Genomic DNA, 72,089 nt, shown 5'->3' with positions numbered 1-72,089 from the left:
AGAGAGAAAGGTGATCTTTCTTTTAGAAAACCTTAAAGGATCACTTGAGAATTGGTGTTATAAATTTAAAGTGACATAAGTTGGCAAGGTTAGGTGTTTTTCTCCCCCTACGTCCAGCTGCATGAGGGTGGAAAGGGAGTAGTGTTAACTAAACAGGGTTTTTGTTTTTGTTTTAGTTTTTCCTCACTGGATACAGGGAGGGAGACTGGAACGAGATTGAAAGCATATGCCAGTGAGGCATTATAAAGATAGAATTTAAGCTGAGTAATGAGGGAAATAAAAATGTGAGTGGAGTGAAAGAGAAGAAAAAGGTGGAAGATCAATGAATTAAAGGTCTCAGGGAACACTAAAGATGCTTGGAGATTGGGGGTAGAGGGCGTGAGCTGGAAAAAGAAGAGCAGTTATTCAAAGATGAGACTTTTGAAATGGAGATTATAAAAAAAATTCAGGTCATTGGTAATGACAATGTCTAGAAATGATTTTAGGAATGATGGTTGAAGTGAAGTGGGAGATAAGACCTTTCAGAAGAGAAGAGTAGGTTGAGAAACTACTAGTGTAGGGTATTGAAAATATCATCCAGGAAGAAATTCAAAAATCATCCAAAATTATGAAAGGAGTAGTAGCGGAATGCGTGAGAGGGAGCCACAAGATTAAAACTCTGAGGAATGAGGAGAAATGACTCAGAAGTAGATGACACAATAGGGAGGGGTAATGAGTGGCAGAGTCTAAAGGTGGAATTCAGTGCTGGGATCTATTAGGAAGCAGAAGGGAAAAATGGTATTCTCCACCTGCAGGCTTAGTGGGATGAGACATGTAAGAGAGGGAAGCACCCATAACATGAGAGTCCTGTAGGGGAAGTAGTGTCCTCAGAGAACAGCCAGGTTACAGTTCGAACAAAAAGGAGAAGGGAACCTTCAGAGAGGAGGTCAAGGGTATAGGATATGTTATGGATAAATGACTATGAATTCCAGAGGAGAAGGGAATAATTTCAGGATTTGAGCTGAGGTGAGAGGTAAGGACAGAAAAAGATGTATAGAGCCATTTGGGGAATCAAGTTTAGGTGACAAAAACTGTGTATTTTTCAGTTTATATAAATACATATAAAGGGGAGTTTATTGAGTATTAACTCACATGATCACAAGGTCCCACAATAGGCCGTCTGCAGGCTAAGGAGCAAGGAGAGCCAGTCTGAGTCCCAAAACTGAAGAACTTGGAGTCTGATGTTTGAGGGCAGGAAGCATCTGGCATGGGGGAAGACACAGGCTGGGAGGCTAGGCCAGTCTCTCTTTTCACATTTTTCTGCCCTGCTTATATTCTAGTCTCTCTGGCAGCTGATTAGATTGTGCCCATCCAGATTAAGGGTGGGTGTGCCTTTTCCAGCCCACTGACTCAAATGTTAATCTTCTTTGGCAACACCCTCACAGGCACACCCAGGATCAATACTTTGCATCCTTCAATCCAATCAAGGTGACACTCAGTATTAGCCATCACAAACTGTCTGCTGCCATAGGCCTTATGTAAAAATTTTGAGTTGTGAAAATAAGCTCCCTGTACAGATAGGACAAAAGGTCAAATAAATCTCTTTACCTTTCGAAGAATCATGGCTATAGTGATATTATCAGTTATTATTAACATTGACACAATGTCAAGGGACAGAGTTCTCAAAATTCCCATAAAGACTGAAATTTTCTAAAAAGCAATAAAATATGCAGGCAAAAATGATAGTACTATAAACTGAATATTGGTTACTAGAGAAATTTTGTAAAGGGAAGATTTGAGTGGAGACAGATCTAGATTCAGGTGCCAGTTTCACCACTTACAGGCTGTGTGACCTCGTCCAAGACATTTAACCTCTATGAACTCTAGCTTTCTTAGATGTGAAATAAACATGATTATAATACCTACCTTTGAATATTTAACCACTATATAATGTATATAAAATACAAAAACACAGTTTTTGACACAGGTGCTTGGTAAATCTGAGCGATAATTGTTGCTGTAGGGCTTTTAGAATAAAATTAGATACCAGGTAAAAAGTTGGGTTTGAAGACTTATTAGGCCCACCTACACACTTAGCAGCTAATTCTTACATAAGTTCTTACAGTCTGGGCTGTGCGGACAGAATCATGACCATCCTGATTGCTGCTGCCCATTACCTCTGTCTTGAAGTGGCTCTTTCACAACCAACCCTACGTATGTGATGTCCCCATACCCCATAACCAACTCTAGCTTCCAGCAGCCTCTACGTGTCTCATTCTTCCCCTCCACCATGCTGACCAAATCCTAGTACTTAATTCTAATTTTTATCCCTTAATGCCTTGAAGAATGTAATTTAACTTGCCTTATTTTTTATAAACCTATAAAACAAGAATAACATTTCTATAACCACTGCTCACACATGGTGAAAATTAATGAAATAAAATGTAGACTATGCTTCTGAGATAATTCTAAATGTCAGAGAGCATTAAGTTATTTAGAAGAAATACAGTTTTAAAAATATAAAGATAGTAACATCGCATTGCTAGGCTGAATTCGTTGTCAAAAATTATTTTCCTTAAAGCAAAACCTGCATGCATTAATTCACATAATCTTAGGAATAAATCAACAAACTATAGATTATTTGAGTTGGATGGAAGTTTTGAGATTATCTGGTTCAGTTCCGGTATGTTGGCATGAAAACTGGGGCCACAAGAAGGGATGGGACCTCCCTAATTTCATGCAGCAATTTAGTGGAAGTGCCAGGAAAATTCCCACTGTGTCGCTGTGAAATAAAACAAAAGTTTTCTTCATCAATATATCCCTAGGCAATTAACTTGACTCAAAATCTCCCAGTGGTAATCTTTTGACGTTAGTTCAGTGTTGCAGAAATATTATTCTATCAATAATTCCAAAATGTAGAAAAAAGAAACAGCCCTGGCATCCCATATCCCACCACCTTCCAAACATCTCAACAGAACAAGAACTACACTTAATAAATGTCAGAGTAGGAAGACAATATGATGTTCATTTTCAGCAATATAATCTAGACCACAGAAAGTTGTGGTTACCCAGCAAAGACAAGGTAAACTTATTGCAAGAAACCAAAATGTATTGCCTCCTTCTTCTCAGTCATGACAATTATGTAATATTTGAAAACACTTATTTCTTCAATGATCTGTGGCTTTGGTTTACCATAAATGTGAAAGAATAATGAGACTATTAATCTTCATTACCCTAATAGTCCTCAAAATCCTATTAGTGTAATGAAGACAGAAACTCTTCCAGCTTCTTCACGTGGTTATGGTCTTTGCCGACCTGAGAAGCAATATCAGCCCCTTTCCACAGTGGTGCTCTCTTACTTCTCTTAAATAGAGGAGGTTTTCTGAAGGGAGGAAGTAATGGCTTGAAATTGAGACTGATGCCCACTAGATATTTTATACTCTAGCCTGAAAGTTGCAGCAAAAATATATCTGTGAAGACGTTCAAAAAACAAGCAAGATATCTACTATGTATGCCCCAAAGAAAACACTTATTTTGGAAGAAACTTTTTGGTAAATGTTTAAAATATATTGAGAAACCCAATTGATGAGATCCATTAGATTCAAATCAGATTACTTTGATAAATCATATTACCATATCATAGAAGAAATAGTTTATTCATTTCCTAGTTATTCATTTCGTAGTTCACAATTGCCATGAGGAAAATAAATCTACTAGATGAATTAACATAGACTGTATTGGACAAATCTGATAATCTTATAGAAACTATATGGAAACACACAGGGTTGTTTATTCCTTGGCCTCAGAGGCCTTCATTGACCATTCATTGTGATTTAACAGAGACTCATAATACTAAATACATTTCTCAGAAAGGTGACAAGTTACTGTTACAACACATATCAGGTATATACGAATATATAGGTGAGTTCACCTCCAAAAGTAAACTAAATAAAAATTGGATCACCCAGTGGGGAAAAAGAGAAATCAGCTCCCAGCCTCAATCATAAATATCATTGGGACACATATTTCCAATCTCATGGAAATACCAAGCTCTGCTCCCCATCCTTCCTTCTGCTGTTACCAATTTTGGCTGTAGAAGACATTTCTTTACCAAAACCCTTAGATACTGTTGACTTGGCATTTAAGGCTCATAGTAATCTGCTTTCCATACCCTTAAGAATAAGTCTCAGCTGTCCTCTGAATAACGAAAGAACGGTGGTTTTTAAGTTTGGTTACACAATAATATTACCTGAAGCACTTTAAAACCCCCTAATGAGTGGGCCTCCCCCTAGACAAATTAAATGAAAAGCTAAAGGTAGTACCCCATCTTGGATTTTTTTTTATTATTTTATTTTTAAGACAGAGTCTTGCTCTGTCATCCAGGCTGGAGTGCTGTGGCGCGATCTTGGCTCACTGCAACCTCCGCCTCCTGGGTTCAAGCGATTCTCCTGCCTCAGCCTCCTGAGTAGCTGGGATTACATGTGCTTGCCACCACACCCGGCTCATTTTTGTACTTTTGGCAGAGACAGGGTTTCACCATGTTGGCCCGGCTGGTCTGAAACTCCTAACCTCAAGTGATCCTCCCAAAGTTCTGGGATTACAGGCGTGAGCTATAGCATCCAGCCTTGCCTGGCTTTTTTAAAGAGCTCTCTAGGTGATTGTAATTTGTAACGAATGTTGAGAATCCATGTAATAGTGTACCTTGTGCAGGCCTCTGCAGCTTCAGAGCCTTGGAAGAATGTGTCCTGCTTCCCATTACCTGCAACCACACCTGACACAAATTCCTAAACTAAATAAGCCCGTGGACATCTCTGAAGTGCACGGTTCCTTTTACTATTGTTTTACTGTTTGTGTACATTGCAAATGGATGATAACCACTGAATGGTCACAGAATCTAGACAGAACAGGACATTCACTCAAACAGGTGGAATACACCCAGGGCTAAAGCAGATGGATACGGAAGGAAGCCCAAAACTTTCTCCAAAAGTGGCAGCTGAGAGTGGGTTTGGGGATCATCCAGTTTTGGTTAATATTGGAGGAACCAGAGTAGCCCACAGATGATGCTAAGACTCCATCGCTGGGGAACAAAGCTTATACTAGGATTAGGATGACGTGGCTGAGGCACTTGACTTGGGCACAAAATGTAGGGACCATCAAAACAACTCAGTAATCAAGGAGAATCTTTTTAGTGCAATATTTTAAAAATTCTAAATCAATAAAAAAATTTATGGTGGACAAAAAATTTAAATAAATCCAGCACTTTCACAATTCACTCACTTGCCTCACCCTAACCTGGGCCCTTTGAGATTCTGTCACCCTAGTCCCAGCCCTGGTAAAAACTCATCCAGGCCCCAGAAACACATGTAACTGAGAAGAAACTGCTCTCATTCAAGAGAAAGGTAGTAGGACCCCCTTCTACCCTAATTCATCAAGAGATGGCTAAGAATGGAAGAAATTGTACTCTGTGTTTCTTACCTATAACTGGTGAGAAAAACAACTGTCCCCAACCTAAAAATAAACATGAAACCTCACCATGGTCCTCCCAGTATAAATCAAAAGGCTTTGAAAGGGGAGGAAAGAATGAGGAGGCCCGGGACAAAAATTCCCCAAGGCCTTTCTCATTTGTGGAAAAGGAGTGAAAGAACAGGAGGGAAAAGATAGAGGGAGGTAGATATTTGCCTGTTGCTTGACTCTTTACAGTTGAACATTTTGATAGCCCCTTTTTCCAGACCAATCATCTCTAAAATTATTCACTAATGGTTCAATTTCAGGCATCCAGCAGCTTTGGGAGAGAGATAGAGATGGAAAATTTTCAAGGTCTCCCCATGAGGTACTCATGAAAATAATAGAGTTATGAATGAATAAATGAACAAATGGATGAATGGGTGGACACATGCTGTCTCTGTATTAGAATAAAATCTGTTCTATGTTTTTCAAGGTCACACAAAAAGATATAGTGTGTCTACAGTAAGAACCCTGGCCTGTCAATTCATTATTGGTTAATTCTCAAAACGTGTCATATAAAATAAAATAGTAACATCAAGAAAAATATTCAAGAAAGATATATATGGGGAAAGAGGATTTTTGTTTTATATTCTGCTTGGTTGCAAACTTAATAAGTATTTATTTTACAATTAAAACTAAATAAGAATAAGAAAAAACTGAGATTCTGACATAAAAAGTAGGAAGTAAACAAAAGTCATTGCCATAAGCATAACAAAATAGTTTTAAAGTATAAAATAAACATTTGAAATTGTAATCAAATAAATATAAAACTAAATAGTAATGACATGCCCTATGTCATCTATTAAATTATGAAGTCTACAAAACCATAATGATGCTTAATGGTGGATAGGTATTATGAAAAGTGTACCAAATCTTGCTGGTGAGACTGTAAATTAGTATAAAATTTATGAATTTATGGAAATAAATATCAATCTATAGCAGCCTTCAAATATTCTCAAGCATTATGGCACTGAAATTACACTTTGGAGACTACATAATAAGGAAATAATTGGAAGTATGTATATACATTAATTAATGAAGATGCTTCTCCCAGCACTATTTCATAAATTCAAAATTATGGTGAAAATATAAAAGTTCAAAATTGTATTAAAAAACTGAGAAGAATTTAAACATTTAAGTATAAATAGGTTAAAATAAATATGGCACATTCATAGGATCACTTAAAAGACAGACCTTTAAATCTTATTTGAGAAAATATGGTGAAATGATTATATGATATAAATGGGAATAAAGCAAAATACAGAATTATACATCTGATTTATTCTAAAAGAAAGATTGGAAAATAGTAAATTAAGGTGGAAAAGTTATTATATCTAAATTATATAAATATACATTCCAAAGATTCAACAATGAGCTTATTAAATATTCAGAGTAAAAATGTAAATGATACATAATTAAATTCTTATAAAGAAATGCATTCTGGGATTATTATACCTCTGTCTTTATTCTCTCCATACACCCTCCTGTAACCTTACCCACAAAAATGTCCTTGTGGCTGGGAGCCAGTGGCTCACGCCTGTAATCCCAGCACTTTGGGAGGCTGAGGTGGGTGGATCACGAGGTCAGGAGTTAGAGACCAGCCTGGCCAATATGGTGAAACTCCGTCTCTACCAAAAATACAAAAATTAGCCAGCGTGGTGGTGCATGCCTGTAGTCCCAGCTACTCAGGAGGCTGAGGCAGAAGAATCGCTTGAATCTGGGAGGTGGATGTTGCAGTGAGCTAAGATTGTGCCATTGCACTCCAGCCTGGGCGACAGAGAGAGACTCTGTCTAAAAAAAAAAAAAAAAAAAGTCCTTGTGAATTGTGATTTACTGCCTCTATGGCAGATAAAATAGCATCTCCCTTATAAAGCCATAATTGAACTACTATCTAAGATAGTCTCCACTTTATCAAAATTGCATTTATAGGACAAAATATCACTTTTTTAAGGAAAAAAATTGTTTGTAAAAAATGTCTTGTATTAGGCAGTGACCAAATTTCATTCAATAAACATATTTTTTGAGCATCTACTTTATACTTTGTGCTGTTTGGCACTGAGCATTTAATGACAAACAAGGCAAGCAATGCTTGAAGTCATCAATCTTAAAGTCTATTTGAGGTGATAGATAATTTTAAAAACTCACAAAATACACAGATAATAAAAATCAGGTTATTGAGAAAAAATAACCATGAGTTGTGGGGAAAAAAGAAACCTCCTTTAGTACTTTACACTGCATAGCCAGGAAAGGCATTAGTAAATAGATGACTTTTTTACTGAGACCTGAATGGTAAACGAAAGCCTGCTATACAAAGATTCTAAAAGAAAAAGTTCCAGGCAAAATAACAGCTGGTGCAAAGACCCTGAGGCAAGAAAGTTTGCATAGCCTCACACTGTCAAGGAAGTCAGTAAGACCTGAATGGTTAGTGAACTATGGAGGAGATAGTACAAGATGTGGATGGAAACAGGAAATGATGAGATCATGCAGAGCTTTGTAGTCCATGTTAGAAATTGAAGTTTTACATTAAAATTAGTGGGAAGTCACAGAAATGTTTTAAATTGGTGAAAAATTTGACATATATAATTTTAATCACTTTGTCTACTGTTGGGGGTGTGGATCGCAGCAGAAGAGAGAGATAAGAAATTGTTTAGGAGACTTGAAGTAATCCAAGTGTGATATAATCATGGCTTAGATGAAGGTGTAGGAATGGAGATGAGAGACAGTAAGTAGATGGATGTAAGATATATTTTGAAGTGAGATCCAGTAGAACTTTTTAATGGCTAAAGTTGTTGGAGCCAGGTTGGGCGATGAGGGAAGGGAAGGACAACATGACCTCAGCTATTTCCTCAGCAGGTTTTGGTGGTTTACCTGGTGTGACCCAAACCTTCATTCCTGAGTGCTCTGAGAGCTTCTTGGTCTGGGTTCGCTGCACTTGTCCATTCATAGTTACAATGGGGCAAGAGAGTACAAGGAGGTATCCAAGTGGATCACTTGTGTTTCACATATAACCCCTTCTGGCTCCAATGGAGAAAAGCAGCCCTGCCTCATCTTGATGATCAGAATCAGTTATACATTCCCATGTGGTGATTCCTCTTCTCATCTGCTTCTCCTTGGGCACAGGAGTACAAAGTGCCCTCATGGCAGCCATAAATTGTTGTTACTTGTTTCTCCTGGCAAGAATGTGTCCCCTTTGTGAACAAGACCCTCCAAACTCTAGAGCTTTAAGTTATAAGGATATGAAGCACACAATTTCCCAGTGGATCATTGGTAATGGTGGTGTGGGGCCAATGCTGTTGCCAAACTTTGTTTCCAGACACATACGCTTTCATAATGGAGACACAGTATCATATAGAGGCTGCTGATTTAATAAATCCACTAAAATACACTGCATTTAAAAGGATGACATCCCATTCATTCAGACTGTTTCTCCTGACCGGGCACTTCAGTTGCATTTTTAGAAAGTAGTTCCAGTGTTCTCTGAGGTCAGCTGTTTCTGGATGGTGTGTTATGTGATATGGTCAGTGGAACCTACGGCCATGAGCCCACTCCTGGACCTCATTTTCTGTGAAGTGGGCAGTCTGGTCAGATGCTGTGCTGTGTGAGATACCCAGTCTATGGATGAGGAATTTTATAAGCTCACAGATGTTAAGTGCTGGCTGAGGCTCTATAAGCAGGAAAGGCAAACTCATGGCTAGATAAGTATCTATCTCTGTGAGAATCAACTTCTGGCCTTTCCAAAATAGAGGGGCCCAATGTGGTCAGCCTTGCCACCCCAAGGTCATTTGGTCTCCTTGAATAATGGTCTCATAGTGGGGCACAGATTTGGTCCATGTTGCTGACAAGTTGGACATTCAGAGACAACAATAGTTAGGATGGTGGAAGTTTATGCTGTTGAACACACATACAGTCTGCATCTCCGCTACCATGGCCATTCCATTCGCGTGCCCATTATGATACTTCTGGGGTCGCTAACGAGAAAGGCTGGTAAGGTCAACTGGTCAAATCATTTCATCAACTTAGATTGCAGTACCTATCTGTAGTAAATGCTTTCTGGTGAACATTAAAATATTTTCACACTTTTATTCCCTCCCATATGTCTGTCCACATGCCTATTCCATAGACCTCATTGTCTTCAGTTTTCTAGTGCTTGTCTTTCTAGGCCCCAGATTAGAAGGCCAGGCCATTGACCACTGGCCATTAATCTATATATTCTCACCTCAGGCCCCTTCTCCCTCTACACAAAGTAGATAACCAGGGTGCTAGAACTGAAGCTCTTACCATCAAGAAGATTTTTATCTTCATTAAATTACAGGGCCACTCCTGAATGTGGTTACAATGTGGCCACTGTCAATTTTTCCATTTCATTCATGTAGCATGCTGACCCACCTGTAAATTAAGCTCAGAGTTTTTCTTCATTCAGTCAATAGTACAGAAGCCCTTATATGTCTATGGGTGCAAACCAGGGAGGGGACACTGGTACAACTCTTTTGGGTAGCAAGAATTCTAGTCTTCCAGCTCATGCAGCTTATTTGTGCTCTCTGATCCTGCTTGGGTTCAATTTAGTCCATTTCCTAATGGCCTGTTGCTAGACATGTCTGACTGTATAATTTGTTGGGTTCAATAGAACTCAGCCCTAGAGCAGTTCTGAATACATGTTCACTTGGTGACACATGGTGAAATGTTATGCCTCTGCCAGGGTCCAGCAACACTCCAAGGGCTGTTTCTTAAAACACGTGTAATTCTTTGCTATGAATAGCATAGCTCTGTTCCAGAATACCAAGGGGTTATATTGTGAATATCCCACTAAAACATATACTCCAAACTGCATCCTTTCCCAAAACTAATATTTCCAATACAACAGGGTTTAACGAATTATATGGCTCAAATGACAAGAATGATTGCAATGTGGTCTGGACCTGCTTCAGTGCCTTTTCCTTCTTGGCCCCACTCAAAGCTGGTAGATTTCCATATTATCAAATATAAGAAGAGGAGAAATTGCTCAGGTGTGGAATTCTAGGCCTCTAGAATCCAAAGATGGCTACCTAGTGCTGTGTTTCTTTCTTTGTAATATGAGATTCACAATGGATGCAGTAATGTGCCTTTTACTTCGGAGCAAATATCCTAGAACATTCCTGACTACTGGAAACCTCAAAATTTCACAGAAATTACAGGTCTCTGAAATTTAATAGGGTTCATTTCCCACCCTCTGAAGTACATGTGTCTTAACAAAGCCTTCAGTCTATTTGTCACTTCTTGCCTGTCCTGTCCAACCTACATGATGTTACCAATGCGGGGAATCAATGTGATGTCCAGGTGGTCCAGATCTTTTCAAATTATATTACCACAGAGGGCAGGAAAATGTTAAGCCACAGAAATAAATGAGATTACTTATAGAAAAAGCATAGAGAGGGAGAGAAGAATGTGACCCAAGATAGGGTCGAGAGAAATTTCAACATTTAGAAGATGCAGAAATAATAACAAGTAAACTGAAAAAAGTAACCAGTAAGAACAGGAGAAAACCAAGATACTACATTGTTAAAGAAGCTCATAGAAAAAGGAGAGTGTGATTCCTTGTTTGTCTTGCTCAAAGAGTTCAAATAAAGGTAGAAAAGGGTCCTCAAATTATGTAATTTGTGCTATAGACTAAATGTTTGTGTCTCCCCAAAAGTCACATATTAAAACATAACCCTCAATATGATTTGGAGGTGGGGCCTTTGGGAGGTGACTGACTCACAAGGGTGGAGAATTCATGAAGGGGATTAGTGCCCTTATAAAAGAGATCCCAGAAAGTTTTTTTTGCCCCTTTTGCAATGTGAGGTTACAACCAGAAGATGGCTGTCTATGAACCAGGAAGCGGGTCCTCACCAGACACTAAGTCTGCTGGCACATGGATCTTGGACTTCCCAGTCTCCGGAACTGTGAGAAATTTCTGTTGTTTGTATGACACCAAGTCCACGACATTCCATTATAGAAGCCTGAATGAACTAAGATATTCACTATGACTCCTTTTTTTTTTCCCTTTCACTGTCAAGAAACTTAAGAGCTATGTCTGTGCCCACTTACAACTGTGAGCAGCTATTTACTTAGTTTATAGGCTATGCCAAGCATTGGACAAGGTATATTGATCTGACACAAAATGGGTAACATCCTCTCAAGTTGAAGTCCATCATCAACAATGTATCAGGAAACACAAACCATGACAGATAGAAGCGTGGGGACTTATGGGAAGAGAAAAAGAAACACCTAACTCAGCCTTAAAAGCAGACATGGAATAGAGACAGGGAAGGCTTCCTATAAGAGGCAACTCTTGAACTTAGTTGGTCTCTGCTCTAACTTGGTCACATTTTTCACTATTTATGTGTGAATTAGCCTTAAGTCATTTTGGAAATAATCATGGCAGACATTTTACCGAAAACAATTTCTCTAGCACCTTTTGAGTGTTGCAAGCCAGATTATGTATGTACTAAGTAAAATACTTTCCTGAGTTGACACCAGGATATTTGGTGCTAACCTGGATCTTATTTTCATAATCCATTTTCTTCATTAAACTTATTTTAACACAGGATGGTCAGTGTCATAACAATCACTCCCACTATTCGCTTCAGGAGCTTTTAATTTGGCACCACAGGAGTGTGATTCCTCACCGCCCCCACCTCCCCCCCACCATTTCTCCTAAAGGCAGTTAAAAATAAATAGAAAAGTCATCATTGAATAAAATGCTATTTTTGGAGGAAACAGAATCCCAATAGTGTTAACTGTATACAACTAGGAACTATAAAGGTTTCTGCAGATAATGGACACTCACATACGTCCCTAGATGTCACAGAAAAATGATTTCCTTGTTTAAATAAACTGCTACCTAACACTTGCCTTTCCCTTTTCCTTCAACATTTAAAAGAAGAAAGGAAGGGAGAAGACAAGGAAGTAAGGAGGAAGGCAGGGAAGGAAGTTAAGAGAGGAGGAAGCTATTTTCATCAATTCTTGCTATGTTCTTTCTCCATGTCATGTAGAAGTTATATCTTATGAAACACAAACATTTATCTTACATTTCAAATAAAAATCACAATAAGCATGGTTACTGAGATGAGAAACATGGAATACTATGGGGTGCTTTCCATCCTCCCACCAAAGCCTGTCCTATAGGGATCTCTACTCTTTAAGTATTTGGAGACCCCTGTGATCATCATCCAGTCTTAACATACCCAGCCCGAAGATTTCTACATCTGCCCATCATTTCTCACATGTATCCTTAGATCTGAAATCATTATGGAGATGATCAGTTCTCTAACCTTTGGAGAAATGTAGATTGCAAATTTTGTTCTTCATTAGTCTGTTTCAGATGACCCTCTATTTAGCTCCCACAGCACCCTATAATTACTCTTCCCAATACATTCGTCTCCCTGAATTCTATCTATTTACATCTCGGTGATAATCACCAAAAAATTTTTAACTCTTGGTATTCATCACAAGTTTACCATATCCACGAGGCCATGTACTGTTTCTTATTCACTTCTTTATCCCTTTTATCTATCACAGTCTGAGTACATAATATTCATTCAATAAGTATTTAGTAAATAAAGAGTAGAAAGAAAGAAGGAATTTGACTGAAGTAGCATTCAACCATTAAGACTTCCTATTCATATCCCTCTGGAGGTTTATCTGAGTTTGCCACCTGTTGTAGGAAGAAATCTAAATATATGTTCCCAAGATTTCTATCACCTGGTTATTCAATCTACCATTAATCCAGGTACTGCTACAAAGGGACTTTGCAGATATCATTAAGTTTGCTAATCGGGTAACCTTAAAATAGGGAGACTATCCTAGATCCAGGTGGGGTTAATGCAGTCATATGATATAAGAGGAAAAGGAAAGCCAAAGAAAGTCAGAGAGATGTATCAAAAGAAGAAGTAGAAAAGATGCAGCAGCAGGGGAAATCAAAGAGATTCCAAATGTGAGAAGGCTTTGGTGCATGACTGATGGTTCTGTGATATAGGGGGCTATGTGTGAGAAGTGAAGAAAGTTATTTATTCCTAGTTGGCTGAGGTTATCATGATAGGCATTGGATTTTGTCATTTTTTTTTACTGCATTCGTTGATACAATCTTGTGTTTTTTTCTTTCTTTTTTTTTTTTTAATGTACTTTAAGTTCTGGGATACATGTGCAGAATGTGCAGGTTTGTTACAAAGGTAACCTTGTGCCGTGGTGGTTTGCTGTACCTATCAACCCATTATCTAGGTTTTAAGCCCTGGATGCATTAGGTATTTGTCCTAATGCTCTCCCTCCCCTTGTCCCCACCCCCTAACAGGCCCTGGTGTGTGATGTTCCCCACTCTGTGTCCATATGTTCTCATTGTTCAGCTCCCACTTACGAGTGAGAACATGCAGTGTTTGGTTTTCTGTTTCTGTGTTAGTTTACTGAAGATGATGGTTTCCAGTTTCATCTATGTCCCTGCAAAGGACATGAACTCATCCTTTTTATGGCTGCATAGTATTCCATGGTGTATATGTGCCAAATTTTCTTTATCCAGTCTATCATTGATGGGCATTTGGGTAGGTTCCAAGTCTTTGCTATTGTAAATAGTGCTACAATAAATATACCTGTGCATGCGTCTTTATGGTAGAATGATTTATAATCCTTTGGGTATATATCCAGTAATGGGATTGCTGGGTCAAATTGTATTTCTGGTTCTAGATCCTTGAGGAGTCACCACACTGTCTTCCACAATGGTTAAACTAATGTGCACTCCCACCAACAGTGTAAAAGCATTCCTATTTCTCCACAGCCTCACCAGCATCTGTTGTTCCCTGACTTTTTAATAATCGCCATTCTAAGTGGTGTGAGATGGTATCTCATTGTTGTTTTGATCTGCAGTTTTTTTCTCCCTAACCTTGTTGATATTGTGGATTACATTAATTTTTCAAATGTTGAATCAGTGTCAAATACTTGGAACAAAACCAATTTGATCATAGTGATTATTCTTTTTCATAATATATGATATTTATATTGCCAGATTTTATTTTCTAAAATTTTGTTGAGAAATTTTGCATCTATGTTACACACATTGGCCTACAGTTTTCTTTCTTTTTTCATGCTGTTTTTGTTTGGCTTAGGTACCAGGATAACACTAGTCTCATAAATGTATCTTCCTCATCAATTTTCTGAAAAATATTGTATACCTATTGAGTTAATTTGTCCTTCAATATTTGATAAAATTATTTTGTAAACCATCTGGGCCTGGAAACATCCTTTATAGAAGTATTATAATTGCAAATTTAATTTCTTTAGTGATTATAAGATTATTCAGAGTTACTGTTGTGTTTTATTTGCATTTCAGTAGTTTGTGGTTTGCAAGGAATTCACCTATTCTCAGTTGACAACTTCTCTGTGTAGAGTTGTTTGTGATATTCTGCTTTTATCTTTTTAAGCTGCATGGTCTGTAGTGATATTGCTTTTTTCTGTTGTCGATATTGGTATTTTGTATCTTCTGTTAGTATTGTCAATGTTTTCATTAGTTTGTCAATTTTGTTGATATTTTTTAAAAATCAGCTTTTGTTTCACTGACTTTATTGCTTTTTTGTTTTCAGTTTTAAATATTTTTGTTCTTATGTACTTTCCTCTACTGTCATAGGCTTTATTTTATTTTTATTTTCCTGTTTTTTTTTTACACTAGAGAATTGGATTACTGATTTGAGTGTTTCCTTCTTTCTAATGTAAGAATTTAGTGTTATAAATTTTCTCTGTTTTAGCTGCCTGCAAAACAATTTGATGTGCTGTATTATCATTATTATTGGACATTATATATTATTTTGGTTTTTTCTTGAGAACTCCTCTTTGACTCAGAGATTATTTAGAAATGTGTTATTTATTTATAATCTTTAATTTTTTTCATATACTTAAAGGATACAAGTACGGATTTCTTACATACATATATTGTGTAGTGGTGTTGTCTGAGCTTTTGGTGTAACTGTCACTCTTCAAGTTGTAGAGTGAACATTGTACCCAGTAAGAAAGGTTATTTATTTTTCAAGTGTTTAAAGATTTTTCTTTCATCTTTCTGTTATTTATTTCTAGTTTGAGTCCACTGTGGCTAGAGAATACACTCTGTATAACTTTGGTAACTTTACATTTGTTGAGGTTTGTTTAATGGCCAAGGAGATTGTCTGTTTTGGAGCATGAGATTTCTACGTCTGCTGTAACAAATTACTACAAGTTTAGTGGCTTAAAACAACAACACAAATGTATTAGAGTTCTGTACTTCAGAAGTGCAAAACTTCCCTCATAGAGCTCACTAAAATCAAGGTGTTGGCAGGTCTATTTTCCTTTTTGGGGGCTCTAGGGGGAGAATCCCTTTCCTTGCCCTTTCCACCTTCTGTATTCTGCCCACACTCACTGGCTTGTGGCCTTTCTTCCTTAATCATCAAAGTCAGCAACATCAGAAGAATTCCTTCTCAGACTACTATCTCTCTGGTTTTCCTTCTTCTGCCTCTCTTCTCTACTTTTAAGGATCCCTGTGATTAAATTGAGTCCAATTCATAATTCAAGGTAATCTTACCAATTTAAGGTCAACTAATTAGCAACTTTAATTCCATCTGCAACCTTAATTCCCCTTTACCATGTAACCTTACATATTCATATGTTCTGGGCATTTGAACATGGATATCTTAGGGAAAGGGCCATTAGACTGTCGAACTTAGTGAATGTTCTATGGGCACTTGAAAACAATGTGCATCCTCCTGTTGTTGGGTGGAATGATTTGTGTGTGTGTGTGTGTGTGTGTGTGTGTGTAGACAATTGGATCCTATTGATTAACTATGTTGTTATTCAATATCCTTGCTGATTTGCTAGTACTGCTGTCAATTGCTGAGAGTGGAGGCTTGAAGTTCCTATATGTATAATTATGAAGTTAGGTATTTCTCCTTTCAGCATTATCGGTTTTTTTCCTTACATAATGTGAGGCTCTGTTGTTTGGTGTGTACACATCTGGGACAATGATGTCATTCTGGTGGATTGATATTTTTATAATTATGTATATTTCCTCCTTTTAGGGGTTTTTGTGCTCAATTTGGCTTTATCATATTAGCTACCCTGTAATTTTTTAAAAAAACATTAATATGTACATAATACATATTTTCCATCATTTTGCTTTCAACCTACTCATGCTATGGTATTTGAAAGACTTACTTGTAGACAACATATTATTTTACATGATGGTTTAGATTGTTTGTAGGGTTTTTTTTTTGTTTGGTTTTATTCCCCCTTCAAAAATCCTAATTGGTGCATTTAGAGCATTACATTTAAATAATTATTGATATTTCAAGGCTTTCATCTACCATTTTATTATGTGTTTTTCATTGGCTTCCTCTGTTTCTCTTTTCTTCCTTCTGGTGTGTTACTTAACACTTTTAGGATTCTATTTGATTTTCTATTTATAGTGGTTGTTATAGTTATGTGTGTATGTGTTAATACACATATTATCATAGTGTACTGGTATTCATGTTTTACCAATTTGAGTTGAATGTAGGCTTTTATTTGTGCCCTTATACCTTCTTTTCTCCAATTTTAAATATAATAGTCAGATATTTACATACATTGAGGACCATATCATATGGATTATGTTTCTCCTTCAATGATAAAATATGAATTAGAATACGTATATGAATGAGGATGTGTGTGTGTGGGGGGGGGATATATGCATATATACATATATATGTCCTACAGGTCCCTGAGGCTCTGTTCATTCTTTTACAGGCTTTTTCTGTTTTATAGAGTTAGTAAATTCTAACAGTCTGTCCTCAAGTTATTTAATTCTATTCTCTATTATTTTCATTCTGCTATTTAACCATCCAGTGAGATTTTATTCTTCAGTTCAATAATTTACATTTGGTTATTTTTTATAACTTTGTTCCTTTAGTAAGATATTTCATGTTTTCATTTGTTTCAAAAGGATTTGTAATTGTTTTTGAAACATTTTTATAATGGCTGCTTTAAAATCCTTGTAATATAATTCCAACATTTGATTCACTTCAATATTGGCATTTGTTGATTACCACTTTTCATTTGTGTTGTTATATTCCTAGCTGTTGATATGATAAATTTCTTTTTTGTATCCTAGCTGTTTGAGATGTTATATTATGTAATTGTGAATCATGCTTAATATTCCTTATTAGCAAGCAGCTCTCTCACTGAGAGAGACAACAGCCTCGTGGGTGTGTGGTTTTAGCTTCCCAGTGGGCCCCACCAACACTTCCAGCAATATCGGGGGAACCAGTCCCCAGTATTTCAACATAGGTTCTTTTCTATTTTACCTAAGTGTCAGCCAGTCTGAGAAATAAAGAGAAAGAGTACAAAAGAGAGAAATTTTTTAGCTGGGTCTCCAGGGGTGACATCACATGTCAGCAGGTTCTGTGATGCCCCCAAGCCGCAAAACCAGCAAGTTTTTATTAACGATTTTCAAAGGAGAGGGACTGTACGAATAGGGTGTGGGTCACAGAGATCACATGCTTCAAAGGCAATAAAATATCACAAGGCAAATGGGGGCAGAGCAAGATCACAAGGCCAGGGCGAAATTAGAATTACTAATGAGGTTCCATGTCCTGCTGTGCACGCATTGTCATTGATCAACATCTTAACAGGAAACAGGGTTCAAGAACAGAGAACTGGTCTGACTAGAATTTGCCAGGCTGGAATTTCCTAATCTTAGCAAGCCTGGGGGCGCTGCAGGAGAACAGGACATATTTTATCCCTTATCTTCAACTGCATAAGACAGACACTCCCAGAGTGGCCATTTTAGAGGCCTCCCCTTGGGAATGCATTCTTTTCCCAGGGCTGTTCCTTGCTGAGAAAAAGAATTCAGTGATATTTCTCCTATTCGCTTTTACAAGAAGAGAAGTATGACTCTGTTCTGCCTGGCCTCACAGGCAGTCAGACTTTATGATTATCTCCCTTGTTCCCTGAAAATCACTGTTATCCTGTTCTTTTCAAGGTGCCCAGATTTCATACTGTTCAAACCCACATGCTTTACAAACAATCTGTGCAGATAAAACAATCATCACAGGGTCTTGAGGCAACATACATCCTCAGCTTACGAAGATGATGGGATTAAGAGATTAAAGACAGGCATAGGAAATTATAAGAGTATTCATTGGGGGAGTGATAAATGTCCATGAAATCTTCACAATTTATGTTCAGAGACCACAGTAAAGACAGGTGTAAGAAATTATAAAAGTATTAATTTGGGGAACTAATAAATGTCCATGAAATCTTCACGATTTATGTTCTTCTGCCGTGGCTTCAGCCGGTCCCTCCGTTTGGGGTCCCTGACTTCCAACAACACAGCAAAAGTGAAGTGCTGACTTATATAGCCTCATTACAAGTGGATAGATTGGAAGCTCGGTTCACCCCTTCACCTTTCTGATCCCTTCACAGAGAAAGTAGGCACCAACTCACAATATCTTATTTCTTCTTCCTGGGTATTAGAGCAGCTTCACAGTGGGCTCACTGACATGAAGTGAGAAGTTAAGTTGTTAGCCCCACTTTACAATGCTTCCTTCTGCCTCAGTTATGCTAATTGGGGGTAAGCACTCAATGCCATACCTTCTGGCACAAGGTTAGGCAAAAGGAGATTAGGAATACCACCTTACCCTGCCTCACACCATATTCCTCAGTCTGTTGTTGCCAGTTGTGTGTAAACATTATTTATCACTGGGCCCCAGTGATACCAGCAGTGACATATAGTGTCACCTAAACTGTACTCATTCCACTTTGTTCAGTCTTGTTCCAGCCATTTGAGAATGGAGACTTAGCTACCAGCTGGATCCTGCTAACACCTGGTAAAATTAGTAGTGAAATGAAGTGGAGTAGCAATTTTCTCTGACTTGAACAGCCTCAATAACTTACCTTACAGAAGGGTGAGAGTCGAGGCTCAGCTTGGTGGGTCTTGCTGATAATCAGACAACCACCTGATTTCACTGGGTGGGGAATGGAAGATAAGTTCCCTGCTCAGTCCCAACTACACTAAGTTGGTTGAGGGAATAAGACCATTATCTACTTCTGCTAAGCATGGAATTCAAGATCAGCTTTCCACTTGGTTCCACCAACACAATTTCCCTAGGTAACCAGAGAATTCTGCCTGTTTCTATAGGGTTCCATGTTGGAGGTTGGGATTTTTGTATGGAATATCAGCTACCTGTTCAAGCCAGCTGAAACTTCTGGAGGTGGAGATGGTGGTTATATGCATTTCTGCCACATTTGCTGGTGTTTGGCTAGAGTAAGATGGGTATTGTCAAAAATTTTTCTGATCTTAGGCCTCTCTTTTTTCAATCCTGTGGCTAGGGGAACAAGACTTTCAAGAAGATTATCTGTGCCTCTTGATAGTCTAGGTTTAATTCTTTATAAGAACTGTATTTGGGATATATGAAAGGCAGTAAGGAAGCCCAAGAAACACACAATCATGTTATTATTCAAATCCCAATGTCTCTTATGCAGTCTGCCATCTTTTCTTCCACCTTTCAAAGACTTCTTATGTTTTGTTGTTCTTGTTGTTGTTGTAGCATTTTTAGTTGTAAGCAGGGGACCTGAAAGGAATGGAGTTACTCCATCTTGACTAAAACAAAAAGCAAGTAAAAATCTCCATCAATATTTTTAACCTGCAATTGAGTAATAAAAAGTCAAATAATTTATTCTCATGCTATTTCTATTATGTTTAATCTTGTTAGAGTTTCTTTTTCACCTTGCCATATTTATACATCAATTTGCAAATGGCCTAATTTCTGTATTGTGTGCCTACAACAGTATATTACCCTCCAGCCTTTGAGACTACTTTCCATGAGCACGGACAAAATATAATTGTGGCTCCCAAACAATAGTAAGCCAGATTAGACTTGGCCATTGTATGATGGGTGCTAAAAAGCAGAATTCAAGCCCCCCTCAGCCTTCTTAGCAAGGAGTGTTTTTTCAAGCCTTTAGTAGTCACAGAGTGGAACTAGTGCAGTTTCCCACTGACAGAACTTTGCCTGATGAATTTCAGCTCAATATCCATTTAAATTGTGTCTCCTCTCCCTCCTCTTCCTTCCTTTTTTCCTCCACCTCCTTCTCCTTCCTTTCTTCTTTTCATTATTATCAGTATCATTATTATTATTGTTATTGTTACTATAGGAATTAATTCTAAATAGTTACAATGGCAAGTGAACTGTCTCCAGAATATAAGGCAGCATTTCCCCAAGCCTTTCCCTTCTTCAGATCTTTCCCAGTTGTATCATGCATTGTAAGACACCAGCAGCAGCGTCCCAAGGCTACTTTTAGAGCATTTTGACAGCACAAGCAAACCTATTTGTTAACAGGAAGCTGAACTAACATTTCTTTAATCTCCTTTTACGTTGTGTCTCCTGGACATTCTGAAGCCAGAACCTAGCAACCTTAACTATGATTCCTCAGTTCAGTCCTAGTGGTAGATCATTGTCTTACACATTTCCTTGCTGGGCTTCTCAAGATTTACCTCTTCTTTAACTTTCAGGTGAAACAAAGGCCTTGGTAAGTGATGAGGCTTTGTAAGGTTGGGGTATTTAATAACTTTCCCTGTAAAACAACAGGTAGTGGAAAGTGCTACATTTAATGGATACCTGAGGAAAGGCTTTGGTTTGAATGATGGTGTCCCATCCAGAATTCATGTAGAAACTTAATCCCCAATGTAAAAGTATTAAGAGATGTGACCCCTAGAATGTGATTGAGTCATGAAAGCCATACCCTCATGAATGAGATTAGCATCTTTACAAAAGTGCTTGAGTTTGAAAGGAGCACTCTCCTGCCCTTCCGTCCCTTTTGCAATGTGAGAACACACTGACATGTGAGGAACTCCCCTCTGGAGGATGCAGCAACACACCACCATCTTGGAAGCAGAGAGCAACCCTCATTGGACACCAATGCCTACCTTGATCCTGGGCATTCCATCTTCCATAACTGCAAGAAATAAATTTCTGTTTACAAATTACCTCATTTCAGATATTTTGCTGTAGCAGAACAAGTAGACTAAAACAGGAAGGTAACAAGAAACCAAGAATGTAGGTAAAAATAAGAGTAATTCAATTGATTGCCTAGCTTTGGCAATACACGTCTACTTTAATACATGTTTTTACACGCTTCTTCAAAAGCTTTCAAAACAGTGAAACATTTTATTCGACCACTATTTAGTGCAAATTATAAGTCAGAAAGCAGAAGTCCTGAATATCTTACATCAGCAATTTTCAAAACACTTGCTTTTGAAACTTCTTTAAACTCTTAATATTCTGGATTTCCAAAAGCTTTCTCTCACATAACTCATGTTTATTAATATATACTACATTGGAAATTAATGTTGGGAACCTTTAAAATGTTTATCAATGCATTTTTAAAACTAATAATAAACTTGTATATTGACAAATCATGAATTTTATAAAAATATGTTTTATAAGACAAAAATTGAGAAGAATGTACTTGTTTCACCTGTTTGTATTTTTAATATCTGGGTCTATAGAAGAGAGCTGAATACTCATATTTCTACATTCATTTTTTTGTGATGTGAGATATTGTAGAGAGTTCTTCTATATACTTGTAAGAGAACCAGAGTTTAAAAGGTAACTGTTTTAGTATTATGAAAATTGTTATGACCATATGGACATATGAAAGAGTTTTATGAACCTCCCAAGCTCCCAAGACCACAATTTTAGAAATATTGTTTAACTTCCATTCTGGATCAGAACCATTTTGGTGATACCATAGTATACTATGGTCTCTGTGAGGGCCCTGATAGAAATGATAGAAGTTATTATTCCCCAAATGGAATATATAACTAGTGTGCAGAGAGTATTCACTGATTGATCTCTCAAGATCTCCTCTCTGTCATTCTTCACCCTGTTCTTAGCTCCAGAAGTTGACCTATATGGATGACACCAATTAGATTACCTTGCATTCTGCAAAAGATTAAGAGTGGATGTAGAATGAGGTTTGGGGATTCATTCCCTAGGTTCCCTCTTTGATGGGCTTTGTATTGATAGTGGCTGCCCCTCTATGAAAGGCCACAGACCTCTCTTAGAAACCTAGTTGCTGCTATCTCTGCTTTGTAATAATTACTCTCTCCATTTGCCCTTCAGGCCTAGGGGTAGTAACGGCTGCCTGCTGTTTCAAGCCTTATGACATTTTATTATATCAAGTTGTTTGCTGTTAATTCTCTTCATTTCCTTGTTTCAGTGTATTATCTGTTTTTTTTCTGTAACCTGACTAACATATCTAACAAGTAAGATATGAAATAATAAATGGCTTACTTGAATTATTTGGACCTGTATAAAATATTCTTAGAATAAAGAAAAAAGCAATTTTTCTTTGTTTTTCAGTATGGGTTTTAACAAAAATACTAGTAATATAATAATTACAATTTATCACTGTTTAGTATGTGTTTGTATATTTATTTCATGTTTACCATCACATTATTATATTAACTTACACATTCAATGATTATTTGAGTGCCTACAATGTGCCAGCAATTCAGCAAACTCTATGGGAGTTATAGAGGTGACTCAGTCATTCAACCCTGTTGTAATGAATTCTATGGTATGTCTCCTAGAGTTTCAGCCCAACTTGAGGACTGAAAAACCTCATTGCTCCAGCTGCTATTATGGTATTAGCAGCTGCTATTTATTGGCCAAGACACTCTGAAAACTGTTCTTATCTGAAAAGAGCTAGGTTGTCCAAGATCATCCCATCTTTGCAGAAATAGCCTACACCTAAAGAGTGATTGTTTGCTGGAGTATAAATGTGTGGATGTCTTTCCTAAAATTTAGACAACTCTGAGTGATCATCCCAGTTCAAGTGCTCCCTTCATGATGAGCTGAAGCTTTTGCTGAAACTGTATGGCAATTAAACTCGTCCCTCCAATTATCCCTACTTTTTTCACTTCCTCATAGGTGTGAAAACACTCCCTAATAAACTTATTGCATACAGTTCTCCACCTCAGAGTCTGATTTCTAGGAAAACCAACCTGCAATTTCTGCCTTTAAGAAGCTTAGAACTTAGGTAGAAAAACTCTATTTGGGGGCTCATTTCTATGAAGAAAATGAGCAGTGATATTATGAAAAGCATGCAAACACATGGTATGTAATGTCTCAGAATGCTATCATAATTCATTTCAACATGTATGTAGGAAGGCCTCATATTTAACATATAAATTTCAGACAACCTGAGGTATGAATATATATATTTAAAACACAGTATCTTCAAGAGTTTACAGTAATTGAAATAGGCCATTTTGGGGGCAGGGCAACAAGGTGGCTATACTATGTTCTACTTATTTAGGGTGACAGCATGTATGTTGTACCCTAATATCTTTTCTGTCAATATTCCAGGGGTTCTATGACTTCTACCTGTAGAGTGGCTTCCTTCTATGGATTATTTTATTAAGCATATCTCACCAATTTTGTTTCCCAGTCCCCAACCACTGTTAAGTGACAGCTTTGGAGACAATATGCAATAAACAACCATGAGGAAAAGACCTACATCAGTGAAGAGAAAGGCCTACTTATAACTATTCCACACATACAAAATACTGGTAGAAATGGCTGAGCCTTCAATTACAAGTAGTATTAACATTGGCAAAAAGTGGTTATTAGAAGGAATTATAGATGAAAAAAAACAAAGCAATGTATAAAGCATGAAGCATTATGAAATAAGATTTCACAAATTTTGGAACGGTGTGAAAAGCCATTTAAATTTTGACATTTACCAAATAAAGATACATTAATCAATGCAAATGTTATATTTGTGAAGACTGGGATCAGTCCTTAGGTGACCATTTTCTACAAGTCAGTGAGGCTTCCAAAATGTGGCTCACAGGGAACTTGAGTTCTAAGGAGTCCTCTCACTGTCCACTCCTGAAATATTAATATTTATAAAGATACCCCTATCTAGGATTAAAATAATGTACACATGGGGTTGACAGTGTTTCATAGCAAAAACATATACAATAACTTGATAAAAATAAGATAAACTATTGAAAAGTTATAAAAATTGAAAATTTCTTATGCAATTTACCTAAAGTTTAAATATTTTTAAAAGCATGAAGGCTATAGATTTCAAGTGATTTTTCCACTGTTGCCTAAAGATATATTCTTGAGAGTTGCAACACATTATTTGTTTCAAAAGTCTATGGCACCAGACAAGATTGATATCAAACTGAATAATTGATTAAGTAAATTTGCACATAGCCATTAGCAGTAACTCTAATGAGGATGCTTACAGAGACCTTCAAACTTTGTTCCTAATTTTAACTTTGAACTTCAACTCTTAATGATACAAATTTCATATGATTATCAGGAGATTCAGACACCCCATTAAAAAAATCTTCGGAAGATTCACACAATTGAGAAGACATCCAGTATTTCCTTCTCTGTATGAAATGTACATGGATTTAAAATGTTTGGTAGCATGTTTTCAACAAAAACTAATCCAGATCACTTTTCTAAAAATACATCTTGAATCTCCAAACTTTAATATCTAAATTTTTCCCATAAAGGGAACTCAAGAAATATATATTTATAGCTTTATGATTATTTGCCCATATACATATATGTCTGTTTTCTCCACACAATATTCCTGAGAGGTACAGAAATAATTATAGCTGATCCTCATTTTGAGATGAGGGAATTAAGCCCCAAAGAGTTTGAATGATTACCTTAAATGCATATGAATAACTCACTGTTAGAACCAGCATTGCATGTAGGTTATTCAATCCACATTCAATGCTCTTATGTATAATAAGGATGTAGTATATAACTCAAAATAGTTTGAAACACTTTACAACAGAAGCTACATATAAACAAAAATCATTATTCTGAAAATAAATACCAGTAATATAATAAATATGCATGTAGTCATAAGCTAATCTATATCCTGTGGACAAGCATTTACTGTAGATGATTTTTTTTTTTTTTTTTTTTGAGACCAGGTCTCACTCTGTCACCCAAGCTAGCTGGAGGGCAATGGTGCAATCTTGGCTCATGCAACTTCTACCTCCTGGGCTCAAGTGATCCTCCCATCCAGCCTCCCAAGTAGCTGGTACCACAGGTGTATCCCACGGACAGCCAGCTAATTTGTAGGTCTAAATTTCATTGTAACAAAGTCAAAAGGCATTACATAATTTGTATCATCTGAGAAATAGAAAACAATTCAGGTAATGTGATATCATGCTACACCATGTTAAAAACTCTTCCAATGGCTCTTTTTATTGCATTTATAGGTACTTCAAACTTCACATCCTAGCCTACAAGGCCCAACATAATCTGGCTTCCATACTTTTTCTATCTTCACCAACTATTAGTTTCCCTGTTGTGAACTACACTCTATTCTTTCTGTTTCTTCCTTTGACATGCCAATCTCATTCCTTCAGGCCTTTGGACCCACTGTTGAATCCATTAGCAATACTGTTCACCCATTTCTTAACATAACTAGCTCCTTTTCATTATGCAGACCTCAGGTCAAAAGTCCCAGCTTCTCATTATTCGGTTCTCCTAGAAATCATACCTGATCATCTTATCTAAATTAGTCATTTTCCCAGCTATCCCCCTGTTTAATTACTACAGTCTACTTTCTTTATAGTACTTAGCACTTTGTGAAATTTTCATGATTATCCACACTTTTGTTTACTTCTGTACTTAGCCCTTTGTGAAATTTTCCTGATTATCCACATATTTGTTTACTTCTGTTCTTTCCTTCCAACTAGAATGAAAATTTCATAAGAGCCAGAAACTAACATATCTTTACTTACCCACTATTACATCTTGAGCACCAAAGAAGTGTCAATTGGACACTCACGTTGTAAATGAATAAATGTAAAGTCATTGACAGGGACATCTTTTTCTTTAAACTTAATCTTAAAACCATTTAGTCATGAATTATTTAAAAACATTTAAAACATGACGCATTATGGCTTTAGCATCTCCTTTCTAGAATATGCAGCATTAGCCAGTGAGATGGGGGTAGAATGAAGAGAATAAAGCAAACATAATGGAAGAACAACAAAATAGGCTCCTCTGAGGAAGATCAACATGCAATGTACACAGAGGAAAAAAAAAATCAGTAAGGTTAGTGTTACAAATCAAAGTAAAAGGAAAATTTTTAAAAGCATGTCATGAATACTGTAAATGCCTGAAAAGTATTCATTGAATTTTTAAATAAAAATGCTACTAGTGACCTTGCAAGAAGCAAATTTAGTGAAGTAGTAGTGATAATGAGAATACAATTGCAGTGGATTAATGAGAAAGTATAACGGAATTTCAACATAAAAAATAGATGACATGGTTTTGTGATGGACATTTTTAGAGTATATTCCCACTTATCTGATTTGACCATTTAAATAATCTCAGTTTGGCTCTATTCAAGAGTCTGTTTCAGAGGAGAACCGCCTTGTGATTAATTAAATATTTGCAAATAAGTTGAATATTTTCACACCAACCAAGCTTTTAAATATTTAAATACTGTACTTCTTAAATCTTCTCTTCTATAGACTAAATATTTATAGATTCTCCAACCATTCTCACTTATGACCTAGTTTTAGATCCTTCATTTACATCCTTATTGTCCTTGACCACTCTAGTTTGTCAATGTCATCTTACAGTGTAATTTCTGGACATACTTAAGGGCAATCACTTGCCTTTTCAATTACTTGTAATAATTCCCCATTGTCTTATTCATTCTGATTTTTAAGACCTTCAACACTGACTTTTGCAAATATTCTTGGGCTTTATCTCCCATTCCCTCTCATATTTACAATACCCAGACTACATTGGGGTGAGCAAAGTTTTTCTGTAAAGGGTCAGATAGTAAATATCTTTTGCTTTGCAGACTATATAGTCTCTGTTGCAACTACTCAATATGTTATATACAATACAATACAATAGACAATACCTATATAACAGATAATAATAATTAATGAATGTCTATGGCTTTATTCCAGAAAATCTTTGTTGAAGAAAAGAACAGGCAGAAGGCTTCGGTTGGCCCTAAGCCATAGTTTGCCAAACTGTGGTCTAGATAAACAAAATGTCTTGATACTTTTTGGGTGCTTCTAAGTCAGTTCTATGCTTTTGTTGATACTTTCCACTATTTCATCTGATTGGTTAAAATAAAGGCCATGCCAATATAGCCAACAGGTTCTAAAATACAGAAGTTTACATGAGAGAAAAAGTTTTTTTTTTTCTTCTCGCATATCAGTCCTTGCCTAAGTGGATCAGATTGTCTCATAGGTCTGTTCTGCAAGATCATTCAGTAACTGAGCTTCCTCTTGCTAAATGTAGCAAGTAATTGTCAGCCCATAGTGACATATTGGCACTAATATTTTGTCTCTTAATAATCAGTTCTGCTAGAGATATAGGCACATATACCTTTGTTTTAGTTTCAAAATATTGAAAGATGGCTTTGCCTAATGTTTTAACCATATGAAACTTGGGAGTCTATTTTCCCAGCCTGCTACATATTGTCATTGCCATTAAGGCCAGTGATGCATGCTTTAGACTTTTGTTATAGTAATTCCTTTTTTATGGTACTAATTTCTACATAAGGGAAAGTAGTGTGTATTAACAAATAGACTAAAAAATTAAAAAAAAAAACAACGACCTAACATATTAAAAGTTAAATTCCCATGTGATATGGTTTGGCTTCGTGTCCCCAGCCAAATCTCACTCTGAATTGTTATAATCCCCACTTGTCAAGGTCAGTACCAGGTGGAGGTAATTGGATCATGGGGGCAGTCTCCCCCATGCTATTCTCATGTTAATGAGTGAGTTCTCATGGGATCTGATGGTTTTATAAGCATCTGACATTTCTCCTGGTTGCAGTCACTCTGTCCTGCAGCCCTGTGAAGAAAGTTCCTGCTTCTCCTTTACCTTCCACCATGATTGTAAGTTTCCTGAGGCCTCCCCAGCAATGGAGAACTGTGAGTCAATTAAATTTCTTTCCTTTATAAATTACCCAGTCTCAGGTAGTTCTTCATAGCAGCGTGAGAACGGACTAATACACCATGGATTTAACAGTTCAGAGTGGTTCTGGATTGCTGGAATATTCTGCTTCACAGTTATTCAGGGATCCAGGATGATAGCAGCTCTACCATAGTCAACATACATCTTCCAAGTGCAGCTTGGTGGTTGCCATAAGAGTGAGTTATATGAAAAAATAATAGGAAAGGAGCTTATATAAAAAGATTAGTGATATGGCACTAAGGGAGGAGACCACCCCTCCTATTGTCTTAGGCCCAATTTCTGCCTCCAAAGAAAGAAGAAGTAAAAACTAAGGCAGAAATGAAATCCACAAGCAGACAGCCTGGTGCCACACCCTGGGCCTGGTAGTTAAAGATCGACCCCTGACCTAATTGGTTATGTTATCTATAGATTACAGATATTGTATAGAAAAGTACTGTCAAAATCCCTGTCCTGTTCTATTCCGTTCTAATTACCGGTGCATGCAGCCCCCAGTCATGTACCCCCTGCTTGCTCAATTGATCACTACCCACTCACATGGACCCCCTTAGAGTTGTGAGCCCTTAAAAGGGACAGGAATTGCTCACTCGGGGAGTTTGGTTGTTGGAGACATTGAGTCTTGCCAAAGCTCCCGGCTGAATAAAGCCCTTCCTTCTTTAACTTGGTGTCTGAGGGGTTTGGTCTGCGGCTTGTCCTGCTACAGCACAACATTTTCTCTCATGTTCCATTGGCTCTAACTGTCAAATAACCATATCAAATTGCAAGGGAGACTGAGACATGTAGTTTAGTTATATGCCTAAGAAGACAAAAATGATTTATGGTAAATGGCCAGTAGTTTCTGTACACCATCTATCAAGATGCTACAGCGTTACTTCATTCATGATTTCTTCTCTTAGTTCCCTTTCTCTTTTGTATGAATCGCCACACTGTTTTACACATATACCTTCCCAACACACTTTCTCTACCTGATCTGCAGATATTGGCTTGCCTAAATTTGATGATTATCAAAAGCAGGCACTCTGGAAGGATGCCTTATAGATGTCGTGCAGAGATGTAAAAATGTAGCACTAGGCCTGGTGGCAAGGAAGAGCAGAAGGGCAAATTGGGCCTTGGGTGTACTCATCTTTATATCACTTATTTCTAGCATAAGGCATTTTAAGAAAAATGGAATCTCAATGGATGTTGAAATGGTTTAAATTACTCTTTATCATCTCCCACTTCTCTTGAACTTCACTGAAATCACAGACTTTAACTATCAACCTACAGTAAACTCTTCTTGAGGTAGCCATCTGATTTATAATAATTCTCCTTTTCCTTGAAACAACCTCAAAACGGAAAGAAAATCAGTGCAAATAATTAAATGAACGTCACCATAGCTGACTGATCCATAGACCAAATACAATTCTCTTAAGGGTATTTAAACACCTTTAAACCAAGACTGAGAGTCTTCAGAGCCAAATCATGTCAATGTCAAAATTTGAGGGAGAACATTCACAGTTTTCTGCTGCTAGAGTCCCACATCCACCATAATTGCAGCCTTTCCTGAGTCTTGGCTATTAAAATCATTCTTCAAAACTGTGAGAAACAACAGTACCCTTTCAGTGTACTTGACGTTTTGCTGAAACACTAGAATTAGTTTCCTGTGCTTGCTACTAAAAGAAACTTGTTATTCTCCTGTCACTATTAGAAGGCTTTTACTTTGTTGGGGTAGAGGGAAGTACAATAGTACTTGGATCATTATTTTTTATCTTAAGTATATTTCGACATTATACCACATGCCACAAGCTAGTAGCCTAGTCATTTCATCTTGTTCTTGAATTAAATAAAGCCTTTTTTATTGTAACTGTCTTTTTAACTTTTATTTTAGGTTCAGGGGTACATGTGCAGGTTTGTTATATAGGTAAACTTGTGTCACAAAGGGCATATTGTACAGATTATTTTGTCACCCAGGTACTAAGACTAGTAACGGATAATTACTTATTTTGTTGCTCTTCCTCCTCCCACCCTCCACTTTCAGGTATGCCTCAGTGTTTTGTTCACCTCTGTGTGTCCACATGTTATCATCATTTAGTTCCCACTTAGAAGTGAGAAGATGAAATATTTGTTTTTCTGTTCTTGCATTAGTTCCATGAGGATAATGGCCTCCAGCACCAACCATGTTCCTGCAAAGGGCATGATCTCATTTTTTCCTTTGGTTGCATCATATTCCATGGTGTAAATGTACCACATTTTTTTTTTATCCAACCTACCATCAATGGGCATTTAGGTTGAATCCATGTCTTTGCTATTGTGAGTAGTGCTGAGATTAACATACGTGTGCATGTGTCTTTTGGGTAGAACTCGGTATATGCCCAGTAATGGGATTGCTGGGTCAAATGGTAGTTTTGTTTCTAGTTCTTTGAGGAATCACCATACTGCTTTCCACAAGGGTTGAACTAATTTACAATCCCAACAACAGTGTATAAGCATTCCTTTTCTGCACAACTTCACCAGCATGTGTTATTTTTTGACATTTTAATAATAGCCATTTTGATTATTTTTCTTTTTCTATTTCTATTCTTATTTCTATGCCACACTGCTTTCCCTAGTGGCTGAATGAATTTACTTTCCCACCAGCAATGTATAATCGTACACTTTTCTCTGCAGCCTCGACAGCATCTGTTATTTCTTGACATTTTAATAATTGCCATTCTGACTAGTGCGAGATGGTATCTCATTGTGGTTTGGATTTGCATTTCTCTATGGTGAGTGATGTTGAGCATTTTTCATATGCTTGTTTGCCATGTTTATGTCTTCTTTTGAAAAGTATTTATGTTCTTTTTCCACTTTTTAATGAAGTTGTTTGTTTTTTGCTCCACAAGGATTTTTCATTCAACTTAGTTTATCATCAAAATACTCATCGATCAAATGTCTAAAAGATTTACTTCAAGAATGAAAGCATGTGATCTCAGAAGTTAAGTCTAAGAGTCAAGAGGAATGATGATCAAAAATGTAACCCTGTGGATAAATCTAAACAAAATTTGTTGGTATAAATGAATAGTGTCCTATTTGGGAGAATGTAAAAATGGTAGAGCCAAAATATTTTAAAATTAAAAAAATGTTTAAAAAGAAAATTTTCACTCAACCTTCAGCATATCAACTTGATTTCTGTATGACCCTGAGCCTGCAGGTTGTAAAATAGCCAACATCTAGTATCTTAGAAGAAAAAGAATCAGAGCAAACACTAACAGAATCAGCAGTAAAATACCCAAATAGTGAACATGTAAACTAAAAGGATTTGGGGCTCACCAGTAGGTTTGTGCCTGAGCTCCAACACAACCAACCAGTTCTGAACAGACAAAAATATTTGTTTCAACTAAGCAATCACTTAGCTTTGTAAGATTATGTTTTTTGTCTTTTGTCATGCAATGTATCCGTAGATACACACCATTACAGAAACAACATACAGTTGATGAGAAAAGACATATATTTAGGCAATTAGCAGACAGCATGCAATTCCCCAAATGTTTATTATTCCATGGCTATATAGAGCATAGATGTTTTGTTTGCACGACATCGAAAGTTCCCACAGAGAGTGGCCTACCTTGGCCTGCAGGGTGGATAGGAAACAAGACAGAGAAGAGCCCCAACCCTAAGGTATTTACATAGCTGTAGGTTGGCCAAAGAAAGTCTAGAGGACAACTACTTTCTATAAGCAATGAGAAAATAGATCAAGTAGTCTCTAAGTCCAGAAACAATACAAGATAATATGCATACTAAAGGCCAAAGTCTGCATACTTAATGTGAGCCCTGGGAACAGCCTTGCAGCTAGGAGGCTGACATCAGCCAAGTGCTATGCTCCCTTTCTGGAAACTGGCTAGATCCAGCTGAACTACTTCCCCAGGAGACTCCAGGACTATTCAAATTTGCTTCTTTTCAACTTTCTAAACTCTACCCTTGCCTTTGTTCTGGGAGGCAATCTTCACAAGGGCTGCTCTCCTTTTTTCATGCCTAAATGTAAATACCCAATGCGCGAACTGTCTTGGGGATATTCTTTGACAGTAATATGAAGGCCCTATCCCATAGCCAACCCCTCCATGCTGGATCAGATTTTCTGTGCCTTGCCCAGCAGTCAACTCAGCTTAAAATTCACTAAGTCTTAGACTATTTGTTATTCTTTTATCATAACAAGCCAAGATGAGTAATAAACAAAGTTAAAGTATCTAAGGTTCTTATATTGTATTATTCAGAAGGATATTAAAGATAATGACTAACATTACTTCAAGTTAAGTCAGGCATATTGACAATTACAAGTATAACAATTTGTAGAAATACATTGTATATTTTCCGAACCAGTAAACAGTAAGAAAAAGTGAAGCAGGAGAAATAAAACACCAAGTCAAATAACAGCAAAAAAGAGAGGAAAACAATCGAGGAAAAATTGCAGAATGATGCAATAAAAATTAAAATATTATGGAAAATAAAACAGAAAGAAAATCTGACACTGGGGCATACTTGAAGGTAGAGGGTAGGAGGAGGGTAAGGATAAAAAAACTACCTATCAGGTACTATGCTTATTACCAGGGTGACAAAATAATTTATACATCAAACTCCTGTGACATGCAATTTACCTATGTAGAAAACATGCACATGTACCCATGTACCTAAGATAAAAGTTAAAAGAAATCCTAATAAATTAGTAATAACAATTATAAATAAACTGACAAAGATTTGAGCAAAAAATTTGACAAGCTTACTCCTATACCCCACATTATAAAATTCACTTTCTTTTCAGGCACATATGAAACATATAAAAGTTAACCTGATATTAGGCTATCAACCTCTTTAACAACTTACAAAGAATTCAGCATCACCCAGACTGTATTTTCTGACCATGATGCATTCCAATTAGAAATCAGTTATAAACAGATAATGCTAAAGCATACATTTGGAAATTTAAAAACATATTCATGTCAAAAACCAAATGATGAGAATTAGAAAATATGTTAAAGTTGATAATTTTGAAAGCACCAAATACAAAATAACATTTTTTTAGATGCAGCAAAAGTGGCTTTCAAGTGATAAATAATAGTGAAAATTAAATAAGATTAAGAAGTTTGCAAAATGAGTGTCATAAAATATGAAGCCAGAGAGGTGAGGGATGGAAGGGGACCAGATGACTCAGGGCCCATTAAGCCATAATGAAGATTTTGGCTTTTACTCTGAATGAGGTTGGAAGTCATTGGAGGAATTTACACAGAGGACTCATATAATATGATTTACTTTTGAGAGGATCACTCGGCTTTGTGTTGAGATTAGACTAAAGGGAGGCAAGTGCAGAGTCAGGGGGGCCAGTTAATAAGTTACTACAGTAATCTAGGGAGTGATGTTGGTGGTTTGGACCAAGGTAATGGCAGTGGAAATCATGTAGTCAAATCTGGAATATATTTCAAAAGTATAGCTGATAAGATTTAATGACAAACAATATATTGGATATGAGAAAGAGGTCAAGAATTATAGCAAGATATTTTGGGTGAGGAATGAAAGGTCAGAGTTGCCATTAATTAAGAGAAAGGGAAAGACTATAAGTGGAGTAGATTTGGAGATGAAGAACTTGGTTGAGTACATATTAGGTTTAGGTTATCAGATACTCAAAGGACGATATCAACTAGGACGTTGCAAATACAGGCCAGGATTTCCAAAATAGTACTGTATTCTTTCAAACATGGTCAATCCGTTACGTAACTTGAGTACAAAAATTAGTAACTTAAATGACAGGGTAATGTATAATAACACTGCAATTGATTATCCTAGTCTCTTTTAGTATACTTGGAGATCACAGGGGATCCTCAAACTGAAAGACTATACAGCCGTTTAGCTCTTCTTGCACAGAATCCACACATTTAACGTGGGTGGGACATTCATATATTTTCTAAAAAATGAAGTTTTTAATTTCTTAAAATTTTATCAATGGAAAATGTATGTTCCCAATACTTTTTGTTGTTGTTGTTGTTGTTGCTGTTGTTGTTGTTGAGATGATGTCTCGGTGTGTTGCTCAGGCTGGAGTGCAGTGGCATGATTTCAGCTCACTGCAACCTCTGCCTCCCAGGCTCAAGTGATCCTCCCACCTCAGCCTCCCAAGTAGCTGAGATTATAAGTGTACAATGCCACACCAGGGTAATTTTTATATTTTTTGTAGAGAAGGCATTTCGCCAGGCTGATTAAACTGGACTCATGAAATCCACCTGCTTCAGCCTCCCAAAGTGCTGGGATTACAGGCATGAACCATTGCACCCAGCCACCCAGTTAGTTTTAATGGTTTGTTTAAATGGCATTTCCCAATCTAGTAATTATTTTTGAAAATCTGAAGACTCTAAACATATTTTAACTCAATTAACATTCAGTGAATTGAACCAAGTTACAGTTTGATGGTCAGAACTTTTTATTTAGATTCTATAGTTGTTTGCCTGCAAGGAAATAATAATACAACATGTTTTAAGATAGTTTCTCAACTCTCTCTCTCTCTCTCTCTCTATATATATATATATATACACACACACACATATATATGTATATACATATGTATCTGTGTGTGTGTGTGTGTAGATATATATATATATATATATATGTATATATATGATCAGTATAGGCCTTAACTTAATTCAATGTTTTATAGTATCTACTCTTAATCTTCTTTCTCTCTACCCACTTTGCTAGGTATAGTCAATTAAAAACTGAACTTATTGCCACCCTCTGGCGTCTTCAAAACAACTGGTGTCAACATGTTTTCCATTTGGGTGTCTAATTGTACAACTTCAAAATATTGTCAGAATTTGCCTTTTAATATTGACAGCCTTGGAACACTAACAATCTTCCCAATTTTGCCCACATTCCCTTGAGGGCGGAATTACTTATAAAAAAGTCAGGATGAATTTCTAGATATTCTACATTTTTATGTGACTTTAAATGCAAGGCTTTAGTTACCTGATGCTTATTCCTGACTCTGTGCTCAGCCAATTTTATTCCTCAGATTCTGTCCTTCCTCCATATTTCAACTAGACTAAACATTAAAATCTGTTTCCTTATTTCTTTCATAAAGATAATCCTACCTCTATCCATCTGCCTCTTGTATCATATGGGAAATATAATAATTTATTGGCTCATTTATAACACAAATATATATGACCTATGTGCTGTGCCTCTTAGAAAGATTCCATATGATATTGTTTATATTTGGCATTTTTCAACCAGGTCACATTTTCCTCAGCGAAAACTAGAAGGGCTTGGTCTTCTATGAAAACAACAGAGAGAAACAGATTTTTAGGCAGTAGACTGTCAAACACAGCAACAAGAAAATCCAACTGAGCATAATGATGAGAAGCAGTAGTTCTATTGTTTAATAATCTATATCTGCCATGAATAGAGTTGTTGTGACTAGAAATTAGATGATGTAGACTATGGCAGAAAGGAAACAAAAAATAAACTTCACTTGAACTTCACCCTAGTCCTTCTCTTGAGGCAACCTTGTAAGAAATATTTATGGGTTCATACCTCTTTACTACTGATCTAACTGGCCCACAGCTTTGTCCATTATCATGTCATGAGCATGAAGACAAGCAGTAACTGGGGCAACAAGTGGGGGGCACAGGCAGAGTTTATTCATGATCAAAACCTCTTTTTTACTTTGTATCCAGCTATGTTCCTTTTTGCTGGCTTTACTTCTATTGTCACATAAATGTAGATATGAAGAATATCATTTTCTTTATTGTCTGGCCTGGATCTCTATACCCTGATGACCAAGATGTGTTTTATTCATAAAGTCCTAATTGTCTAATTCCACTGATTCGGTATATTTTTCTACTAACAAACAAAACATATTCAAGCATATGCCAACAAAATCTTGTAACTGCATGCACTGCATATAATTAGTGATCCCATACATTTTTCTTTTTCAGTAAAATATTTGTTTCTTCTGCTCAGTGCTATATATAGATAGGGACTAGGTTTAGGCAGTATAGAGTATGCTATACTTTACATTAAAAACATTAGGCTGGGTGCAGTTGCTCATGCCTGTAATCCCAGCAATTTGGGAGGCCGAGGCAGGCAGATCACCTGAGGTCAGGAGTTTGAGACCAGCCTGGCCAACAGGGTAAAACCCCACCTCTACTAAAAATACAAAAATTTGCCAGGCATAGTGGTGCACTCCTGTAATCCCAGCTACTTGGGAGGCTGATACAGGAGAATTGCTTGAACCCAGGAGGCAGAGGTTGCAGTGAGCCAAGATCGTGCCATGGCACTCCAGCCTGGATGACAGAGCAAGACGCTGTCTCAAAAAAAAAAAAATAGTCATTCTGTGTATTTACTTAATTAGTAACCAATCCATACAACTGTGTTCTTATGCTCTACTACAGCCCAAATTTAGCCATTGTTTCATAACAAAAGAAAAAAAAATGAGTAAAGTTCTTCCTAAAATTTAGATACAGTGTATTTCTAATATGAGTTATGAGGGAAGATACAAGTTTTTATTCATTGGTCCAAGTGTATTAGTCTGTTTTCACATTGCTATAAAGATACTACCTGAGAATGGGTAATTTAAAAACAAAAAAATATTTAATTGACACACAGTTCCACATGGCTGGAGAAGCCTCAGACTTACAATCATGGCAGAAGGCAAAGGGGAAGCAGGCACCTTCTTCACAAGGTGGCAAGAAAGGGACAGAAATTTCAGGGGAAAGTGCCAGACACCTATCAAACAACCAAAACTGGTGAGAACTCACTCACTATCACAATAACTGTATTAAGGAAACCACCCCCATGATCCAATCACCTCCCACCAGGTCTCTCCCTTGATACGTGGGGATTACAATTTGAGATGAGATTTAGGTGAGGACACAGAGCCAAACAATATCATTCTGCCCTTGGCCCCTTCCAAATCTCATGTCCTTTTCACACTTTAAAGCCAGTAATGCCTTCCCAACAGTTCCTCAAAGTCTTAACTCATGTCAGCATTAACTCAAAAGTCCACAACCAAAGTCAAATCTGAGACAAGGCAAGTACCTTCCAACTAGGGGCCTGTAAAATCAAAAGCAAGTTAGGTACTTCCAAAATACAATGGGGGTATAGGCAATGAGTAAATGTTCCCATTTCAAATTGGAGAAGCTGACCAAAACAAATGGGCCACAGGCCCCATGTAAGTCTGAAACTCAGTGGGGCAGTCATAAAATCTTAAAGCTCCAAAATTTCCTTTGACTGCATATCTCACATCCAGGGCACACTAATGCAACAGGTGGACTCCCATGGGCAGCTCCACCCCTTTGGCTCTGCACATTACAGCCCCTGCCTAGTGGAGCTGTGAGAAGAGGGTCACTCTCCTCCACACCCCAGAATGGTAGACCCACCAACAGCTTGCACTGTAATCTGGTGTGGCTGTGTCTCCACCCAAATCTTGAATTGTAGCTCCCATAATTCCCTCTCTCATAATTCCCATGAAAGCAGCTGCTTTTATGTGCTGGTGTTGAGTGCCTGTGGCTTTTCCCAGCACACGGTGTGTATTAGTCCATTCTTACACTGCTAATAAAGACATACCTGAGACTGGGTAACTTACAAAGGAAAGAGGTTTAATTGACTCACAGTTCCATATGGCTGAGGAGGCCTCACAATCATGGCAGAAGGCAAATGAGGAACAAAGTCATGTCTTACATGGTGGCAGGCAAGAGAGATCATGTGCAGGGGAACTTCCCTTTATAAAAATCATCAGATCTCGTGAGACTTATTCACTATCACAAGAACAGCATGGAGAAGACTGGCCCCCATGATTCAGTTACCACCCACTGGGTCCCTCCCACAACATGAGGGAATTATGGGAGCTACAATTCAAGATTTGGGTAGAGACACAGCCACACCAGATTACAGTGCAAGCTGTTGGTGGGTCTACCATTCTGGAGTCTGGAGGAGAGTGACCCTCTTCTCACAGCTCCACTAGGCAGTGCCCCAATGGAGACTCTGTATGGTGCTCCAACTCCACATTTCCCATCCTTACTGCCTTAGCAGAGGTTCTCCATGAGGGTTCCAACCCCTGCAGCAAACTTCTGCTAGGACATCCAATAGTTTCCATACATCCTCTGAAATCCAAATGGAGGTTCCCAAACCTCAACTCTTATCTTCTGCATACCAACATCATGTGGAAGCTGCCAAGGCTTGGGGCTTGCATCCTCTGAAGCAATGCCCTGAGCTGTACCTTGGCCCAATTTATCCACTGTTGGAGCTAAAGCATCTGGGACTTAGGGTACCAAGTCCTGAGGCTGCCCAGAGCAGCAGAGACCTGGGCCTGGCCCATTAAACCGTTTTTTCTTCCTAGGCCTCCAGGCCTGTGATGAGAGGGGCTGCCACCAAGATCTCTGACATGCCCTGTAGATATTTTCCCTATTGTCTTGGCTATTAACATTCAGCTCCTTGTTACTAATGCAAAATTCTGCAGCTGGCTTGAATTCTTCCCTAGAAAATGGGTTTTTGTTTTCTAACACATGGTCAGGCTGCAAATTTTCCAAAATTTTATGCTCTACTTCCCTTATAGACATAAATTCCAATTTCAAATTATCTATTTCTGTGCACATATAACTCTATGCTTTCAGGAAATGTCAGGTCACTTCTTGAATGCTTTGATGCTTAGAAATTTCTTCCACCAGATACCCTAAATAATCTCTCAAGTTCAAATTTTCACAAATTTTTAGGACAGGGACAAAATGCTGCCAGTCTCTTTGCTAAAGCATAGCACAAGTGACCTTTCCTCCTGTTTCCAATAAGTTCCTCATTTGTATCTGAGACCACCTCACCCTGGACTTCATTGTTCATGTCACGATCAGCATTTTGGTCAATGCCATTCAACAAGTATCTAGGAAGTTCCAAACTTTCCCACATCTTCCTGTCTTCTTCTGAGCCCTCCTATCTATTTCACCCTCTGCCTGTTAACCAGTTCCAAAGTCACTTCCACATTTTTCAGGTTATCTTTATAGCAGTACCCCACTCTGCTGGTACCAAATCTCTGTATTAGTCTGTTTTCTCACTGCTATAAAGATACTACCCAAGGAAGGGTAATTTATAAACAAAAAAGGTTTAACTGATTCACAGGTCTACATGACTGGGGTGGCCTCGGGAAACTTACAATTAGGGAGGAAGGCAAAGGGGAAGCAGGGACCCTCTTCACAAGGTGGCAGGAGAGAGAACAAAGGCAGAGGAAAGTGTCAGACACTTATAAAACCACCAGATCTTGTGAAAACTCTCTCACTATCATAAGAACAGCATGTGGGAAACCGCACCCATGATCCAATCCCCTCCCAACAAGTCCCTCCCTCAACATGTGGGGATTACAATTAAAGATGAGATTTAAGTGGGAACACAGAGACAAACCATATCACCAAGCCAAGAATAATACTAAATACTGAAGATAGTTGATAAAAGAGAAAATTGTCATGGTGCGGTGGCTCATGCCTGTAATCTCAGCAGTTTGGGAGGCAGAGGTGGGTGGATCACGAGGTCAGGAGTTCAAGACCAGCCTGGCCAAAATGGTGAAATCTTGTGTCTACTAAAAATACAAAAATTAGCCAGGCATGGTGGCAAATGCCTGTAATCCCAGCTACTCATGAGGCTGAGGCAGAGAATTGCTTGAACCTGGGAGGCAGAGGTTGCAGTGAGCTGAGATCGAGACTCTGTCTCAAAAAAAAAAAAAAAAAGAAAATTATAGTAGAAGCCATGACAGATTATAGCAGGGGTCTTCACTGTTGGTGGTGAAATTGACAGTCCTGAGTGGTAAATAGGAAGAAAGAGTTAAAAGTAGTATCTTATTGGGGGAAATTCAGCCCCTGATATTTCATGTGGGTCCTTTTCTATTTTGCGTAAGTGTCGGCTGGTCTGAGAAATAAAGGGAAAGAGTACAAAAGAGAGAAATTTTAAAGCTTGGTGTCCAGGGGAGACATCACATGTCAGCAGGTTCCGTGATGCCCCCTGAGCCGTAAAACCAGGAAGTTTTTATTAGTGATTTTCAAAAGGGGAGGGAGTGTACGAATAGGGTGTGGGTCACAGAGATCACATGCTTCATAAGGTAGTAAAACATCACAAGGCAAATGGAGGCAGGGTGAGATCAGAGGACCAGGGTGAAATTAAAATTGCTAATGAAGTTTCGGGCACATATTGTCATTGATAACATCTTATCAGGAGACAGTGTTTGAGAGCAGACAACTGGTCTGACCAAAATTTATTAGGTGGGAATTTCCTCATCCTAATAAGCCTGGGAGCACTACGGGAGACTGGGGCTTATTTCATCCCTTATCTTCAACCATAAAAGGCAGACGTTCCCAAAGCGGCCATTTCAGAGACCTCCCCTTGGGAACGCATTCTCTTTCTCAGGGATGTTCCCTGCTGAGAAAAAGAATTCAGTGATATTTCTCCTATTTGCTTTTGAAAGAAGAGAAATATGGCTCTGTTCCACCCGGCCCACAGGCAGCCAGACTTTAAGGTTATCTCCCTTGTTCCCTGAACATCGTTGTTATCCTGTTCTTTATTCAAGGTGCCCAGATTTCATATTGTTTAAACAATTTGTGCAGTTAACGCAATCATCACAGTGTCCTGAGGCGACATTCATCCTCAGCTTATTAAGATGATGGGATTAAGATATTAAAGTAAAGACAGGCATAGGAAATCACAAGAGTATTGACTGGGGAAGTGATAAATGTCCATGAAATCTTCACAATTTATGTTCAGAAATTGCAGTAAAGACAGGTGTAAGACATTATAAAAGTATTAATTTGGAGAACTAATAAATGTCCATGAAACCTTCACAATTTATGTTCTTCTGCCATGGCTTCAGCCAGTCCCACCGTTCATGGTCCCTGACTTCCCGCAACACTATCTAGGTTTCTTACTTGTGTAATGAGGGGCACTGAAGATTGTGATTTCTCAGTTCCCAAGTTATCCCCAAACTCAATTTAAACTAGTTTAGAACTGTTTAAATTTTGAAGCCTAGCATAATCCCAAGGCCCCAAATTCTGATTTTCAGTAGTTTCTTGTCTGTGTTGACTAAGTAATCTAGTGATATCCTTGCTGTAGTTCATGCCTCAGCCTGCTTGGCAGCAAAGTTCACCCTATCCATATGCAAGGTGCTAAATTTAACCGTACCAATAATTTGTCTGGTCTCTAACTCTGTGTTCCTTAAGATGTCCTTTATTTAAGACTTACCCATTCTCTGGTCAACCATAAGATGCCTTGGGATAAGGCACTCAGTACATTGATGTCAATGAGCATCCTCAGAAAACATAAATGAGGAAGAACAAAACCAATGACATAGCCATACCTCCATGCTCAAGAGGCCTTGATTACCAATAGACATTTGTGTAATCAACAAATTATTAAATAATTAAAATAAGAATAGGACATTTCAGTAAGTTATATCTTTTGTCATTGCAGCTATCAGTAAGCAGGACAGAGGAACAATAATAGTGTTGAGACTCAAAAATCTAATTCCACATTCATATTCAAATCTTCTACTCAGTAGTTCACAGTTAAAAAGATGCCACGCTAAATTACTTCTCAATTGCCCTCTGGATGTGCTTTATTTAGTATCATAGCCAAATGCTGACCAATGACCAATATGGAATTATTGATGTTAAATGAGAAGATATTCTATTGTATATCTTATACAATCTAGCCTGTGCTGTACAATGCATGAGCCACTAATGACATGCGGCTATCAAACATTTAGAATGTGGCCTGCCCACATTGAGATGTAATATAAATTTAAAATAATTGGCATGTTCTGAAGACATATTATGAAAACACAATGTAAAATATCTAATTAATATTTATATTGGGTATATGTTTTAAATGTTAATATTTTAGATATATTGGGTTAGATAAAATATACTATTAAATAATTCAACCTATTTCCTTTTACCTTTTTAGTGTGGCTTCTAGAAAATAGAATTACATATGACGCTCATATTATGTTTCTATTGGATATTGCTGTTCTAAACTAGTTTAAAGCATATGTCAGATAACAGTGTTGAGATGTCCTTTAATTATCTGTTCTTTCCATTAACATCATTTTTTCCAACGTAAATTACTATTGAAAATATTTGGCTTATTTCAATATTTCTGAGGATCCTTCATTTAAATAGGGAGTTTGTTTGGAGTTAAATAAAATTTGCTGTTGTATATTGTCAGATTTCAAAATATAAGTAATTTTATTAGCTATACTTGATATCATTAGTGATTATCAACATATAAGAAGACAGACTACTTAGGCAAATGGTGGAGACATGAAGGAGACATTCTAACTTTTCATTAGTTACTATGTTTTTCATTCTTTTCAATCAGCATGAGCAATCTTCTTGATATAGTAGCAGCACAACATGACTGCATATGCTAAGTGATGTTCTGAATTCAGTCTGTGAGATGTCCTTTGGAGATTAAATTATCTTTGAAATTCTTCAGCTGAAGCAGCACGCTTTTCTCTACTACTTTGTTCTTGGCCTGGAATCCTCAGTGATGCCATTTCTTTTCATGGAAAATGCATCTAAGTGGCTTTGTGGTACTCTATGGGCTTTGCATAAGTTCAGTATCAACAAAGATGATGAATCATTTTTTTTTTAGCTTTCCTTGCCATTCATCCAGCTGACTTCATGAATTACAGACAGAATGGTATTAGAATTGCTAGTGACCTCTTCTCTTAATACCAGGCAGAGCATATGGTCTTAAACAAAGGCTAGAGTTATGTGTATAAGCTAGGATTATTTTTTTCAGTTTGTTAAAGTCTGTGGCTAAAATTTTCTATCAAACTCAACAAATGTATAAATAACTTGGCCAGGAGTACCACTCGTACACACTCATTTATAAGTCATGATTGCCTCTGATGTATCCCAGACTAATAGACAAAACCTGGACCAGCAATATAGTGAAAAGCCTGAGAAAAAATGCAAAGTTTCACTAATAATCTAGACACTTGATACACTTAGCTGTTAGAATTTACTCAAACATGTAGAAACCCCTGCATAATAAATAAGATGTTCCATTTTCATTTAATTTTATTATTATTTTTTGAGATGGAGTCTCACTCCATTGCCCAGGCTGGAGTGCAGTGGTGCAATCTTGGCTCACAGCAACCTCTGCCTCCCAGGTTCAAGCTCTTCTCCTGCCTCAGCCTCCCAAATAGCTGGGATCACGGGTGTGCACCACAATGCCCAGCTAATTTTTGTATTTTTAGTAGAGACAAAGTTTTGCCATGTTGGCCAGGCTGGTCTTGAACTCCTGACCTCAGGTGATCCTCACCCTTCAGCCTCCCAAAGTGCCGGGATTACAGGCATGAGCCACTGTGCCTGGCCCAGTTTTCATTTATTAATTTGGCTCCATCCAGATCCAGTCATGCTGTAAGCTCTGTCTCACCATAAAGTTATCATGAATTACCTCCTCTTCTTTTTTAATACAAAGAAAATTTGAAACATAAACAGCGTTCATTTCAGACTTTTCATAATCCCATACTAATATCAGCATCTGCATGCCCAGAGAAACTGAAAAAGTACACTTTGAAATCAGGTTAGGTATACCTAAAAGTCCTGTGGAGTTATTCCATGGAATTATGGTGCACATGGTTTCTGAATATTATGCATATTAAATATGAGTAGTTACAACACTTTGGGCATTATATAGTATCGTGGTGGCTTTCTCATAGCATGCTGTTGTCTGTCTTTCTAATCTTCATTTAATTTTTTAAAAATTAAATTGAGATATAAAACCTATATTTTATACATTTTATATCTATTGAGATGTGAGTTACATAATACACAATTCACACATTTAAAGTACATGATTTAAAATTTTTTAATATATTTAGAGTTGTGCAACCATCACTACTAGCAATTTTAGAAAATTTTCACCACTTCTAAAATAAATCTCACACAACGTAACAGTCACTCTCCATTCCCCCAGCACCCCAGCCCTAGATTGTCAATAATCTTACATTTATTATCTAAAACTTTATTAATTCTGGAAATTTTGTGTTCATGGAATTGTACAACATGTGGCATTTTTGTCTAGATTCTATAATTAGCATAATCAAATCAAAGCTCATTTGTGTTACAGCATGTATCGGTACTTTGTTATTTGTATCGGCAAACAGCATTACATTGTATTGACATACAAATTTTCCTTATCCATTCAGCAATTGATAGACATTGGGTTGTTTCCATTTTCTGGCAATTGTAAATATTGCTGCTATGAACATACATGCACATATCTTTGTGTGTTCATAAGTTTTCATTTTTTTTGGTTGCATCTCCAGAAGTAGAATTGTTGGTCATGTGAAAACTTTATGTTTAATATTCTGAGAAACTGACAGATTGTTTTCCACAGAGGCATGTTACAGTCCCACCAGCAATGTATGAGGATTCCAATTTCTCTCTATTCTAAACAATTGTTATTTTACATCTTTTTCATTATAGCCATCCTAGTGGGTGTGATGATATATATCTCACTGTAGTTTTGATTTGCATTTTCTTGATGACTAATTATTTTGATCATCTTTTCATGCATGCATTGGTCATTTGTTTAATCTTCTTTGAAGAAATATCTATTAGAGTCTTTTACACATTTTTAAATTATGTTATTTATCTTCTCATTTTTGAATTGTAGTTCTTTATATATTCTGGATATAAATTTTTTATCACATAAATAATTTTTAAAAGTTTTCTCCCATTTTGTTTGTCTCTTGATGATATCCTTTGAATGACAAAGTTTTTAATTTTTATGAAATCCAACTTACCTATTTTCCTTTTGTCATTCCTTCTTTTGATTTCGTATCTATAAAATCATTGCCTAACTCAAGGTCATAAAGGTTTACTTCTATTTACTTCTAGAAGTACACTTGTCTAAGAGTTTTATAGTTTTAGCTCTCATAATTAGGGATTTTTATGTATTTCATATTCATTTTTTACATCTTGTGAGACAGAGTTCCATTTTCATTCTCTTGCATGTTCAGCAGTCTCAGCACCACTTTATGAAAATACTATTTTCCCCTATTGAATTATCTTGGCACGGCTGACAAAAATCAACTGACTATAAAACTAAGGGTTTATTTTTGGACTCTCAATTATATTTCATTGATTTATATGTCTACCCTTATGCCAGTATCATACAGTATTAATTATTAGAGCTTTGTGATAAGTTTTGAAACCAGGAAATGTGGGTCCTGAGACTTTGCTTTTTAAAATACATTTTTTGGCTATTCTGAGTCTCTTGATCTGGTAGACAGAATTTTCACCCTCCACAGATATTCTAATCCCCAGAGCCTCCAAATATATTACATTGCATGGCAAAAGGGACTTTGCATATGTAATAGAGATAACTATCTCAAAATGAAGTGTTTATCACTATTATTTAGGTAGGCCCAACATAATTACAAGAATACTTATAAGAAGAAAACAGTGTGGTCAGACTCAAAGAAGGAGATTTAACAACATAAATAGAAATCAGAATGATAAATCCACAAGTCAATGAATGGCAGCAGCTTCTAGAAGCTGGAAAAGGTGAGGAAGTGCATTTATCCTAGCATCTCCAGAGGAATGCAGTCTGGTATTCGTGTTGTTTAAGTAACTAATTTTATGGTAAATTGTTTCATAAGCAATACAGAACTAATACACCTACACTTGTATTTCATTATAAATTTTATAATTGGCCTATCAATTTATGCAAATAAATGACAGCTTGGATTTTGGCAGGAAAAGCATTTAATCTGTAGAACAACTTTTAAAATATTGCCATCTTAACAATATTATGTCTTCCAATCCATGAGCATGAGGTGTTTTTTCCTTTTAATTTGGTCTTTGAATTATTTTACCGATGCTTTGTAGTTTTCTGTATACAGGCCTTGCATTTATTTAGATATATTTATTCACAAGTTTTCTATTCTTTTTGATGATACTGTAAATAGATTTTTGTGTTTGGGTCATTTTAAGATTAATTCTAAGTGCATCATTTTTATTATGTTTTTATGTTTATTACATCGAACAGGATTTCAATAAATTACATAGGATTTTCTATATTCAAGATTATGTCATCTCCAAATGTACTTTTATTTCTTTTGTTGCTGTCTGAATGCCTTTTATTGCCTTTTCTTCTGCAATTGCACTGGCTAGAACCTCCAGTACAATGTTGATTAGGAATTTTAAGAGCAGACATCTTTGTCTTCTTCCTGATCTTAGAGGGAAATCATGTAGTCTCACTGTTAATTCTGATATTAGCTGCAGGTATTTTGTAGATGGTTTCTAGCAGCTTGAGGAGGTTACCTTCTCTTCCTAGTTTCTTAAGTGTTGAATTTGTCAAATGCTTTTCTTGTGTCAAGAAGGCCTTTTATTTTTTGTTCATCCTATGGTGTAACACACTGATTGATTTTTGGATGTCAAACCAACCTTGAGGTGCAGGATAAATCCCATTTGGTCTTTGTGTATAATTTATTTTTTCATATTTCGCTTGATTCAGGTAGCTGGTATTTTCTTTAGGAATCATGAGCCAATATTCATAAGAAATATCTCTATTCATTTTTTTTTCTTTCTCATGATGTCTTTGTCTGGTTTTGCTATCAGGGTAATACTAGCCTCATGGAAGGTGGCAAGTCTTCTCTCCTTATATAATTTTTGAAAGAGTTTGTGAAGGATTGGTATTGATTTTTGTTTAGATTTTATAGAATTTATCAGGGAAGCTATCTGGTGCTGTGCTTTCATCTGTGGGAAGTATTCAAATTGCCAATTCAGTTCTACAATGATTATCTATTTCTCCCTATGTTGGCTTTGTATCTATTTAGGAATTTGTCCATACTGTTTAGGTTAGATAATCTGTTGTCATATAATTGTTTATACTATTCCCTTATACTATTTTTTTCTTTCTATAAACTAGTAGCGATGTCTCTTTTATTTCTGATTTTATTAAATTGAGTCAACTCTCTTTTTTTTTTCTGGAAAGTCTAGCTAAAGGATTCTAAATTTTGTTGATCTTTACCAAGAGGCAACTGTTGGATTTATGTATTGCTTCCACTTCCTGTTTTATTTATTTCTGCTCTAATTTGTATTATTTCCTTCTGCTTGCTATTTATTTTGCTCTTCTTTTACTAGTTTCAAAATTTGTGAGTTAGGTTATTGATTTGTGGTATTTCTTAGTTTTAATATGGATGCTCTTTATAATGGTCAATTTTATGTTACGTTAATTTCATCTAAGTGAAAAAATGTTAAGTTATTGAGCAGGTTTATGAGATGAAGTGATGTCAACAGCACAGTGGAAGAAGTGGAAAAACTCTCCAATATTACAGGATGGCTTATGGAAGAACACAATAGTGAAAGTATTATGCCCTCCTTTACATAAGGGCAAAGCTTTTTAGAACAGATAATTATAAGCATAGTGTCTAGCATAGTTCCTTACATATACATAGGTTCTCAGTAAGAACAGAAAGAAAGACAAGAAAAATAAAATGAGAAAAGAAGGAAGGAAGGAGGGAGAGAAGGAAGGAAACACGGAAAAGGAAGGAGAAAAGAAATAAAGACGGTCTGGTAAAAGGCACAGTTGAAAAGGCACTTTACCTTCTGAATGTAAAGAAAAAATATGAAGTTTGATGTGCATAGAGGGCCTAGTTCTGGTGGGGTGATGGTGTAGGAATGGAGAGAACTCAAATATATAACACCTTAATGATCTGACCTAAATTTTTCTTTTATATGAGTTAGAGTATTTATCCAAGCATGATCAGGGTTGAGATTAGCCAAGGAGACTTGATAAAAGTCATAGTTATTAATATTGAGGTGGTTGGAAAAGGTAAGTAAATAAAAACATGTAAATGAATTGAAGTATTTCATTGAAGACTCAGCTGAAATTGGAAACTGTTCTTTATTATCAATGCCTAACAAATCAGTAAAATATAGTAGCATAAAAAAGCAACCCTATTATTATTCTTACAGATTCTGTGGGTTAGGAATCAACTGGGCACTTCCTGCTTGGGATATCACATTTACTTGCAGTCTGATATCAGCCAGGGCCAAAGACAACTGAAGATTTTACTGAGTTGAATGTCTAGTATGGCTCATTCACTTGTCTAGTAATTGATGCTGGTTATTGGCTGGGAGCTCAATTCAGTCTGTTGACTGGAGCATCATCTAATGTGTCCTCTCCAACATGGTGCACTCATAGTGGTCAGACTTCTGACATAAAAGCTGGCTTCTATCAGAACGAGCATTACCAGAGAAACAGCTATATGTTAGTATACAAAATAAAATGTAAAAAATAAGATAAAAGCAAAGAGGCTCCAGAATACTGGGAGAAAATATAATGACCAAGAATTAGGAGATCTCCTTGAAGTCAAATAATAATTATAATGTGAGTAAAATTACAAGCCAGTATAACATTAGACATTAAGATTTCAAAGCTGGAGAAGATCTGAGTCATGATTAAATCTATAATGTGACCATGCAAGAGAGAGATTGATACAAGGTAAGCCTGGAGATAAGGATGATTGTAGATGCTGAAGTCAAAGAACTGAATATTCACGTTACAACTCTAGTCACCCACATGAATGCAACAGTTAATAGTAATGATGGTGGGAAATAAAGCAGAGAGGGAAAGCATGAGGCAGATACTCAAATCGTCAATGAATATGAAAGGCTTAGGGACCCGGAGCAATCTTTATGGTTAAACATAGATTCATGGCATGGAGGCTATATTGGGTGTAAGAGGATACTTAGTGACACTCTTCAAATTTAAGTGCACATTATGTGGAAAAAGAAAAAGTCCCAATTTCAGTAAATTGTTGGGGAATCATGTATTACAAAAAAAGTCAGGCTTCTATTAATGCCAGAAGTGAGAAAGGAGCAGTTTTGAGAATAGATAAGAGAAGCGGTGCTTTGCTTCCAAGATTGTTTTATAGAAATTGATAAAAAAAATTTAGAAGGGAGGAAAGAAACAAGACATTGATTTGGTAGAAAATATCTTAAAACTGTGTAAGAATGAGAATATGAAAGAAGACAAATGGCAAGATGGGCTTCTATTTGGGGAAGTGACAAAAGTAGAAAAGAATGTGAGGCAGCAAAAACTAATGTGCTGCTGGTCTTCGTCATGTTACAATTTTGTACATGGTACATTCGAATGTGCCAGTTATTAATATTATGAAAGTTTGAATAATAATTTACTATATACTCAATATACAGTTGACTCTTGAATAATACAGGGGTTGGGGTGCTGAGTCCCCACACAGTCAAAACTCCACTATTATTTTTGATTTTCCCAATATTTAACTAAGCCTACTATTCATCAGAGGCCTTACGGAAGCAGGAAATTTTCCCTGACTCCTTCACAGGTGGGAACTGGAGTGCACGGATGCCAGCAGGAGTGAACTCCACTCAGTTGTACCCACTGTGCTCAATCCCTCATGAGAGGGAGTGCGCAGGTGAGCAGGTGCAGGAGCTGGGGTGAGTGCTTTTGGGTGCTGGAAGGAATGAACTTCGTACTGGCCATGCGGCAGCATCTAGGGGGATGCCCACGGCCATTGAAGCCCCAGAAGGAGTGTTACAGTCAGTGCTTTTTTAGCTTTGCCATCCACGGATACCTTAAGTGTTAACAGCTCAGTGGATTGTCAGTGTGACAGCCTTTTGCACCTTTTGCACCATGCCTGAGTTCTTGTCCAGTGTTCAGGAGGAATGAGGTCACATGAACAAATGTGAAGGATGGTAAATGCTGGGGATTTTATTGCTGATGAAAGTGACTCTCAGCAAGAAGAGGAGCTGAAAAGGTGATGGAGGGAGAAGGTAATCTTCCCCTAGAGCCTGGCCATCCCCAGCTGGACCCCTCTCTGAAGCTACGCCATCAAACTGTCCCTCTGAAGTCAAGCTGCTTCTCTCTGACCATAGTCTCTGATGTCCAGGTGTTTCTCCTCTTCTCCTCTCTCTGGTGACAGAGGCTGGGGTTTTTAATGGGCACAGGATGAGGGGTGGGGCAGGCCATGGTGGTTTTGGAAAAGGCAATATTCAAGTGGGAAAATGAGGATGTGTGTTCTCACTTTGGGCCACAGTTCCAGGCTTGAGGGTAGGGCCCTCAACAGGGACCTGCCCTCTTCTGCCCAGAATTGCTCTGCCTCCTGTCCCTATAATTACTGATAAACAGTTGCTTAACACGTATTTTGTATGTTGTATGTATTATATACTGTATTCTTACAATTAAGTGAGCTAGAGAAAAGAAAATGTTAGGACTATCGTAAGGAAAGAAAATATATTTACTATTCATTAAGTAGGAGTAGATCATCATAAAGGTCTTCATTCTTCTCATCTTCATTTTAAGCAGGATAAAGAGGAGAAGGAAGAGGAGGAGTTGGTCTTACTGTCTCAGGGATGGCAAAGGTGGAAGACACACCTTGTATAAGTGGACCCACGCAGTTCAAACCCATGTTTTCCAGGGGACGATTGTATATTAAAATAAAAATCCAAGCAAATGTTTATGGAACACATGAATATCTCTGAAAATATTTCAGTTTTATATAGTGAATATGAAAAATCACTGACCTATGTAAGTGCTCAGGTTCTGGAGTAAGAGCCTTGTGATCAATCACCTTTAGGAACTCAGAAAATTACTTAATCTATTTTAGTTTTAGTTTCTTTACCTGTAAAACTAGTACACACCTAGTACACAGGGTTATGTCAGAAACTAATATCATAATTGAGAGTAGCTAGCACAGTATTTGTACACAACTGATGTTCATAATACTGCACTTAGGCTTAAAGCATACGCAGACTAGAAATTATAGATACAATGTTTTAGAGTTATTTGGTGTCCATGTTTCCTACACTGCCACAGAAAAAAAAAATAATGAAAATTCCTTTCTCGGCCAGGTGCAGTGGCTCAAGCCTGTAATCCCAGCACTTTGGGAGGCTGAGGCGGGCAGATCACGAGGTCAGGAGATCGAGACCATCCTGGCTAACACGGTGAAACCCTGTCTCTACTAAAAATACAAAAAAAAAAAAAAAAATAGCTGGATGTGGTGGCGGGCGCCTGTAGTCCCAGCTACTCAGGAGGCTGAGGCAGGAGAATGGCATGAACCCAGGAGGCAGAGCTTGCAGTGAGCCAAGATTTTGCCACTGCACTCCAGCCTGGGTGACACAGCAAGACTCTGTCTCAAAAAAAAAAAAAAAAAAAAGAAAATTCCTTTCCCTGGAAACTTAACTAGAGTATTGTACTTTCACAGCCATTGTCATGCCCTGTTAGCTGAAACTGACGATTACATACACACAGAATACCATGGTATTCCAAATCCAATTCACTATGCAGCAACATGGATGGAACTAGTGGCCATTTTCTTAAGTGAAACAACTCAGAATCAGAAAGAAAAATACCCGTATGTTTTCACTTATAAGTGGGGGACTCTAATAAATCAATAAGTTCACAGGAACTGGGAAGAAGCCATGCTAGTGAAACAGGGGCCTAATTCCACTTGCAAGCACTTGGTGTGGAAAAAATACAGCTATTGTCTTGCAACTCCAGAGCAGAAGGCATGCTGGTTGCAAGATGGCTAAAACTAGCAGAGTGTTTCCCTCAGGCACCTGGAGAGGAAAGGCCTCGCAGTTAAAAATTACCCCAACATATTCTTAGCATATAGCACAATCGCACTGGCATGTAGACTCCTCCAACACTGTCCTATAAAACCCCCTCACATTTCTGCCTCTTGGCATATAGCAGCTCTCTTGCTACTGTCTATTTCTACTATATAGCAGTGTTCCTCCCTATACATTCTCTTCTGTTGTTTTATTTCTGTCTTGGTAAATTCTCTTACCACCTGGGAAACCGGCCCCAAACAGTCATTGCTCACAGCAGTGTGGACTGAAAGACATTGGAGACTGGGATGGATGTGGGGATGAAAAGGGGGAAGTCTGGATGAGGAGAAATTACTTAATGGGTACAGTGTATATTATTGAAGTAATACATACACTAACAGCCAAGACTTCGCCTCTATTCAGTATATCCAAATAACAAAATTACAAATAAAATATAAAATATACAAATTAAAACAAATTCAATTCACCTTAGACTCTAAATGAAAATCTTACAACTCTGATATTTTGGATTTTGATTACTGTTGTAACCATATGTCTAAAAAGGAGTCAAACTCTGTAAAATATTTGAAGAGATTTATTCTGTGCCAAGCATGAGTGACCATGGCCTGTGACACAGCCCTCAGGAGGTCCTGAGAACATTTGCCCAAGGTGGCCGGGGTGCAGCTTGGTGTTATACATTTTAGGGAGACATGAGACTTCAATGAAATATATCTAAGAAACACATTAGTTTGGTCCAGGGGGCGCTTTCAGGTTATAGGTAGATTTAAAATTTTCTGGTTGACAATTGGTTGAGTTTATGTGAAGACCTGGAATCAACAGAAAGGAAATGTCTGGGTAGTGATAAGAGGTTGTGGAGACCAAAGTCTAATGATGCAGATGAAGCCTCCAGGTAGCAGGCTTCAGAGAGAGTAGATTGTAAATGCTTCTTATCAGACTTTAAGGTCTGTGTTGATATTAATACTGCAAAGGAATAATGAGGCACGTCCAACTCCAAATCATGGCCTGAACCAGTCTCTCAGGTTAAATTTTGAAAGTGCCCTGGCTGAGGGGAAAGTCCATTCAGATGGTTGGTGGGCCTTAGAATTTTATGTTTGGTCTACACATACAGTAATTTATAAAGCCACTATTTAGATAATGATACAGATCAAGTGAAAAATGAATATTCAAGATAGGGAACTGTGTTATACAGAGTAAGACCCATTATAATAAGTGCCAGGAGATAAGGACATGCCTGAGTGGGAGATTCCCTGAGTTGATGCCTTATATATAATATGCAGTACATAGATGATATGTATTATATAATGGGTCATATATATATATATATATATATATATATAATTATATATATATGATACTATGCTCCAAATAAAATAACCATGAAGAACAAAAACCATTATAGGCATCATATCTTGTATCAGTTTTCTACTCTTGTATAATAAATTACTATGAACTTTGAAACTTTAAAAGAGCACCAATTTATTAGCTCATACATTTTGTAGGTGAGAAGTCTGGCCAAACTGTGGCTGGATTCTCTGTTCAAGCTCTCAAGGGGCTAAAAACAAAATGTTGGTGATGGCTGAGTTTTTTATCTGGGGCTTAGAATCTTCTTCCAGGTTTATTGGTTATTAGTGAATTCATTTTCCTGTGGTGGAAGGACAAAGGTCCTTTCTCTCCCATAAGCTATTGGTCTGAGACCACTCTTACTTCCTAGAAGCCTCCCAAAGTTCCGAACCACAGGGCCCACACTAGCAATTCACAATGACTTCCTCATCTAAAATCCTTGGAGAAAACTATGTTTAAAGGGATAGCTTGATTAGGTCAGACCTACCCAGATAATCTCCTTATCCTAAGATTAATTTGAGATCCTAATTACATTCACTCAATTACTTCATAGCAGTACCTACATCAGGATCTAAATGAATAACGAAGAGGTATGTATAGTAGGGGCCAGGAATCTTGTGGGGGGAATCTTAGAATTCTGCCTGGTACATAGGTCATTTTAATACACTTCTGTTCAGTAAATGACACATCAAGCACACGTAAATTAAGGAGGACCTCTAGTGTAACTTATTTTATTAACAGAGCAATGCCTTTCTTAATTATAAGCATAGATGGTCTTACTTTATTACCAGTCTTAGAAAGTTTTTAGTCTTTATTAAAAGGTAGAGAAAAATAAAGTAAAAAAAAACTAGTCTCTTTTAAGCATCCATTCTCACTAAAAAAAGGTAAAACTTCACCAAACTATTCTTTTTATATAAGTGCTACAAATATGCCAAGAATTGATTCAGTGATTTCATCCAAATGAAAATGAAAATATGGGATTACCTCAATATGTAATAACTGTTACACTTATGTACAGCAATACAAATTTTTATACAAAAAAATAGAAAAGATAGGAAAGCTTAGAATAACATAATTAACTGAAGCTAACGGACACATATGGGAATTTGTACTGTCAAATCAAAGATGCACATTCTTTTCAAGGATGTGTGCAATATTTACAAAAATCTACATATCAATAGATAAAAGCCACACACATATCAATATGTAAAGACGCCTGCCAAATTACTCATGATAATTAATTAGAATACATTTATAAATACATGATAATAAAATCATATATACAAATCTTTCAGGCTGCAGATAAAAGGTACTTAAAATCTATAGCATGAAGTGCTAATAGTAGAAAAGTATGTTGAAAATTAATTAAACATCCTACAAAATATATTAAAGAACAGTATGATTAACTCAAAGGAAGTGGAAAGAAGAAAATAATTAATGAAAGAGCAGAAATAAAAGAGAAAAAAATATATAATAGTAAGAATCAAATGAGCCAAAGGGTTCTTCTCTCAAAATAATAATAAAATAGATAAAACTTGGCCAAAGGGATGAAAAAGTAAGTACAGAAAGCAATACTGTGAATTAAAAACAAGATAAAAATTAAAACAAGGGAAGTATTTGAAAAAATACAATATTTACTTTAAACAATTGTATGCCAATACATTTGTAAAGTTGGATAAAACGGAATTTCTCTTTAGAAAATTAGAATTTTCCAAGACATATTCAAGGTTAAGTGAAATATATGAATTAACCTAGAGTTCCTTCAAAGAACAGAAAAAGTTGGAATATCCTAAATGAAATTTATAAGGTAGCATAAGTTTTATAACCAGAGAAGAATTGCCAAATAAAATAAAAAGCAATGACACTTATGAATATAGATACAAAATCCTTAAATAATACAAACGAACTAAATTCACACACACACACACACCCTATGTACAAATTAGAATTACTATAGAATAATACAGAGATGATTTTAACGTTAAATATATTGATGTAAGATTTACCAAACTGGGTTATAAGGGTGCTTTCTCCACTTGATAAAGTCTATCGATCTACAAAGAAAAATGCACTAGATATCATACACAATTAGGATAATCATATGGAACTAGTTGCATGAAAAAATATGTTAATACCTGAGTCTTGGTGTGATTATTAATTGTACCTTGTGGTAGGGAGAATAGCGCCCCATAAAAGTACCAGAATTTGTGAATAGGTTACAATACATGGTAAAGGAAAATTAAGGTTGCAGATAAAATTAAGATGGTTAATCAGGGGCCTTTTTTAAATAGAGAGATAATCCTAGATTATCCAGGTACACCAAATAATAAAAAAGTTCATCCTAAGATGACGTATAAATTTGACTCCATTGCAATTATAATTCCAACAGAGTTTTAAGTGTCTTTAAAATTGAACAAGGAAAACAGAAAAAAAGAATAAGAGGGAATATGATTACTAGAAAGTGGTCAGAGAGCTGTAATGTTTATAGCTTTGAAGATGGAGAAAGGAGGCCACAAACCAAGATAGCCTCCAGCAGCTGGAAAAGGCAGGGAAGCCTACAGCCTTCAGAGGCAACATAACCCTGCCAACAGCTTAATGTCAGTCCTGGGAAACCCATTTTGGACTTCTGACCTCAAGAATGGTAGATAATAAAGTTTTCTTGTTTAAAGTTGCTATGTTCATGCTAATGTGTTACAGCAACATTAGAAAAACTAATACATACACATTTTCATAAAAGGTCCTGGTATGGGTGATAAATTATATGGTGATCAATAAATGATGTAACAGTAGTTGCATTCCTTTCAAAATGAGAAACGAGGTGATGATAGATACACTCACTGCTTCTCTAAAACATCCCACTTGAGCTAGTCAGTCAATAAGAATTGAAAAAGATATATAGATACATAGATAGATGATAGATAGATGATAGATAGATAGATAGATAGATAGATAGATAGACAGATAGATGATAGATAGATGATAGATAGAGAAAGGAATAAAATAGCTTTTTCTTATTTGCAGGAGGATGGCGATTGAGAGCAACCACATGACAATGCACAAAAAGGCATTATAAATCTTAAGAAGATCTTAAGTAAAGGTTGCTGGACAATACAAAGAAATCAACTACATTATTATATGTGAGCAACAAAGAGTTAGAAAATGTAATATTAACAATATGTCATTTACAGTAGCCTTCAAACTGTGTGTTACAAAAAAATAAATTTAACAAACGATATGCAAAGCTCTTAAGAAGAAAAACATGAATTTTTCTGAAACAAATTAAAGTCTTCATAAATAATTGAAAATGTATGCATTTGAAGCCTAAATATTGGGGGGAAAAGTTAATTCTTCCCCAAATGATGTATGAAGTCAATGCAATTGTAATGATAATTCCAACAAGTTTTTATGTAATTTAACAAGCTGATTCTAAACTTTATATCAAAGGACAGAGAGCCAAGAAAATTTAAGATAGTTCTAAATTAGAGAAATAAAGTGAGCATGCTTGTCCTAAGCAATATAAACATTTATTGGGCCGGGCGCAGTGGCTCACGCTTGTAATCCCAGCACTTTGGGAGGCCGAGGCGGGCGGATCACGAGGTCAGGAGATCGAGACCACGATGAAACCCCGTCTCTACTAAAAATACAAAAAATTAGCCGGGCGTGGTGGCGGGCGCCCGTAGTCCCAGCTACTCGGAGCGGCTGAGGCAGGAGAACGGCGTGAACCTGGGAGGCGGAGCTTGCAGTGAGCCGAGATTGCACCACTGCACTCCAGCCTGGGGGACAGTGCGAGACTCCATCTCAAAAAAAAAAACAAAAAAAAACATTTATTATAAGGGCATATTAATTAATATATTAATATGAATATGATACAACAGACAAAAAAAAAAAGAGCAGAAAGCCCAGAAACCAATCTAAACATAGGAAATGTTAACAGATAATGACAGGACTGACATCACTGATCAGTAGGAAAAGGATGGATTCTTCAACATTGGCGTTGGTGGCAAAAAGGTGAAAAAGAAAAGCTTTAATATTTTCAACACAAAATAGAAAACAGTATGATGACTGCAGGTTAAAGAAGGATTTAACATAACATGAAAAATCATAAGCAATAGAGAAAAAAACACTACATTAAAATAAAAATATATGTGTGTCTGAAGACACTATAAAGCATGTCAAAAGACTATCCACAAACATGGAAAAAATGTTTTCAATCTACACGAGTCACACAAAGTTAACATCCACAGTATATAAAAACCTTTTTCCAAATGAGTCACGAAAGGCAAACCACCTAATACCGAAGCTGGAAATTCACTAAAGAATAAACTTGAGGAGCCAAGAAACATGCAAAACTGCTCAATTGGCCAGGCGCGGTGGCTCACGCCTGTAATCCCAGCACTTTGGGAGGCCGAGACAGGTGCATCACCTGAGGTCAGGAGTTCAAGACCAGCCTGACCAACATGGAGAAACCCCGTCTCTACTAAAAATACAAAATTAGCCAGGTGTGGTGGTGCATATCTGTAATCCCAGCTACTCGGGAGGCTGAGGCAGGAGAATCACTTGAACCCTGAGGCGGAGGTTGCAGTGAGCCGAGATCATGCCATTGCACTCCAGCCTGGGCAGCAAGAGGAAACGCCATCTCAAAAAAAAAAAAAAAAAAAAAAGAAAAGAAAAACTGCTCAATCACACTAATAGTCAATGAATTATAAAATAAACAACAATGGACCATTTCATATATGTTTTATTGGCCAAGTTTAAGTAGCCTTTACAATACCTCATACTGGAAAGGTTGTAGAGCAATGGATACTACAATAGGTATGCAAGAAAACAATAGCATACATTCTTTATTAAAATGCATGAGTGGCAAATTCCATATTTAAAATAATATGACTTGAAAAGGCTACATGAGATTCTTCTACTACATTTGTAAGGTTTTATTTTTTCAGGTGGATAGGTGTTGAGTAAACAGCAATTTCTTATGTTTTTCTTTTAAATATTTCGTGTGGTTAATAGATCATAATTAAAAATGTAAGCATACCGGTAAAAGTTAACTTGGACTATCGCGCGTATTGTTAATGGGGCATGTAGATACCTGTGTATGAACAGTAAATTGAAATGTGTACAATCTTCTTAATAAACTAAAAATATCTTTTAAATGTTTTATCCACAAAAGGGTAAAAGATTCACTAAAGTCAAGTATTGTCATTCAAGGGGAGCAGGACTAGCTTACACAATGTTTTCTTTTTCCCAAAAGAGAAAGAATTCGTAACTACAATAGCAAATAGAGGCACAGGTTTTACATTACTTAAGTAAAAACTTTAGTAAAAGAGAAAACAAAGATTTGGAAGAAACTTTTTCAGAAAAAAAAACGCTCAAATTAATTCCTGTTGTGACTGATTTCCCAGTTATGCATGTCAAGCAAAAAGTTAAATGATGTTTTTTGGAAATTATCATTTTGGAATGAAATATGTATTTATTTCAAAATGATAGTTTTAAGCAAATTTCCTCAAGTTTGACAAGAAATGAGTCATTTGTACATAGTCCTTTTAAAATGTCTGTCAAAAAAAGAACAGCTTGTATTGCCTTCTAGCAATACAAAATCCATACTTTATCACTTGAGTTCCCATCCTGCTTTAATTATACACCTCCCAGATCAGCAACTTGTGGATAAATGCAAGTAAGATAATATTTGGATGGCATGATGGCTAGTCCTAAAATTAGAATAAGGGTAAAATGAATTCAAGGTCAAAACCTTCCAGGAACAGATACTTGGAAATATTGGTCCCTCTGGGGTTCATCCAAAATGGTGGGTGTGTTGTTTGCTACACGTTTGCAATAATTGAGTTTCCTTCACTTTGGTAGTTCTCAAATTTATTTTACCCACAGAATCTTATACTTCAGAGGTCAGCAAACTTTTCCAGTAATGGGTAAACATTAAATGTTTCCAGCTGTAATCATCACACAATATCTGTTGCCACCAGCACACCCATTGTAGCAGGAACATAGCCATAGGCAATATGTAAACTAACGAGCATGGCTGTGCTCAATAAAACTTTACAGTGGAGTGCCATATAATGACATCTTTTTTTTTTTTTTTTTTTTTTTTTTTTTTTTTTTGAGACAGAGTCTCGCTCTGTCGCCCGGGCTGGAGTGCAGTGGCGCAATCTCGGCTCACTGCAAGCTCCGCCTCCCGGGTTCACGCCATTCTCCTGCCTCAGCCTCCGAGTAGCTGGGACTACAGGCGCCCGCCACCACGCCCGGCTAATTTTTTGTATTTTTTAGTAGAGACGGGGTTTCACCGTGGTCTCGATCTCCTGACCTCGTGATCCGCCCGCCTCGGCCTCCCAAAGTGCTGGGATTACAAGCGTGAGCCTCCGCGCCCGTCAACAACAGATCACATATACAATGGTGGTCACGTAAGATTGAAATGAAGCTGAAAAATTCCTACCACCTAGTGACGTTGTAACTTAATGAATTACTAACATGTTTCTGGTGATACTAGTGTTATAGGAAATAGAAAGAATTTATTTAGGTAGACAGAGTAAAGCGAGTCCCTGGCAGAAAACTTTCCTTCTAAGAAAAAGCAGCTCAGAAACAGTTCCCTTTCTAATCTCATGCAGTTCAAAGAAATCACTTCTCTTCTAACAAAGGGTAGCCTGAAAGATCAGGCTGTGAATCACAGATAAACCACCACTCTAGCACAGAAGGAGAGGGGCAGTCTCCTGGATAACCACCAAACTTCACACTCATATAAGGGGCCCCAGTAGAAACAGTGGCCCTTACTAAGCACATTTCTTTCTTTAGGCACACTAAGATAGAGAAGCTAGAAGTGGACGTTGGGGGGCCAGGGGGATGCCTGCAGCTGCAAGAAGATGTCTGGGAACAGAAACTCTCCCTCCCAGATAAGCGACACAAAGCAGAACAGAGCAGCACAGACTAAGATTCTGCCTATGTGGTCAGGGAAAGGGGTGAGAGCTGATTAAAAACAAACGAACAAACAAACGACAAACAAACAAGCACCTCTTCTCTATACAGATAGCACACCTGGTCCCAACTAAACTGTTGGGCCCTCGGAGGATAAGACCTCCCCTCCTCACTAGCCCCCTCCTCTCTAGCCCATTTATAAAAACCCTGACATTTTTACTACTGCCTGACAACCCGCTAGGGACCCCTCTCTGTGACAGACAGCTGTTCTTTCCTTTTGCCTAGTAAACTCCTGCTCCAAGCTTGCTGTGTGTGTGTGTGTGTGTGTGTGTGTGTGTGTGTGTGTGTGTGTGTCTGCAACCTTGATCTCCTTGGCCGTGAGACCAAGAACCTTAGTATCTACCGTTGACAATAAAGCTGCTTCACTGGTGTAAACAAAACTGCACTGCCAGTTGCATAAATGTATAGCACATACAATTACGTACAGTACCTAATACTTGATAATGATAATAAAAAATGACTGTTACTGGCTTATGTATTTACTATACATTTGTTTGTTATTTTAGAGTGTACTCCTCGTACCTATAAAAGAATATTTATTGTTAAATAGTATGCCGTGTTATACCGGCAGCAGCCACAGACAGCCTTGTCTTTACTGTGTTTCTTGATTGCATCACTTTCTTTCGTCCTTGATTCTCAAGTGTTTTGTTTATCATGGTTCCTAAGCATTCAAAATCCACAGTTACTGTGGTAAGAGGTCACGTTGATAACAAAATGTAAAGTGATTAAGGGCCTCCAAAGGTAGAAAATCAGTGATGGTTATTGCTGGCCAGACAGGTATGTCCCATTCCACCATAGCTACAGCCTTGAAGAATAAGAACAAAGTGACAGAAATTGTTAAAGTATCTGCTTCATTGAAGGTGACGAGACCAACAAGTTTGAGAAATGCCTATATCAGATATGAAGAAACTTCTAATGACCTGGATTGAAAACCAGACCCAGAAACATAGCTCTCTCAGCACCATAAAGACTACAGTTAAAGCAAAAGGGTTATTTATAATGTTGAAAGAAAAGGCTGGATCCAACTATAATATTGAATGTACTGGTATTTCTGGGCGGTTTAAATAATTCAAGAATCTTTATCCATTACATAATGTAAAAGTAACTGGTGAGTCTTTGAGGGCTGACACGAAGGCAGCTGAAGAATTTTTGGAAACTCTAGACGAGTTGTGGGTAAAAAATACTTGCTAGAGCAAATCTTCAATGTAGATGAAACCTCCCTCTTCTGGAAACAGATGCCTGAAAGGACTTTCTGTCATAAAGAGGTCAAGTCAATGCCAAGTTTTAAGGGTTTTAAGGACAGGATACAGTCTTGCTTTGGGGCAATGTTGCAGGCTACAAAATGAAACCCTTCGTGATCGGACACAGTGAGAAACCCAGGGCATTCAAGCGTACCAATAAGCACACATGGCCAGTGTACTACGGGAGCAATAAGAAGTCACAGATTATGTATCCCCTCTTCCAGGAAGCCCTCCTGAGTTGCTATGCCAGAGAAAAATGTACTGTTAGGAGAATAACATACCTTTCAAGATTTTGCTTGCTGTTGATAATGCTCCTGCACCTCTTCCTTCTACTGGTCATCTTCATCCCGACATCAAAGTGGTGATTGTCTCCCTAAACACCACCTCTTTGATCCAACCAATGCATCAAGGAATGACAGCAGTTTTTATTACCAGAGAAGGACCTATGCCCAGGCTATCTCTGCAACTGAGGAAGACACTGATGCAATTCTGGAAGGATTACAACATCCAAGATGTATCAAAAACCTGGCTTGGAATTGAAGAGACGTCACCAAGGAATGTAGAAATGGCATCTGGATGAAGACACTCAAGAGGTTCATTAATGACTTCAAATAATTTGTCAAGGATGAGGAGATTGTAACAATTGACAAGGCCGTGGTTGAGATGACAAACAACTTTAACCTGGATGTGGACGAATGAGACATTGAGTAGCGCCTAGAGGTGGTGCCTGAGAAATTGAGTAATGAGGAGTTGTAGAATGGGAAAAGAAATGCATAGTTGAAGAAGACGCAAGAGAAAAGGAGATTGCAGGAGAAGGAAAATAGCCCCCAAGAAAATTCATAGAAAAGGGTTTGGCAAAAGACTTTGCAGGCCTCAACAAGCTCCTTAAAGAGTTTAAAAACGTGGACCCCAACACTCAAAAGGTTTTCATTTAATAAAGAGGAATGCTCATGCTGCATTATCTGCTTACAGACAACTCTATGAAAACAAGTAAAATAAATCAAGCAAACTACCATGGACATGTATTTCTGAAAAGAATGTCATCTCCTTAAGAAGAGCTTCAGGAGGTATTCCAGAAGAAGGCATTGTTATCATAAGAGATGACAGCTCCATGCCTGTTATTGCCCCTGAGGACCTTCCAGTGGGACAAAATGTGGAGGTAGAAAATAGTGGTATAGGTGACCCTAACCTGGCATAGGCCAAAGCTAATATGTGTGTTTAGTTTTTAACAAAACAGTTTAAAAAGTAAAAAATAAAAATAGAGAATATAGAAAAAGGACATAAAGAAAGACAATATTTTGTACAACTGTAAAATGTGCTTCTGTTTTTAGCTAAGTGTTATTGCAAAAGAGTCAACGAGTTTATAAAGTAAAACAGTTACAGTAATCTAAGGTTGATTTATCATCGTAGAAGGAAAAATACTTTTTTGTAAATGTAGTGTAGCTTAAGTGTATGGTGTTCATAAAGCCTGTAGTAGTAGAATGTCCTAGGCCTTCACATTCACATTCACTCACCACTCACTCACTGACACACACACAGAGCTACTTCTTGTCCTGCAAGCTTCATTCACGGTAAGTACCTTCTACAGGTGTACCATTTTTATCCATTATACTGCATTTTTACTTTACCTTTTTGTGTTTATAAATGTTTACATACACAAATATTTATCACTGTGTTCCAATGGCCTACAGTATTCAGTGCAGTGATATGCTGTACAGGTTTATAGCCTAGAAGCAATAGGCTATACCATCGAACCTAAGTGTATAGTAAGTAGGCTATACCATGTAGGTGTGTGTAAGTATACTCTATGATGTTTGCACAATAGCAAACTCGCCTAACCTCACATTTCTCAGAATGTATCCCGTTTGCTAAGTGACGAATGACTGTATTTACGGCAACAGGTGATGGGTCAGGTGGTAGCTTGTCAACACTTTTTTAATTCAAGTGAAATCTTACATCAAATCCCAATTTGATGTAAGCTATGAAATGCAGTGTAAAACCACAGGTGGGTAGGAAATACCACATTACTGTCTTCCAGTCACCTTCCAAATCAAAACATCTATAACTCCAATTGTTGGCAAATGTTTTCTGAGTAATTCTGAAGCTTATCCCTCCCCTTTTCTAGAATCATATGTAGAAGCAAAACGAGGTGGTGGCTTGAAACAATTGGGCCCCATTGTTCATATGACATCTGTGTTGACCTGTTACCACCAAAACCTCCAATAATACTGTGTACGGGATCCCTTCTGTCCTGACTTCCATGCTACTTGACTCCATGGTCAAAGCATAGATATTGGTGGAAATAACGTGAACCTCCGTAAGTGCACCATGCAGATATTATTCACTATAGCTTGCCATACATCTAGGGTGCTTCTAGGATTCTGAACCAAAGTTTCACTGCAAGCAGGACAGATCTTTGTGCTTTTTACCAACTTTTGAGAATCTGTCCTTTCATCCACAGTATTTTCAGTATCATTCTCTGGTGTCCTCCCTTTTCTCCAGCAAAAGTTCTGTAAATGGTTCAGGGTTTTATATAAGAAAAGAATCAGGGCTTCAAGCTGTTTCTGCCTACATTACTGAGGAAACTTGCTTGAAAAGTAAATGCAATATACAGGAGTGCCACAATAACGTACTACTTTAATAAATTATAATGCACAACATAAAATATGGAAATGGAACTGCTGGAGTTGAAGTATCCTGAGGGTCTAGATTGCTGATCCTGCCAATACAGAGGTTCCTAGATGTATTAACTACAAATTGATGTATATGTAATTGCCACAAACCTAGTGGTTTCAAACAACACCCCTGCATTAGTTAACAGTTGTGTGTGCCAGAACTCTAAGCACAGTGTCTCTGCATTCTCTGCTCAGGTTTTATATGGCTGAAATCAAGATACTAGCAGGGCTGTTTTACTTTCTGGATGCTCTCAAGGAGAATCTACTTCCAAGTTTATTCAGCTCATTGGAAAAACTGAGTTCCTTGTGACCATAGGACTTACATCCCTATATTCTTGCTGGCTGTCAGCCAGAGGCCAGTCTCAACGTATAGAGTTGAGAGTTAAGAATAATACTGTGCTTTATTCCAGGAGAGCAAGAGAGGTCTCTCTGACATCTCTCGCCCTGTGATTTCTAAGACCCAGATTTAAAGGGCTCAAGTGTTTAAGTCAGTCTTTCTAAATAACCTCACATTCTTAAAATTTATTGTTCCATATAACATAACGTAAATAAGAGGAAAGGCAAATCATCATAGACAGTTTTAAGGATTATGTGGGACATTACATGGGGGGATGAAAATCTCGGCAGGCGTTATAGAACTCTGCCTATCTCACTAGGGCACACACTAGGAACCCTAGATTCTCATATCCCAGCTTGAAAATCTCTCCCTGACTTGATCATAGATCATTTTGGAAAAGAGTTCTAATGTGTCCAGTATAACAAATGTTACTTTTCTCTCATGCCTATTTTGCTCACCTTCACTTGCCATTATTATCTTGAATTAATCCCCAAAAAGAGCATCAAGTTAAAAATATATTCTTCCAGGATTTCTTAAAGTTTAAATTTCTTCTTAGTTCACTAAAAGCAGCATCTCCTCTATTCTATTCCTCATCGTTAGAACTACTTGGAGTAAATTGTACATCCTAAATATGTTTAGAATGATTTTATAAGTTTGATGTTTTCTCTAAGCACAGTGCCTCTGGGCTTCCTCCTTTTTCCACCTTTCTGTAGGTGGAATAAATACACTCCATTAAAATACCATGTATATTAAGGGTACACTTTTTCTTTCCCCATTCAACTTTCTTTTTTACTTCATTATTCATTTATTCAAAGTTTTGAGGCTAGAGATGTACATTCTTGAGATAAAGAGGAAGTAGGTATCAATATAGGGATAATGTGTATAGTAAAAGAAGACCATAAATGGAACTCTCAGATGCACCAGTATTGAGAAGATGTTGACAAAAAGGGGACCCACATAAGATCATTCTAAGAATTGGCTAAGAGCAAGTGTAAGAAATGTTAAGGAAGCCACATATCAACGTTGAATGCAACGGAGAGAGAAACTACTGATCAAGAGTGACAACTTAGAAGGACAATAGTATCTTCAAAGTATCTGCCAGAGTTATGAAAATAGTTGACACCCTAGGTATTCTGAGTAAAAGGAGCTTTCACGCAGATAATTATAAGCTTATATAATTACTGGAAGCCTGAGAGGGAATGTCATTGAGAGCTATGGCTAATTTTCAGGAAATTTGGAAGAATAGGGATTACAGAAAGCTTGCCACCAGTACCTTCAGTCGCCTTCAACTCTCAAGAAAATGATCTGCAGGTGGCCAGTATCCAAGCCTCTGCCCAAAGATGCCACCTGAGAATAATGCCTTTTCTTTTTTTTTTTTTTTTTGAGACGGAGTCTCGCTCTGTCGCCCAGGCTGGAGTGCAGTGGCGCAGTCTCGGCTCACTGCAAGCTCCGCCTCCTGGGTTCACGCCATTCTCCTGCCTCAGCCTCTCCGAGTAGCTGGGACTACAGGCGCCCGCCACCACGCCCGGCTAATTTTTTTGTATTTTTAGTAGAGATGGGGTTTCACCGTGGTCTCGATCTCCTGACCTCGTGATCCGCCCGCCTCGGCCTCCCAAAGTGCTGGAATTACAAGCGTGAGCCACCGCGCCCGGCCACCTTATCTTTCTTGTCCAACTTCCAAGTCTCATGTGAGTGGCTCAGAGAAAGACAGCAGTGAAAAATCATGGAGGCAAAGGATCCTGGGAAAGGCAGTTCCCGAGTGATGCAGAGAAGAATGTAAAGGGGGCAGTCAAGTTGCCTAGTGGCAAAGGACATTCCAGTAAACTCAATGAGAGTGCTAACATTTTTGAGCACCTTACAGATGCTAGCTTTCCATTAAACACTTTACATGCAGGATCTCCTTTAAACTGAGGTAGGTATTCTTATTATTCTAATTGCACAGATAGGAAATCTGAAACTCAGCAGCTTAAGTTCATTCAAGGTTCCATGGCTAACAAATGAAAGAACTGTATTAGGAATTCAACCAAGTCCACCTGTCTTTAAAACACACGTACATTCCAACTGATTATACACATTACATCCAATCAGATAAAAGACAATTTACAAATTTACCTGAAATGGTGAAAATTTCTACCATCAAAAATTCAACACTATGTAATTATTGAAGATATCTCGAACAATATTTTGCACTCCACTTTGAATGTTCATATTCTTGATTAGTACAAGCTTGAACATTAAATCCTTGTAAATGACAAGTGCACTCTTATAGGCTATACATGTTCAGCCTACCCCACAGCTCTGACCTTGACAGTCATGTGACTATCCTGAAAGGGTACACCTTCTAAGGTTACCCCAATACGTGCTTTCTCAGAGATCAGTTAACTTCTCAAAAAGATAATTTTAGCATGGTACAGATTTTGTTACTAGCTTGTTATTTAATCAGTCAGTAAAAAATCAGGATTGATTTCAATTTTGACAGAGTCTAGATTGTGACCTCACCAAGATAAATATATCTCTAGTTTTTCCAATTAGCTTAAATTTATCAATTGGAACAGATTGTGTGTATGCAACATGGCCACATTACATTAATTAGGTCATCAGCCCAAGGTCCCTTATTAAATTTTTTTGCTTACATTAATATATACAAAATACTGTTACTTTTGCTGCTATAATTCGCAAAGCATCAACCCATTTGCATATCACGATAATTTTGATTATTTAATGGCTTGCTTTTTAATACAGTTTTAATGAAACAGGAAACTTTAATTCCAACTTAAATTGTGCAAATCATAGCTAAAACTGTATTTAGTCAGATTTTATTTTTTTAAATAAATACCATTCAATTGTCATAAGATTTGAACTATGATTATGTTTAATTTCCTCACTGGCTTCTTCAGAGTATATATTCTGATTGATACCATCAATTTATTATTATTACTTTGAATAATATTTAAAGTTCTGCTGACTTATGTAGGAGATCAAAATTATGTAACTGCAAAATTATTTAAACTGAATTTTAAGGATTAGAGAAACTTTCAGGATCAGAAAAATCCTTCAATTAACCCAAAATGAAATCAACATTGAATTAGACATATTGACTGAAACCCCAGAGAACGAGCTGAGAACCTGAGCAGCCATATGAATTTAATTGCAAGATACAATGTTAATGTATACAAAAGTAAATCATCATATAGGACCCAAAGAAACATTAAAGTGCATTCACTAGGTTTTATTTGATAATTACAAATGATTTCACTTCATTGAACTTTCAAACTGATTTTGTTAATTTTAACTTAATATTGCTTTGTATGTGTGGTACCTCTTCCAAATCTCCTTTATTCTGGCTAATTCAGCATGTCTTTGCTGCCTAAGAAATTCAACAGCTCTATCTAAAGAGAAAAATGTGTGTATGTGAAATTCCCAATGAGTACAATTTACATAATGAGGGACAATCACATTGAGCAATTTCTTCCTATGGAAATGATTTGAGAATTTCTTAGAAAAATCCAGTAACTTTTAAAACCTTCAATGTATCACTATCTAGGCATGCAAAGAAATAACAACTTAAAAATGCATCCTAGTTATGTTCCAACCTCAAACCCAGTCAAATATACATTTGGCCATGAAATTTAGAGTTCCTGCAAACGCTAGTAACCTTTAAGTATCTGTTTTCTATGTATTCATACTAATATAAAGAAAAACTAAACTTATGACATTTGGAAAGATAATGCACATATATGATAAATGAGTTTCATTTATGAGAATTCCTGACAATCTCTTTTTTGTGGATTACTGTCTTGACTAAGTCTTTGATCAAAGAATGAAAACCTGAATCTTGCATTTTTCTCCATCAAAAATAATTATAATGAAGTGGGACTTTTTAATTTCAATTCATTTGTTTGCTAATTTCTCTTGTGCAATCCCTATTATTTTTTTATGTTGAATTCCCCATACCCAATTATTCTAACAAGATTCACATATGAACATAACTGTCATGCCCTCAGCCCACTCTCCCCACTTCGTTTCAGTAATTATTAATAAGATAAATGTAAACAAATTTCCTGTATGACCAAATCTGCAGTCAGTCTTTATTTTTCATGTATTATATGAGGAGATTCATTAAAATACTTTTTAAAGATTTAGTTCAGTACTGCCATTTCTGAACAAGCCAGGTATTTTCTCACCTTTAGGTTTTTGGCTTGTTTTTGTGCTGTGCACCGAGGTTCTTTTCCACAGTTCATACCTTCAAGTTTTACTTAAAGGCAACCTCATCAGTGATGCCTACACTGTAGTCCCCCCACTTTATACTCCCTCTTCTCAACACTCCCGACATCTCTCACCCTACTCTTTTTCTTTCTCTAATACATAAGTCCAAAATGGTAGTGATTTTTGTCCATATTATTTGCCAATTATCATTACAACCTGAAACAATGTCTGACATAAAGTATTTGCTCAGTAAATATTTGTTGTAAGATGATTTCTGCACTGAAAGTGTGGTCTGAGATATCTATGAATACCCATGTGATATGGTTTGGATCTGTGCTCCTACCCAAATCTCATGTTGAAATGTAATCCCCAATTCTGGAGGTGGGCCCTGGTGGGAGGTGATTGGATCATGGGGGTGGTTTTTAATGGTTTCACACCATCCCCCTAGTGCTGTTCTTGTGATAGAGTTCTCACGAGATCTGGTTGTTTAAAAGCATGTAGCTCCTCTGACTCTCTCTTCCTCCTGCTCCGGCTATGTGAAGATGCTCACTCAGACTTTGCATTCTGCCATGAATAAAAGCTCCCTAATGCCTGCCCAGCCATGCTTCCTGTACAGCCTGTGGAACTGTGAGCCAATTAAACTTATTTTCTTTATAAATTACCCAGTTTCAGGTATTTATTTATAGAAGAGCAAGAATGGCCTAATACAGCAAATTGGTACCAATGAGTGGGGCATTGCTATAAAGATATCCGAAAATGTGGAAGCAACCTTGGAATTGGGTAATGGGCAGAGGTTAGAAGAGCATGGAGCACTCAGAAAAAGAAAGAAAGCTGAGGGAAAATTTTGAACTTGCTAGAGACTTGTTAAATTGTTGTGAGCAAAACGCTGATAGTGATATGAACAATGAAGTGCAGACTGAGGAGATATCAGAGGGAATTAAGGAACTTAGTAGGAATAGTAGCAAAGGTCACTTTTGTTATGCTTTAGCAAAGAAGTTGGAGGCATTGTGTCCCTGCCTTATGAATCTGTGGAACTTTGAACTTGACAGTAATAATTTAGGGTATCTGGGAGAAAATAGCTCCAAACCTTATATTTGATGAAAGGTTAATATTTAAAATAAATAGGGAATTAAGTGGCAAAAGAAATCCCCCAATATACAAGAAAAGCACCAAATAATCCAATTAAAAATGAGTAAAGGATTCAAATGGAAATTTTCCCAAATAAAACATGCAATGGCCAACAGGTATGTGAAAAGATGCTTAATGTTATTTACCATCAGGAAATGCAAATCAAAATCATACTTGTTAGGATGGCAATTATCAAAAACCTGAGGTAACAAGTGATGGTGAGGGTGTGGACAAAAGGAAAACCTTGTTTGTACAATGGGGGAAAGGAAAGTCTCTTTAATAAATAGTGCTGGGAACATTGGACATCTATATGCAAAATAATGAAATTAGACTATTGTCTTACAACATATACAAAAGTTAACTTGAAATGGACTTCATAAGATCTGCTGGTTTAAAAGTGTGTAGCACTTACCGCTATCCCTTCTTCCTCCTCTGGCCATATAAAGATCCTGCTCCAATTTTGCCTTCTGCCATGAGTAAAAGCTCCCTGAGACCCCCACCCCTCAGCCATGCTTCCTGTGCAGCCTGCAAAGCTGTGAGCCAATTAAATCTCTTTTATTTACAATTACCCAGTTTTAGGTATTTCTTTATAGCAGTGTGAAAATGGACAAAAAAACCAAACACTGCATATTCTCATTCATAGGTGGCAATTGAACAATGAGAACACATGGACACAGGAAAGGGAACATCACACACACACCGGGGCCTGCTGTGGGGTTGGGGGAGGGGAGAGGGATAGCTTTTGGAGATATACCTAATGTTAAATGCCGACTTACTGGGCGCAGCACACCAACATGGCACATGTATACATATGTAACAAACCTGCATGTTGTGCACATGTACTCTAAAACTTAAAGTATAATAAAAAAATAGAAAAAAAAAGAAAATCTAGCTTCACGCAGATATATGGTTGGAAAGGGAATCTTTTAATAGTCTTTTCAGATAAGTGTAGATATTTTCTTTTGTTCTAAATCAAAACTCACTGACAAGTTTCTGTAATCATATTAATGACTTTTTCATACTATAGTACATTAAATCTACTGACCTATCTTGCAAAAAAAGGAAAATGGACTGATATACTATGAATACACAATAGACATCATATTTAATAATTCCTTATGGTCAACAATGGTTACAATTGCCAATTACATAAAATCTGTAGTTTAGTCAATATTTTTTTTCTACTCCAGTTAAATGAAAATTAACTCTGAGGCATTTCTTTATGATAGCATCCCAGGTTAATAATTATTCCTCCACCTTTACCAGTCAATCAGTTAGTTTCCAAACAATTCGCTTTAGACATCTAAACTACTTAAGCCCTACAGAAGCACTTCATTTAGCTTGAGAAGATAAAATATGATTATGCATAACAGTTTCTTTTTTATTTCCATGTACCTAGTGTACTGATGCTAATACTACAATATGTCCCTTTGGTACATAATATATGTTATAAATGCACAGGTCTGGCATAATGTGCAACAAAGACAACCAGAAAACTATATTATTACAGAAATCAATAAATAATAGAATATAACAATGTTATAAACAATGTAAAATTGAATTTATAGGAAAGAAATATAAATCTCTTGTACTAAAATAAATAGGTATTATTTAGCCTTAAAAAGGAAATTCTTACACATGCTACAACGTGGATGAACCTTGAGAGCATTATATTTAGTGAAACAAGCCAGTCACTAAAAGACAACATGATTCAAATTATACGAGATACTTACAGTAGTCAAAATTATAAAGACAGAAAGTAGAATGGTGGTTGTCAGCAGCTGGAGGAAGAGGGCAAAGGGGAGCTATTTTTTAATGGTTATAGTGTTTCCGTTTTGATAGAGAAAAGAGGTTGTGGATATGGATGGTGGTTATGGTTGCAAAACATTATGAGTGTATTTAATACTACTGAAGTGAACTGTACACTTAAAATAGTAAATTTTATATTATGTGTATTTTACTACAATTTTTAAAATTAGGAAAAAAATACACTCCCATACCTAAAATGAATGAAGAACTAAATACCAAAAGATAAATGCAATTCTTATCAAAATTCCAATGGCATTTTTCACAGGAATAGATAAAACAATCCTAAATCTGTA

General features: G+C 37.0%; 1 long non-coding RNA gene across 1 annotated transcript; it reads left to right on the top strand.

Moving 5' to 3' along the window:
* The first annotated feature begins 28,406 nt into the window (after window positions 1–28,406).
* On the top strand, window positions 28,407–50,843 carry LOC129476326 (uncharacterized). Its single transcript, XR_008654909.1, has 3 exons — window positions 28,407–28,438; window positions 49,834–49,923; window positions 50,811–50,843. It is a non-coding gene; the product is annotated as an uncharacterized lncRNA (long non-coding RNA).
* Window positions 50,844–72,089: the final 21,246 nt, after the last annotated feature.

Source organism: Symphalangus syndactylus, chromosome X (genome assembly GCF_028878055.3).
Source record: "Symphalangus syndactylus isolate Jambi chromosome X, NHGRI_mSymSyn1-v2.1_pri, whole genome shotgun sequence".
Taxonomy (NCBI): domain Eukaryota; kingdom Metazoa; phylum Chordata; class Mammalia; order Primates; family Hylobatidae; genus Symphalangus; species Symphalangus syndactylus.
This window is presented reverse-complemented; position numbering and strand designations above follow the sequence as displayed.